Genomic DNA, 72089 nt, shown 5'->3' on the forward strand with positions numbered 1-72089 from the left:
TCTCAGCAGCTCTTATCCATCCATGCAGCCCTTTTGGCCTTCCTGCCCCATTGATGTTAGAAGGCAGGTCACTGATTGTGCTAGATGTAATAGGACAATGTGGAGATGCCATTTGCTAACAATGAATTTTTCTGTACTCCTCTTTTTCAAGTTTGGAAGCTTTTTCAGTTCATAAAAGTACATTGAACCAGTAAACATATATCTTGGTGTGTGTCCTGGGCTCAGCAGTAGCAGTCATTTTTCTCCTCCTTGGTAGCTGGTGCAGTGCAGTGTTTTGACTTTCAGCTCGGGAACAGAGCTGATAACACCGATGTTTTGGTCTGGCCAAGGACTTTGTGAGCCTCATGCTCTGCCAGGGAGGAGGGGAAGCCAGGAGGAAGCAGAGACAGGACACCTGACCCAAGCTATCCAAAGAGGTATTCCATACCACAGCACGTCATGCCCAGGTAACTGGGAGTTACCCGGAAGGACACGGACTTCCGGATGGGACTCGTTTCTTGGCCGGTGGTATTGTATTCTCTTCCCTTGTTATTTTCCCTTATCATTGTTGTAGTTGGTGGTAGCGGTGGTGATTTGTGTTGTACATTGGTTGCTGGACTGTTCTTGTCTCAACCCGTAGGAGTTGCACTCTTTCGATCCTCCTCCCCGTTCCTCTGGGCCTCGATTGCTCTCAGCCCAGCACCTCTCACTGGAAGTGAGTGAACAAGCTGTCTGGCTAGGGTTTAAACCATGGCAATGTGTTAACACGTTTCTTTTAAAGTATGTCAGAAATTCTGCTCATTATATTATCTACTGTATTTGACGTCTGTGTTATTGCATATTAAGTTATGAGCTTAACGTCTCACTCCCAGCAAGATATGAGAGATTGTTTAAAATATACCCTATTTTTTTATGCTGTACCTCAATTTAATCTTGAGATAGAGGTTGCTTTATTTAAAATGAAGTAGAAAAACCTGTCCTAAGCTCTGCAAATACCATTATCCCTGAGGTGACAAGTTGTTAGCAATGTAATAAATAGAGTGGAATTACAATAGTCTTAACTTAGTGTCATTGGAATTTCAGTCAGGCAAGAATCAAAAAGACTCCTTTTTTCTGATCTACTGTCAATTTTGGCAGCAGATTGACAAACAGAGGTCCCATAAATTTAGAATGAATAAACATCAGAGATCATTTTTTTTTCTTATTCTAAGGCATAACAGTTTGGATGGCACCAGCCTTTTAAAAACCAGGGCACAGTTTAAGCAGTTGCAATAATTGTAAATACAAATCCAGTCCATGGCAATAAAGGACAGACATATCCACGGTCCTCCAAGTGTCTGCTCCATGGCAATTTATGCACTTCCCGCATATAACAGCCTTGGTCAGTTCTTACACGGTCTTTATACATGTCCTCCTTTGTGAGGGCTGCGGATAGTCTGTGTGTCTACCACTGTGGCTCTGGCCCATGAACCATGGTAATTATAGCTGCAGTTCAGTAGGTTGCAGAGATCTAATCTGGAAAAAAACCCGTGTTGAGTCAATATGTGTTTCTAGGAAAAGCCATTAATCTCTTTGGGTTTATTATCAAGTCAACATAGCCTGGTAGCAGAATAAAAGATGAGATTTCTTGTAACTAAAAAGCAGGTTCATTCCTTTAAAGACTACCTCATCATTAAACTTAAAATACTCCCACCTAATCATAAGTGTGTATTTTGTGGCAACTCCCTTCTCTCTTGTGGGGGGCAGGAGGAATCTGTGATGGGGTGTTCCCAGATCACTATTCAAGAATCTTATAGCTTCCTTATCTGCACAACACTGTTATCACTAATTATAATCTCCTACTGACTTCCTTGAGAGCAGTTCTTCCCTGTAGCAATTGCCATGGATATTAAATAGCTTGTCTACAATAAACTGATTCTGAATGTCAAGCTATTCAAACACTATATAATCACCATTTTGGGGTTAACAAACTTTCTTTCATAACTGATTGTTGTGACATTAATTTTGAAAGTAAAAACACCCACTGGGTGAGTGTGTAAATCATCACTTTGCAGACGCAGTTTTTACACTAAGACCATCATTCAAAGCAAGAATAACAGACAAATTAGCAGTTAAATGTTTCATGGTTCTGTTTTAATTTTATTGCTTGTAGCTCCAGAGAACATTCAGCTTTATATTGTTGGGGTGGGGTTTTGGTTGTTTGTTTTTTTTTTTAAATCTTACTAATAAAGAGTTTTGGTTTTGAACATGTTCTCAGGAGCCGGTACTCCAGACTTTGCCCTCCAATTGGTATTACAGTATCAGTAATTGCTGCCTCATGTTAACATTTATTTAAAGCTGCTGATTTAACATTTAAAAATTCTGAGGTTAATGGATCTGTGAATACAGATCCATTAACCTCAATAAAAACAAATGGGACCTCTAGTGAACAAAAATAAGTGCAGATCAAGGATACACTTTCATAATACTAACTGATAGCATTTGGATTTTACTGTTAAAATTTCAGGTCATAAGAAGGGCTAGTAATGTAGTAATGTTCAAGGTGAGTTTTAGTGTTTCAGTCTCTTCTGTGACCCAAGATAGTATAGCTTAAGATCAATCAGGCTCAGTGTTTTAATTGCAAGATATTCTGGGTGTATTGCTATGTAAATGGTATGTTATTGGCGCTGAGCTGGGTTTACTTAAGAATGAAATTGGTTTGAATGCACGTTCATCTAATGAGTAAATTTTGATTGTGAAGTTAAATGACAAAAGTTCATCTTATTTTATATGGAAATTGACTTCTAGCTTGCAGCACAGGAGAAAAATGCAATACTTAAGAAATGAATAAATAAAATAAGGAAATGTATTTCCTTAGAATTGCTTTCCTTTAGTCCTTGTATTCAGCCTAACATCATTGTAAAAAAATATGGAGATCTAGAAACACCACTTAGAAAGAAACATCATTTCCCCAGTTCATCTCTTGCTTCATAATACAGCAAATATGCTTTTAGAATAGGCATATACAGAAACAGGAGGTGTAAATTCTCATTTGAATTCACCAACATAGACAGCTTTGCTTTTGTGGGAATGAGTTAATTCCACAAGGAACATGTGATTCTACCTCTGTCCATCTTTCAAACTTGCTTGTCAAAATTATGTTTTCTTTCAAGCTCTTAAATATGTATCCATAATCACTAATACACAGTTGAAGAAGTTGTAAATCGCCCAGTGCTAATGCCACACATGGACTTCAAGAGCGAGATCATAAAGTATCAACAATGTGTATTTCTGCTCTAAGAAGTATTGTATCTGTGAATAGTGAAAGACTACATATACTTGTTAATAAAGTACATTAAATACTAACCATATATGTTATTTTCAGCATGCAAAAGGAGAGATAGGGAATTACTCAGCAGATAATTCTGAAGAGCATTATATAGGCAGCTTGGAGCTATATTATATTGATCTTTAGAGTAGCTGGGTCAATAGAAACCTAATTTACTTACATGGGCATGCAAAGTGTTAGTGGACGATTATTAAACCACATAGTATTTTCTACATGGCAAACAATTAGAGGAAGAACGTGCAAAAGCACCTATACATTTAGAACGCAGCGTCTTATGGAAAATCCATGTCACCAACATTCTTCAAAACAGTTTTACTGGCTTTATTTGCTATATCAAATAAGGCTACAATATGCTTTTGCACAGTTGTTCTGAAATAATAATAGTTTCAAATATTTCTTTTGTTTTCAGAAAACAAGTTTCAAAAAAGAACAGGAAAAGCATGGAAGAGATCAGGCTGAGTGCAGTTACAAAAATATGCTACTTGTATTTCTGGTTTCTGCTGTTATTACTAAAGACTTCATCGCATTACACAGGCAGAACTGTAATCTAAATCTGGCTTCTTTATGAATTTGTTACAATTCAAAGTAACCCACTTTTTTGTTGTTTGAGTTTTTCATTATGAATATTGATTAGCCTGTAGACATCCCAACAAACAGGAATGTATTCAAATCTCATAAGAAACAAAACTAAAAAATAAATCTCTATGACAAGTACACAGATGTCAGAGTAATAGCTTTCCAAGGTGTAAGCATATAACAAACTAAACTATATTTATCAAAAGAGAGGTACAGCTAAATATTGGCATTTCTTGTGAATACTTTAGATCTACTGTCATAATGTGTGTTTTGATGAATAAAGCCCAACAGTGTTTAAAAACAGAGAAAAGCCGTATTTTGAGTACTTCCCTATTTAGCAAAACAGACAATGTCAGGTTTTTGCTGTTCTGACTTTGTTTCAACTCTACTAAACATCAAGTAGATTGGATTCTAATGTTGGAAAACAGAATGCATCACTTTGTGAATAGCAATGCATTGCTCTGTGCATTGGAATGAATTAGGCACACTCTATTACTCTACTGTCCTGTCATAGTTCTACTCTTCTAAAACTAGTTCTTGTGAGAATTTACTGTTAAATTTAGGACAACACTTTAAACAAAATTTACTGGAGTGTTTCATCTGTTAAATTTCATTATAAGTAATATTAGTTCTTTTTAACAGTGGAAACATTTCTTTTATCTGAAAGTTGCACTTAATGCATTCACCAATTTTGATGTGATGTAAATGAACCTTAGGAAAGTTTTCTTTAAGTAGTATTAGGTGGCATTAAAATCTCAAACTGCAGCCTTAACTTTTTTTGAAATGTAAGGTCTTTTAATGCAAAAGGTTATTACTGGTGTATTCCACTGTTTCTTTTGAATTGGATATCTTGCTTTCAGGGTCTGCTTTCTAAATTCTTAATTCAGGAGCCATCAGCAGAGTATCCAAATCTATTGTTGGAGCTGTATTTTCTCTAAGAGTATTTGAGACATCAGCTAAATCTTTTTCTGTGCGTTGGAATCAAGCCTCATAGATATCTATTTTGCACTTTGAAATGAGTCTTCCTACATACACCTCCTTATTTAATAGTGTGTTAATGACAAGAATATTTTGAAGAAATGCCATTGAATTTTAACCAGAACGGTAAACTGTTTAAAGGGAAGTAATAATTTCTGGCAGGTGGCTTGTGGTCCTTTTCCTCTGATCTGTATCTAGGCTGTAGCCATGTTTATTCTTTTTAATTTTCCAAGAGTCTTCTGTGTAACCCAAATCTGCTAATAATGCACAGCAGCAGGGTAATATACTTACCATTCTACTTTGGTACTTTTTTATTTATGGACTGTACTGATGAGAAGATCTATTATTGATTGTTGTTATGTTGGCCCCAGTTTAGCTAAATGCTCCAGCACATTTCTGTCTTTTGGTGGAAAAGAGTATTAAGTACTGTTTTTGTGAGTACTAATGCCCTCAGCTTGAGGTATAGTCCAGAATCATACTGAACTGCACTTTTTTTATAAATTAAACAGTGAAAATAGAAGACAAACACATCTCACTACTTCACGAGACAAACATTAGTCTTCTATCTTCCAAAATGTGTGAGTCTTATTAATTGGGGATCTCTCTAGATTATCTTCTGTTACATGCACACATTCTGTTGTAAAAAAAGAATGAAGGAATTTACTTGTGGTGCTGAGTTGACATAGTGTTGTTAATAAACTCTCAGTTGCTTTCTCTTTGCTAAAGGTAAAATTTGTACCAGACTGGAGCAAACCATCCAAAGGAATATTTTGTTAGCTTTAAGACAGGCTTGGTAATAACAATCTCAATTGTCACTACGGTATTTATTTAATATCTAACATTATTTTACAGATCAATCCATTCCTATATTTATTTTCATCAATTTTTATTGTTGTCATTTCTCACCAATAATCAGCCATTCATCTTAGAATCATAGAGTCATAGAATAGATAGGGTTGGAAAGGATCTTAAGCTCATCTAGTTCTAACCTCTCCGGCCATGGACAGGGATGCATCACATGACCATGTCACCCAAGGCCCTGTCTAACCTGGCCTTGAACACTGCCAGTGATGGAGCATTTACCACATCTTTGGGCACCCTCTGCCAGCACCTCATCACCCTCACAGCAAAGAACTTCTTCCTTATATCTAACCTGAACTTCCCCTGTTTCAGTTTGAACCCATCACCCCTTGTCTTATCACTACAGTCCCTAGTGAAGAGTTTCTCTCCAGCATCCCTATAGGCCCCCATTCAGATACTGGAAACTGCTCTGAGGTCTCCACGCAGCCTTCTCCAGGCTGAACAGCCCAGCTTTCTCAAAAAAAAAACAAAAAAACAAAGGACATTCTGATGTTCAGTCACTGAACATCTTTTTGATTAGGAGCTTTGTTGCTTTTTTTCTGTAATGTCTTTGAGTTTTTATGGTACAGTATGCTATCAGCAGTATGGTAGCAGAATGCCGTGCAAAGCATAGATTTACAAAATGTCTAATCCTTTCAGTAACAGATCTGCTCCCCAAAAGTATTTTGAAATATATTTCTCTAAGGATCATAAGAATTTATCTGACTGAGGCCCTCTGTTAAAAAGACAGAAATCACTTTGTGCTCTGCAAACTTTGAGCATGCCTTGTTGAATTCGTTTTCAGCTGTGATACGGAATTGTGGAGTAACCTCTAAGGAGTCTGTATATAGAAATGTCCTGGAGCATACTTAAATTGTGAGTTTTTTTAGAAGATATTTCTTCCTTGTTTTCATTAAAAAAAAAAAAAAATAAATAAAACCACAACAACCCAAAATCATGAGTTTCAATAGAATCTCCATTTGGAGATGGATTTGTTCCATTTGGAACATCAAGTTTGTGCTCATTGTGTCCTCTGTTCACTTGTCCATTCATTTACTGCGTGTCTACCAAAATCAGGTTAATTAGGCAATTCTAGTGATATATAGTGTAGTTCTATTTCAAGAATATTGTTGAGTTGATTGGATTTTTTTTACTTCAGAAAAAGCAGAAAAAAATGTGGGTGGCAGTTGTTCATGGAGAGTTTCCTTATACCTTTGAAGAGTGCATGGTATGTTAGTGTAGTCACACTTTTCTTCTATTGCCATGGTTTTCAAACATAAAGAGCAATAGTGAAATATAAGAGATTTAGACTGTGGGATATCTGATGGTCTTTAAGCAAAAGTATCCAAACAGTGACTGGATATTAATAAGAAGCCTTTTTCTTTCCTTTTCCTGAAAGGTATTTAAGGAAATAGAAGGCTTTTTATTTGCTGACATTTCTTACATTGTTTGGACACATACAAAAAAAAAAATCACACAAAAAAACCCAGCCCAAACCAATCAAACAAGAAAACAAAAGTTTGAAAATAATCAGATATGCAGCATATGAAATGCATCTGAAGTTTGATAAATGACTTGAAATGCCTAGAATGTGTACTGTCCCATTAATCCTTTAACATGTTTTAGTGAAGTATAGTTTAGTCAGAGAATTGAAGATTCTGTACAAATTGCTACCAGTAAGCTGAAAGCATGCTCAGGTGTGAAAATATTGCAATGAGTTTTGGTACTTCCCAGCTTCAGTCTCAAATCTTCATTTATTTCATGTTCAAAATAATGACAGGATTGGAAGATAGTTACCTAAATATTAAATAAAAATAAATAACATTTTAAGAAGTCTGAAATCTCTCTTCATTCTCACTAGTCTATGATAAAGCATAATACAGAAGTAATACCATGTTTTCCTCCATGTGTCTTGCAATATGTGAAACTTTCAAGTGTAATTCCCCAAAATGTAAATACTATATTTTTAGTATAGGCTGGTAAGGAATTAATCTTTGTGAAACAGATGGGATAGTAGAGATAAGAGTATCTGCCCAAAATAGTGCTTTAAAATCCTCAATATTTTGTGATTTTTTTTTAATTATATTTTTTATGTAAATGGAGGGTCTCTTTGCTTGTCTCTGATAATCTGCTCAAAGGTGGAAACTCTGAAATGCAGATGTGCAAGTTATCTGAAAATACCTGTTTACATTTCTCAGTTTCATTCAATTCAGATTGTGCATAGTCAAATACACTGAAAACAATACTTACTTCAGGTAGATTAGTGAAGACAAATCATTGTTATGTTTTTCTGGACCTGCACCTGACTTCCAAAGTAACCTATAGTTCCCCCTTTTTCAAATAGCAGTGATGCTGTCTTGTCTGTGAAGTGTGTGACCATATCTCTAAAGTACAAGCACCACAATATACTGGTCTCTTTGGCACTGTTTTCTAGAGTTATAACACATAGTACATTATGGAACTGTGGTAATTCAGCAGAAGGCTTTGAATACTCATCCTCACACTTAGCAGTGATGTAGTCAACATGGAAACACAACTAGGCTGAGAGACTACACCAGCACTTCAGAGCACATTTAGGAGTGTTTGGCATGATAGCTATATCTTGTGAATGGTCTTGTTATTAGGAAATTTGCTTCTTGCTATATTGCCTTGTTAGGTTTTTCTCTCTTTCTGTGTTTGAAGGGCTTTCTAGTCTGAAGAGCCCATCTCTAACCGCCAACTTTCCAGGCATTTCATGGGGTGGGAGCTTGAGTTTCCTATCACTGAGGCTTCACTTAGGACCCATGTATATTATTTAGTCTTTATTTACCTGTTGTTTTGGATTGTAATGACTGTAATTGGAGTACCTAATTCTAAAAGAGGTTATTAAGTAAATAAATTAATCAGATTGCATGTCATGGTAATATAATCAAGATGATATTTCCCTAGTAAAGTATTATCATTTTATAAATAGTTCATGATATCTGACTGTTTACATATATATTCATGAATATATTAACATTCAGGAAAAGTATTTTAACAGAATCCTAAAGTAGTAGGTTTGGTTTTTTTTTTTTCAAGTTGTGTAACATAACAATAAGACACTATTTTATGCGCTTTGATTTGTCTTCCAGAACACGAGTATACTATAAACAGTTATGAGAGAGTGAAACTATGGTCTTAAAAAAAGCTTATTTTGATATATCTGCTGGTGTTTATATTTCACAACTTGCTGAACATACTGGGCTTCACTATCTTATGCAATGATAATGACAGATTATGAGCTTACTTATTACCATTTCTTTCATTTATGATCTCACAGACAAGAGCAGCAGCCTTCCTTCCCACCATCCACAAGCTGTGGTAACTAAATAAAACTAAGCTTGTAATTCACTTCCTTGTATTTAAAATATTTCAACAAAAGTATCTGTATTAGCCTTCTCTCTGCCATACAACATAAGCAGAAGAGAAGGTTGGGTAGCCTGAAAACTATATCCTGATCATTAAAAAACAAACAAGAAAACCTGAAATTCAGCAGTGGCTCTTCACCCCTCTAATAAGAGCAATTCATAATTAAGTAAAATTGAATACTGACATGTTGATAATAATTAAGCAATAAAAGCAATTGGTTATGGTTGACACTATGTGATAAACCTTTTCAAATGTAACTGAGTGTGTATTGGTATAGGGTAATAGTGGTATTCCTGGTGTGTCTTGGTTAAAATGACACAGCTGAACTAACTTTAATCTGACAAGAGGCTTCACCTGGTATAAATCAGTACAGCTTCTTTGAAAGTCACCAGATGAATTTACTGTAAACAATGCATCTAAAGATATACACCCACTGACCATTATTCCCTACTATCTCCTTTTTGTAAGCAAGGAAAACACAGTTCTCTTTGGAGAAGTGGAAACCACACTTTGGAAATAAGGTGCAGTTATCATTGCCATTTGTTCATTACAATCTGTATGAATGTCATCTTATTCTGCACAGTGTTAGTAAGCAGACATGCTTGATATTGTTACTAGTAATATTTTTGCAAATTTTAGTTAGGTAATTCAACCTCATGTTCGGTGTTTGACATAAGCTGAACTGCTAATATTGACAGTGTACCAGAACATTGCTTTGGTGGATTGTTTTGAGTGGGTGAATCCTATTTCTGTCTTTTAGGCTTTTTATTTCTCTTCCCCTGTAGAACATCTAAACTTATCACTTGTCTTTGCTAACTTAAAACTTATCTTTTAAAGAATAGTCTTCAAAGTTTCCAGTATCAAGGTTCTGCATTTTACTACTCAAGTTCTCTGTTGATACTGAACTCTTGCTGATAACAGAAAAAAGCAGAGAGCTTGCTTTTTAGAAGATCTCTACTACTGTCTGTGGCTGGGAAAGAGATGCAAATGAAAGGAAGGAATGCATCTCACGTGATAGTCAAAATAATTTGGGGAGCTATATGTGTGCTTTCATAAGCTACATTCTTACAGTAACAGTAGAATTGGTCAATCTGTTGAAATAAGGCAGTGATTAAAGTAGATTAATAGTATCCAAACTTGTGTCACTGAAGCAAGTGGAGACAGGTTTCCGCTGGAAACAGCTTTGTTCCAAAATTGAAGAACATGGCAGAATATGAAGACCTATAGGCTTTCACAACCCTGTATGTTTATTTAGGCCCTACTGGTGAATGAACTCAAGCACTAATCCTGGGTTCAAATAAACCTGCATTAAAACATATACACTGTGCAGGATCTGTGTGAAAATGCTGAGCAGAGCCTCTTTCAGTGTTCTTTACATGGAAAATTTTCAGAATTTAAATGTAATATTAGAGTTCAGATTTCTCTTTTTTGAGGGCTTTCAGTTATTCCAGCGGCAGAAAAACAAACAAATAGCAGCCAACCAAATAAATAAATAAATCTGCTACAACACACAAAAATCAGCTTTGGGACATATCCATGATGATTAGCAATATACATTGCCCAAGTGCTGCTCTTTCCATCTGTGTCCAGCCCCCCTGCTTCCCTTCAATCCATGCACCTTATGTGCTGCATCTTTGATATACTTTTAGTCCTTTAAAAGACGCTGATGTGGAATGAACATTCAATCCATTTTGCTATTACCTTTATGAAAGCTACAGTGCACCCTGAGAAGAGCATGCCTGACCCAATTTGATCTTTCATTTCTAACACCATAGCTTGCTGACTTTCTAAAGGATACTCAAGAAAGGCTTATTAGCAGATGTTATCACTGGAATCACCTTTTCTGAAATAAGGAATGACAGGACCATCTGTGCATTTGTTGCTTGATAACCTAAGCTTCTGTGTTGTCCTGGAAATCCTGCTGATAGATCTATCTCCATGTGGTCACATAGCATTGATCTGTTTGGAGTGGATTTTTGAGGAGCGTAACAGAAAAAAAAATAGAAAATAAAAATGCTATTTTAAACAGCAAATAGGTAAGGCTCCTGTATAGCTCAGGTAGAAATTTCAGAAGAACATAAGTGAAATAGAACCATGAATCCCATCGACTTGGAATGAAGGACAATGAATCAGTGAGCCTGTATTTGAAGCTTATGGAAATTATACCTCATATTGGTTTCTATAGCAGAAGGATGTGTGTATCACTGATTAGTGAAGAACTTAAATGCTGTTGCTAAGTGTATAAAAAAAAAAAGTAATAATGTGTAGGAATTCTCTGAAAATACAAAACAAATGATGAAATCTCTTTAGGGAAGTAATTGACCTTTTTAATTAGAAGCTCTAGAGTAGAAAGATTTAAAAGTACTAATTTGCAGTGAAGCAGGTGTGACAGCTTGACAACTTTTTACAGATACTGTGTGTGACGTCTAAGCAATCTATAATGTTTATTAATGAATATAAAATAGATAACTTAGTGACACACAATATCAAGAAAAAATTAAGTGTGGTTTAAAACTGCTATGATGGCATTTGAAGTTATCACAATCTTCAGTGATTCCTATAGTCATTAATTGTAGTTGTATGCAGTTTGGATCAAAAAACAATGACAAATGACATCTAGTTGACACTATTAACATGTTTATATCAATTTATTTGGTAAAGCAGAAATTGATATAATAGTAGCTCGTGAATGGAAATGTTTTGTTGGACATTATATGCTGAGGGAGCATATATATTGTTAGTGAGGGAATGAAGTGTGGGCTTTACCATTTATTGAGTGAAAGAACTGTAGATTAATTTGTCAAGAGCAAGAAATGACACCTAGTCTAACAAAACATCAGCTGTTTCTTCAAGGAAGTGGAAAGGGAAATAATAAAGAACTAAAATTTTGGGAGAAATCCCAGGTAATGTGTATTGGAGAAATAAGTATAGCAATTTAGCTGGAATCAGAGAAAGACTATTCTGTGGGATATAATATTGATATGAGCAGGTAAATTGCAGGTTTTCTTTCATTTGCTAACGTATGCATGTTTAAACATTTTATTGTATAATGTCGTTATTGTAAGCAGCATAGAAGCTTATTTACATTCTGGTTTACCTTTTTTTCATCAGTTCTGAGGAGGAAAGAAAAAAATAGACAAAGAAAACCCAACCACATGATAAATTTAGCAAATGGTGTAGGGGAACATATTACCATATGTACAGCCTCTCAACACATTTTCCAAGTTATTCAAAAAGTAACCAAATGCCATTCAAACGAAGCTGCACAGACTGAGTTGGTGATGCATAAATAAAGTAAGGGAGGGCAGTGCCCTGGAATTGGTATTTTAAGCAAGAAATTTGTCTGGTAGAACAGGGAGCATGTCTGGACCCTAGTTCTCTGTGCAAGATATTTCACCAAAGCAACTGCACAATATTGCTTTTTGTCCATTACAAATCATTTTGGATTCCTTCAATGGTGACTTAGTGCAAGCAGCTAGTTTGGAATGCTACTTGTGGCAGAGGAAAAAAGTAAAAAGGCTGTCTTACAATGTTTTATTCCTTTGTACCAGACAGATCCTTACATGATTGTAAGCCACTGAAGCTATATATAGTAGAGGAGTTGGGGATATGGCCATGTGCATAATTAAAATATGTATCCAAAATTAAGAGACCTATGTCTTCAATTAATGGTTTTATGGGCTAATTTTTGTAACACTTGACCAAAAGAATGCCTGCTTGTGAGTAATTAGTAGGATTAAATCTTGTTTAAAAATGTTGGCTGAAAGCATCACACCATGCAAAGAGACTTGTCATGAAATTCCTAGAAAAACCATGACTCATCTGTTAGTCTAGGATTCTTCTCAATAGTTAGAACACAGAAGGTTAAGAGGAGGAAAATTCCTTTGCCCAACAGGATTTTATTTTCTCTCAGGCTTTAAAATTGCACTGTAAATTCTGCATTTGGTTTTTTGTCTGCTGTAAGCTTTTAATGTGGTCAGAGTTAGGGAGAGCACTAGCTAAGAAATATGAATAGCAGTAGTCAAGTTAATTTACTGCAGGATATGCAGAGCTGATGAGCATCTTCCTTTTACAGGGTACAGGGGGAAAGCAGAAGAGCCATCATGAAATAAACAACTGTGAAGCAGTTTGTGTAAATAGGTTAACTGCTATCCCTCTACAAACAGCAAACCTCTAAAAATAAATAAATTGTTTTCATTAATCCTTGATATTATTATGGTATAACTATATGGTTCCTGGCTATCAGGTTTTATTTGTGTTTTTATTTCAAGCATTTGAGGATGTCCTCTGCCCTCTGGTCCCTTTTTCCACTCTTTGGTCTAGGATACTCTTTGGGTTTTATTGTTTGTTGGTTTTGTAGGGTTTGGGTTTATTCTTCCTAATTAAGAAAACTTTATTCTGGAAGGAAGTCCTTTAAAAAACAGTAAGTTTCCTGCACTTTGACAGTTTATACATTTTATTTGTACTTTATGTGTGTCATAACTGCTGTTTTATAGTTATGAAGGTGATGAATGCAGGGAAAAAAGGCTTCTAAGTGTTTTATTGTGTATGAACTGTCATAGCTTGTTTGGAATCCTGGAATCTTTGTACCCTTTCATATGGGATTGTCCTGGGTTCAGCAGTAGCAGTCATGACTGCTACTGCTGAACCCAGGACAGGGATTCAGTAATATTAAGGAAACAAGCTTAAACAAAAGCACTGTCATTCTGTGAGTACTCCTATATCCACTTTGCTTTAACAGCAAGAAAACGAGAATTCTCATTTGTTACAGCCTTAGATTATGCTGTGTTTAACAAACGTCTAGTTGTGCAAAAATTTTCTGTCTTGTGCTCTTATCATGGTAAGTGTTTTGGTTGTTGTTTTTTTGTTGGGCTGGCTTTTTCCTCTGCTTAGTTCAGACTGTGTGCTGTTTCAACTTGCTTGTGTATTCTCAAGCTTAATGTACCTATTTAATTCTTGTGGTGATGTCAGCTAATGGTATTAACTAAAAGCATAAGCAAATCTAAAATGGATTTATTTGATGTCCTCCTTTAGAAAGGAGGAATAACATCTCAAAGAAGCAACAGTTTTCATGTTCGTTTACTTTTCCCTTCTCCCTAAAGTTCTGACGCTTGACTCCATAGAATTACCAGCAGTGGAGCAGGTAGGGACATCAAAGCTATCTGTAGGAAAGGATAAGCTTTCATTACATTTCTGTATCAGTGCTAACACTTGAAATATGTCAGAATACCCTATTTGAATATTTGTAATTAAAACGTTCCTCTGTTCATGTTGAAACGACTGTGTATAAAATTATGGTAATCTGCAGTATTACAAGGAAACAAGTTTGAAACAAAAATGAAGTCTTCCAAGTCACTCAAATAGATTTTTTTTTTAAGTTTTTTTTTTGGTTGGTTTTTTTTTTTAGTTTTCTGACTTTTTGTCTCTTGAGTTCAGGAGAAGAAGTATTCAGAGACAAAAATTATTTCTTTTTAACCTTTATTTGTCAACATTATTAATAAGCATTATAATTTCCAATGCTGAACATAAATTATAATGTGGTTGAGAATGCTGTGGTGAACAACATCAAAGAAAGATTGGTAACATAGCAATTACTTCCAATTAAAATGACCTCTGCATATCTACTTTGCAGTTAATATGCTGTTATGCAAAGAATCAGCATTATCAGCATTTAAATGGTTTCTCTAGGCTAAATTGGAATTTTTAGTAAGATGCAAAGAACATTAAGATAACTCCATTCAATCTCACATTAAGGACGAACAATTCCTACAGTTAGTAGGATAAAAGTATATTAGCCATATTTAGCCAAAAGAACCTTGCCAAATGCCACCTGGCCTTTAGTGTAAAACTGGGAATATACTTGGCAAAAAATGTTTAGAGCAAGATGTCCAAGTCTTACAAATGAGATAGAGTGGGGTTTAAATGTACTTATCTGTGACCTGTGCGACAGCATTTTGCTATCCTGCTCTAGATGTGATTGTAGCTGTCAGGCCGGAGCTGGGTCTCTATATAAATTTATCTTTCAAGCTTTGTATTAAAATGGTGGAAGTGATAGTTGAGGGAGAGAGGGTGACACATTTATGTTATATGCTGCTGCTTATTTGTCTGCAAGTGTCCGTAAGCTCCCGTCCTCCCTGTGATATTATATTCTTATGATCTGATCCTGCCAGAGCAATGTCTATGTAATTCCACGGGTGTTGCATGTTCCTGCTGGAGCAGAGGGTACAGGCAGGCAGTCAAATCCCCATGGACTGCTCATTTGCTGCTCGTTAGTTGGGAACTGACTATGCATGTGTTCCTAGCCCACTGAAGCTGCAAAGCAGCCATTGCTCATGTGTACTGCCTTCAGCATAAATTCCAGTCTTTCAGCCATGTGAATGTGGTTTAATGGAGTCCTGAATGCATGCCCAAAATACATTGTTCCATTAATTCTATGTGTGCACAGATAGCTTTTTGTTTTATGTCCCTGATCTTCCCTAATATTGGTAAGAAGTTTTAAACCATTGTGGTCAGAAAAGACATATAATTCATATAAACAAGGAGGGCATGATTGAGACTAATAAACTCAGGAATACTATACACTGTGTTCTGATGAAATAAGCCTGCCGTGGTTATGTTATAGGACAATGGTTCTTTTTTTTGACAGATTGGTCGGTGAATGCCTTTCACTCAAAATCTGCTATATTTTTCTTTCTGTACATTGACTTTACCCACGCTGCATGGTTTTTTTTTCTGTCATCCTGCACAGCTTTGCTCCTTCTTGTACAGGTTGTTTCCCATATTGCTGTTTGTCAACCCATTTTTATTTTTGCTTTTCCTTTTTTATCTAATTTCGTTTTGCTTCATATAATTGGAGCAGAAGTCCTTTGATATAAACCCTTTTTGTGGAACTTGAAGAAAAAGCAATGATCAAATATTCATTGAGTGTGGGAGTCTTTCCCAATGAATAGTGAACTGGCCAAAAATGGCTATTTGAAAGAACCAAAAATTTCAGATGAATTTGGTGAAATGGTTTCAACTGGAGAAAAGGAAGTTGTTCCCAGTGGTGTGCTCCGATGTGGAATTTGAGGAACAATTTCTGTAGCCTGTAGGATCACTACCTTCAGGAAGGAGCTTTCTTTTTAATTCTTGTTTCTGCCTTATCTCCCTGGGATGAGAGGGATTGTACATTTTTGTCTTCATAGTCTCCTTGCAAAATGGAGACATTTTTTGATTTTTTTCCCCCAATATCTTTCATATTTGTCTATTCAGTTAGTGAGAAGCCTTTAGCCTAAAGAAAAATTTTGTGTGTATGTATGCCATCTAGCAGAACAGTGTATCTATCTAGAATTGCTAGAGGTTCTCGTTGCCACTTTATTTGTAGCATAGCTTTCTTTCATCCAGTTGTGTAAGAGCTGATATTGTAAAAATAGTGTATGCTATCGTTACTTTTAGTATTTTATTTACCAAAATGTTTTGAAACAAATCTGGCTTTACTCATGCAAAAGTTCTATTAGGTGACTCAGTTGTGTACCTACAGCTTTGTCCATCTGAGCTCTTAGATTCTTTAACAGCCTCAAAAATAAGGCAATGAGTTTCTTAATGAATTTAGGGATAGGATTTATGTTTGAACTGCTTCTGTGGATCACTAAAACCAAATAAAAATCCTATTTTCTACAATATCTATAGCCACAGATTAAAAACCCAGGGCAGTTTTGTCTTCAGGATTAAAAATTAGTAACGTTCTTAGTTCATTATCTCATAGAATCATAGAATTGTTAGGGTTGGAAAATACCTTAAGATCATCTAGTTCCAACCCCCCTGCCGTGGGCAGGGACACCTTACACTAAATCATATCACCCAAGGCCTCGTCCAACCTGGTCTTGAACACTGCCAGGGATGGAGCATTCACAACCTCCCTGGGCAACCCATTCCAGTGCCTCATAATGGAAATTTTTTGAATATGAAATCAAACCAAACAGTTTTGGCTATGTTATTTTCCCATTGTTTCAAAAGCACAAATCATTTCAAAGCCTTCATATTGTCTTGTTAATTGGCTGATTATAAAAAAATAAAAAATAAAGTGTTAATGCCTTTTTGTTTTCTCTTAATAAACTTAATGGCTTTACTTTCCCTTCCTGTGTTATTAATAACAGGCATAGTAAATTCAGTGCTTGGCTGTGGAACAGTGCCTGTCAAGTATAGCATTATAGCACACAGCAAAGGTGAAGAAGACTTCAGAATCATTTTCTTGCTTTTCGCATTTAATTTTTCAGTTGGTGCTTTAAAAGGCATTTCAGACAGTAGGTATTCTCAAGGGCTTGTTGGGTTCCTCTCTGGTTTAATAGTGATCGTGACACTTGTAGAAGTGCAGTACTGAGAGAATTAGTGAAGTCATCAGAAAGAAGGAAGGAATGATCAATTATTCACCACACGCCATCAACTACAAGAAGCATGACTGCTGCCTGTCTCTCTTTTCTTTCTTCTGTACACATGCACTCAGTTTACGCTATTTGTGCAATTACATTATTTTCATTCAAACAATCTCTAGAGAAACCTGTTTATTTGAGTATGCTGGAACATGCATCATTAGGGTATTGCATCAAGTGTCCTTGACATTCACTGCTCTATGCCTCCCGCATCTTCCTCTTTAATTATTCTAATACTTGGGATAAATAATACAACAGAAAGATATACCTGATTTACCTAGAAAGAACAGAATGTATAGGGGTAGTAATTTAATAATTTGATCACTCATGGATTCTTTTTGTCTATATTTCCTCTTTTCTCCCTAAACTTTCATATTTGAATCTTATTTTTGGAGGGTGAGGGGGAGAGAAGTCTAACAGCCTTCAGGTTTTTACATGTAAGCAAGACTTTTGTTCTGCATCTCTAAATATTTATATGCACACAAAGGAAGATTACTATTTTTTCTATTCACTTTTTTTCAAAACTCAGAAGTTGTAAAAAGAAACTCATTAATCCTGAACAGTGATTAACATGCTAGAGGGACATCAAAGTTAAAATAACACATGTGCTCTTTTAATTTAAATATTCAAGATCACAGCATCTTTGTAATAATTCTACTTTTTATTAAGTTTGGATAACATTTGCACCATTATATTTAAGAAGTGCTTTACTTAAAAATTGGTCTGAAACCAATAAATCATTGATTGTTGCAAATGGCTTAGAGATTCTGCCAAAGTGATATCTTTCATAGGTAGCTCATAAATGAGAGACAAGAACCACTGCTGGAACTTGTTGAAAGAAGCTGAATCTAGTCAGAGGGTGGAATTTATGCTTCTTTTCTCAGTCACATACAAGAATTATTTTTAAGTCTTTATCATATATTAAGCTCTTTATAGGGCCATGAGTTGATAAGGTAGAATATTTCACCTGCTGCTGAGAACATTGTGAAGCAGCAATCCTGTTGAAAGAGAAGTGCAGAAAATGCCATCATGATGAGCTTAAAAGAAGAATTTGAAAAGCAGAACTCCAAAATTTCACCTTGCTGCAACAACGCATGTGTCTTTAAAAACCTGTTACTAACACTCATAGCGTAAGCTTGTATTTTCCTTTGTGTCATTACATTCCAGGTAGCATGCACGTATCTCACTGATCTTTTGTGTGTAAATCTACCCAGTATGTGACAACTGCATAGGTAGGATTCACACTGTGTTCCCCACACAGCCATTCACTGTATATATTCTCAGCTGTCACTTTGCTTCTTGCTTCTCCAAGATGCCTTTAAGTATTTTATACTTTCACTTTGAACTCTTATTGTCCAATTTGTTCTTACATACATACTGGTTTATATTCACATGCTCATGACTGATGTGCAGACAGATGCAGCCTGGGAGTAGATATCCAGAATGCCACCTATGCTATTATCCTGATACATGTGTGTCTGTGCAGGTAGGAGAGGAAAAATGATGACCATGGAATGGTTCCAAGCCTAAAAACACAAAGCTACTAAACTTGACAAACCTCAAACTGTCTTAGTAGCCAAGAGAAAAGGCTTAAGTGCAATACCTTAGGTAGAGATTATATTTTGTACTTATATTGAGTGTGGTCATCACATGCACCAAAGCCTCATGCAGTACCTTCCCTAAAGCAAAAGATCTAAAAACATGTTAGTTCTAAAGATTCAATGCAGAAAGAAGTGCCTGTTAGACCTGTTGCAGAGCCTGGCATTTACTCTGCGTAAATAAAAAACTAGTAACTGCTGATCCTTCTGAAATTGTGGTAAAGTGGACATGCTTGGCTCTCATTTGCTTGACTTTATCACAGGGAAGAAATGCTTGGTTTTGTAGGTTTTTCTTTCCCTTTTCCTTTCCTTTTTTTTTTCCTTTTCCTATTCCTTTTCATTTCCTTTTCCTTTCCCTTTCCTTCCCCCCTTTTCCTTCTCCTTCTCCTTTTCCATTTCCTTTCCATGTAATGTGTTTTGGTTGTGGGGTTTTTGTTTTGTGGGTGTTTTTTTTTTTTAACCTCCCTGTCGTGGTTTAAACCCAGTCAGGTAATTTGTTCGCTCACTTCCCCCCGCTTTCTTGCCCTCCCCCTGCTCTCGGAGGGACGGAGAGGAAAATCGAAAAGAATGCAACTCCCACAGGTTGAGATAAGAACAGTTTAGTAACTAAGGTATAACACAAATCACTACTGCTACCACCAATTATAATAATGATAAAGGAAATAACAAGGGAAGAGGATACAACACCTCACCACCCGCTGACCGATAACTCGCCCCCCAAGCCCGACCAAGCTCCGACCAATACCTCCTCCAACCCTGCAGTCTCCCAGCCCTTCCGGCTAACTCCCAGTTACATCCTGTGCATGACGTGCTGTGGTATGGAATACCTCTTTGGTCAGTTTGGGTCAGGTGTCCTGTCTCTGCTTCCTCCTGGCTTCCCCTCCTCCCTGGCAGAGCATGAGGCTCACAAAGTCCTTGGCCAAACCAAAACATCGCTATCAGCTCTGTTCCCGAGCTGAAAGTCAAAACGCAGCACTGCACCAGCTACCAAGAAGGAGAAAAATGACTGCTACTGCTGAACCCACAACACTCCCTCTCTGTCAACTGGAAGGAATGTCTAAATTTTATTTGCCTTTTCTTTTTAAACTAATGTTCTTTTGTAGACAGCTTTTTACATCCTTTTATTATTTAAATATTATATCTGAAATCTGAATACCAAGAACAATTTTTTGTTAGCTATATTAAATTCTAAAATTAAAAGAAATTATTTGCAGTATTAAGAACTGCATGTTGCTTGTGCATGTACTTCAGCCATGCTTCTTTAAGGTTCTGTTTATGTCCCAGAGTTATGCATGTCATACCATAATAACTGTGGATTAAATCACTGGTCACATTCAGCCCGTAACTGTCAACCAATCACAAGATTCTAAAATAGTATTAATGGGAGTGATTTAAATTCAATAAATAAATCCTATTGTGTTTTTGTGAAGACTTCTTTGTAAAAACAGTATTAAAAACTTGAACTGATACTCACGTGAAATCTCAGTAACACTGCAATTTAGAGTGCAACTGGTAGAGTCTGGTTATAAAGAGGTTTGAAAGCAGTGTCTTCTAGAAGTACAGAAGGCATCTTGACAGGAAATCTGTTGTGATCTAATACTTACTAGAGAATAAATTACCACCCCGCTTGCGCTTGGTCCCATGCTTTTGGTCATAGAGCAGTCTTCTGTCAATGCCAGGGGCAGTTCCTGAGGTAAAAATATGCCATACATTTGCTGTAAGATTTGTTTAAAGGCTAGTCGGACATGACTAGAGAGGAGTGTATATGTCTGTCATCACATCTCTCATCAACATACTGCTATATGTTGTCTCTGATTCTATGTAAGATGAATTTCTAGCATTTGCTGATAGCTCTGTGGTTTCCATAACAGAGTGAAATGTAGATATTAACATAAAATGTAGATCGTGTGGTAATGTTCTTAGGAGCCCTGACAATTTATTACAACTCAAGTTTATTACTAATAATGCTAGTTTAAAAAGCAGAGATATCAGTGTTTGTATTTTTTAGTAAATGCCATACTTAGCAAGAGATGACAGCAACAAATTGATTTGTGACCCTTTTTTTTGTGTATGTGTGTGTGTATCAGTAACTGTTGCTGTAAGATGCCTCAGATAATACTCACAATACAGAGAAATTAAGAAAAGTATTGGGATGCTACTGCATATGAATTGTGGAATTTCCTTGGCAAAGACTACTTAATTGGTCTCAACAGTAAACTGAATTCTGTAAACTATCATAGCCATCAGTAGGTGATCCTTCTATTCTCCCTCTGCAGTGCTGAAACAAGAATTTGTCATGTAATGCTAACAATGAATGTGTTAAAATTAATCTAATTGGTTTTCTTATGAAAAAAAAGAAAGTAGGGTTTAGAAGCTGTTCAACAGGTTTATACTAGCCCTTAGAGATAAATAAGAAGCAGTACAGCTAAATGAAATTATGTTCTGACGTAATTTCCCTCCTAAAAATGCACAAGATTTTTCTCTTTTACTGCATCCCTTATTCCATTTCTACTGATGTCAGGGGAATTCGAATATTCAGTGGTGCTAATTTTTATTGGTATTATTGACTGCTTTACAAATGCTGTAAGCTGTCCCTTAAAAACTAAAGCTTCTGTCAGGAAGCTTTTTAACCTTTTCAGTATTTTTAAGGAAAAAAACTTGGGAACAATGAACATATTTCAGTAAAAGAAAGCTGGCAAAAAAGAGAAAGATCTACACTAGAGCAGCACATCTTCAGGTAGGAATGTGGCTCAGCACTGCCAGCTAGGCAGGACCAACACCATGTGCACTTTCTCATGATAGAGATAGGGTTTAAAATAATTAGGAACGCTGAAGTGGGGATAAAACCTTTGGATGTGGAAATGTTTTAGAACTGTAGTCATTATGCTATAAATCCTTTTGGTGCTATCATAACAGCTAGGAAAATCTAACTGAAAATATGTTTAGTTTGCTTCCATATTTAACCCCAATTACCCTTTGCAGGGGAATTCTTTTTAACATTCAATTCCTCATCTCACTTTTTAGCTTCTGTAGGTCTTCTTTTCCCCCACTACATAAATTACAGCAGGTGCACAGAATTGAAGACATTACAATTAAATGTAATCAAATATTTTAGGCACTAATGAACAGCTCCAGGAAAACAAGTCAAAAGGGAAAAAAAGAAGGGAAGAAAAAAAGACCCTTTAAGTGAGTGGATTTTCAAACACCCAAGGCTCCATAGGACCAATTAAGGGAGTCAGACACCAGGACACATACTGGCATTAATTATCTTTGAGTTCAGGGAAATAAAAAATAAAAGCAACAATTATCATAATAAACTTCCACACACTGCTTGTAAGTTGTGCTAATCTACAACACACCTGGGTTTCTGAGGTTTAAGGCATGAAAGTGAATGCTCAATCAGTTGGTAACGACCTCACAGAGAGACTCATGGGATATGCTGCTTTACTGTGATCTGCCAGTCAGGCAGAGACTAAACATCATGTCCAGCTGCCACAGTAGCTTTATGCTGTTCAGCTCAGAAGTGCAGCACTACGGACTGTATTCAAAATAGGAACTTGCAAAGTCCACACTATTAAGAAAGTAATTTCTCCCTCCCTCCTCTCACACTCTCATTTTATTATACACATAATGAAAATTTTCACAGTGGGAGTATCAGTCTCAATTTATTCTAAATACCTGTAGGTTTCTCTAATTCTCCTTTCTCCAAACTAAGAAAGAACCAAGCTAAAAGAGCAACTATTTCATATATGTCCTATGAGTTTTTTGGAATGCGTAGATGGAAGAAAAAGCAGGATATGCAGTGAGCTAGACAAGAGGGCTAACTAGCTAAACTGAAGGTGATCAAAAATTGATCTTTCTCTGACTGATACTTGAACTAGCTGCAAGCTGACAATATAGGAAATGCAATAATGTGTTTTGGGCTGTTGGTTTTATTTCAACATTAGGTAAAATTAGTTTGTGTAATAGTTTTCTTTGAAGCACCGTCTGACTATTTGTTGAATCTGAAGGGTAAGTGTCAATCACTCCAAACTCCATACAACATGTGCTAGGAAACAATGCCTAGGTGAACAAGATGAGGTTTATATTTGTCACTCATGTTTTTTTTAGTGCTTACTACTTGTGATTATTCTGAGTTGTGGAAATAAAAAAAAAAAGTCCATTATTTCCTTTCCCTCCATACCTGCTAATTACATTTTCTTGCTTGTAACAGAAGTCCTTTGGGACATTCTTTCTGTTCAGAAGGTATTTGCACAGCACAGACACCACCAAGAATAACCACTTAGGAGGAATGGGCCAGAGAAAACGAGCTACAGCTGTTTCCCCAATAGTGGCATGCTACAACACAGGCTGAAAGAAAATTGTGTGTGGCATAGAAGATTAAAGAAGACATTTCTAATAGATTATCTGAAAGATATAGTTATTAAAGTGGCTATATAACACAAGGAACTAAGGCCTAATTTCAATGAAGTGCTTAGTTTCAAGACAGACAAAGCAAAAACTGCAGTTGGACTGTGTTTAACAGCATAAAACACCCTGTCAACATGCTAGCTGATATATTGGCAAGGCAATTTGAGAGTACAGGATTCTGTGGAGTTTAGAAAGGCTTCAGCCAGATTTGGCACCTGGTCAGTGAAGTGCCAGATGGAACTTAATGTTCAGGTCTTTGTGGAATTTGCTTCATCATTATCTAAAGCGGTTTTATTTAGAAAAATCTTGAAGCATTTTGTTGTTGTATTTTTGAGATGAAGAATTTTGAGTTCTCACTTTGAAAAGGTATTTTGGTAGTCAGTAATTAAAAATAACTGAAAAGAACTGAAAAGGTAGATGCCGGGAAATAGAACATGCTTCAGTCTGAAATATGGAATTTTGGGAGAAGCATAGTTTTTGTTTAAGTTTGATGAACTTAAAAATACAAAACTGAGCTGGCTTTAATGATCAGTTCAAGATATGTTTTGAAACCATCTGAAGAGGCTTTTGATGTTTTTGCAATGTGAAACAAATTATTTAAAGTTTAGATTTGGATTAAATTGGTGTTGAAAAATTGATGCCATTCTGTAATTATCTAACTTCGAGGTAGAAATTATTTTCTTTTTTGTCAGCATACCAGTTCTTCTGAAAACTTGCAGTGTGTCACCTAGAAATATAATATATATCTATATTAAAGCAGGCCACAGAGACAGGCTCTTTCATTTCATCCACCCTTGGTTTCTGAAGCGAGACTGTTTGGATTGTAATGGCACATTCTTCTTAGGTAATATATGGATTATTTTCTGGAATTGTGATTTGTATTATTCTTGCAGCTGTTCTTCTCTGGTTTACCCAGTTTTGTTTTGTTTTGTTTTCTGGGAAGGTAGGTTGGGGGTTTTTGTTTGCTTGTTTGTTTGTTTCTTACTAAAGACAAAGAGGCATTGCCATATTTTTTTCTAATAGGGACTGGTTTACATACTTGTATGAATAGCTGTAAATGCAGTCAATTTTCTTGTAAGTTTATGTGACATGATGATTTTCATTTGCTACTGTCTTCTGTTCTTTTTTCATGGTATTTTTTTCTGATGAGCTGCTGTCAGCCTGCACACATACGTATTTCTTAAAATCCTTAAAGCAGTATAACTTCGTTACAAGTCCTGCAAAAAGCAGAGGTATATTATTTATAGCATAAGTGATTCACACACACACACACCCTCCTTGTCATGTAGTAACATAGATACGATACAGATTTTGATTCCTCATAACAAAGGATTTTTCTTAATGTCATGATGTAGCTATTTTAGGGAGTTCTTTCATGAAATGAATAAAATTTTAAAGAAGCTGAAAATATTTTTGCTTTATTTATATTGTTGGTTGTGCAAGCATGAACTCCTGGATTAACAGAATTATTACCTAACTAAATTTATTACTTCAAAGAAATATTTTCAGCTCTTTTTTTGCTATGTCATATTAGTAATGCTAAAAATAGCAGTACAGCACTGTGTGTTTTAATTAGTGTATGACTATGATTTGAAGGTCCTATCAGAATGATCTTTGAAATTGACAGGACTGATCAATGTATTCATATCCATAAAAAAGATTAAATGCTAAATGAAGAATTCTGAGAGGCAACACCTTCATTTTACAAAGACAAACTTGTTCTGAGCTATATAGTGCCAACATAGGTCATTCAGGTGCTAACAGATTCTAATTGCCACTATTTTATGATATCTTTGTATTCAGTAAGGAGATGCTTACTGAATGAAATTAAGTAAATGAATTGCTTTCAGTGTCATCCGTCTAATCAAATACTCATATATTAGTGTACATGCAAGGTAAACATCTATTGATAAGAAATATATTTACAGGAATTTTTTGTGCATTTTTTATCAAATCATCTCATTATTAAGAACAGAACTTCTCTTTTTTTTCTTTTTTTTTTTTTTCCAGACATGATTTTGAATCTGAATGGTCAGATACTGCTACAAGCCCAAAATTAAGGTTTTCTTTTTACCACAATGTGGTAAAATACAATAGTACGTTGTTTTGTTTTTTTGTTACTACTATGTTCTGCTCATTATATATATATACATACATATATGTACATATATATATATACTGCTCATTGTGGGCACTCATGAAAATCTTTCAAATTCCTGTAACTTTGTGACTAGGATAACTCCAGTGGGAAGAATTTAAGGTTTTAAAACCTTATCTACTTATTCAACATGCATTCTCGTATAGCTTCTTGTTCAGAGTGTGAGAGTTTGGGATACTTTAAATGATAATTTTGAACGATGTAAGAATTCATTGTGAACTTTTCTTAAAGCACCCACCTGTACAAAACACGTGGGGGAGCATTCCAATAAAGATAGTATTTAACTAAGTTAATGTAAGCTAAACGACTGTTTTCATTTGTTACCTGTGACGACTACTTTCATTTATTATAATTTCAATAAATTATATTTCAAAGGTTACAGATACTTACAAAACCTTTAAAAAAATTTAAATTTGCACCCCACAGGTTTAAACACATTGTACTACACAGATGTATATCGTAAAATATATGTGGATGATGTCCTTTTTATAATATGAGACATTTGCTATTTGCTTACTGCCTGTATTTTAGGTAATTTAAAAGCTAATATTTTGTCCACAATGTTTTTAGAATCCAATTATTTTGCAAACTACTACATAGCATTTTATTTCCCAAATATTTGCTTCATCCATTATTAACTCTTAATCTAAAACTTCCATACATTTAATTTGGAAGCTTCCCAATCTCTTAAAATGGCATTTCAAAGAGGTTTTTATAAACGAGACAACATGGCCCCAGCAGATCAGCATGTATGTTCTGCTGCCTGCACATCATTCCTGAAGAACAGAAAGGGATTGAATTGCTTCTCCAGGGTTCTGAAATGTTTGGAAGAAAAATCCCTTAGCATAGAGTGCTTCTTCACAAGTGACAAGAAATAAAACAGGAAAGAGGATTCAGCCTTGTTTTTTTTCTCTAGTGCATTTCATTTAGAATGATTCAAAACGAATCATTGTTCAAAAGAGTCCCAGTTCCTGTTAAAAAGTTTCATATTTATGTCCATCCTTTGATTACACTTCAGTGTTACAATAAATAATTTCTTCAGGCTTAACAAATATTTAATTATATCTTATAAAATCTCTGTCCTGCTTCTAAATAACCAAAATCCTGAGGATTCTTTGAATGAAAGTGCAAAGTTTAAACAGAAATGTTCAACTTCTGAAAGAGTTTTTTGGAATTTTCCTCTTCTTTTTCTCAGGCTTAAAAAGTTAAAATGTAGATTTTGTGTTGGTACAGGAATAAGGCCTTGCTCTATTCCTCACTTCCCTTTGTAAGATGTTAGCATGATAAATAATATTGAACTTACAAAAATATTCTAATATTAAGTGAGCAGTTATTAGAATTCATATCTTTGATCTTGTCCACTTCATATCAGGACTCAGAAGTAATATTTAAGTAGGGATTATACATGTATGTGAGGCTCTGTTTTCTTTCCTTCCTACTCACTCTGATTAAAAAATGAACCACCATCCCCCCCCCCCCCCCCCAGTTATGATTATAGGTATTTAAATTCTTATCCTGTCTCCTGGAGATACATTTTTTGCAGCCCCCACCACCGCTGTAACTCATTATCAAATAAAAGTCCATAAGCTCTTTATATGCACAGGCAAGATTAGGATCACTGTTTTATTGTTGATAGCGTTAATGTTCGAGTGCTGGTATTGATAGCTAGGATGTTGCTGAGGATTTTCTGTAGAGAAATCTTTATTAACAGTGTATCCAAACGTAATGAAAAATCATGAACTTAGATTCTCATGCTGTTTGCTTACGTCTAGATCTCTGCAAAGCTTAGGCAAGGTTTTTATGCCTGAGCAAACAAAGTATTTCAGATCAGACTTGTTCCAACAGTGAAGCAGCAGCAGCTCAGGAAGGGGACCTTTTCATTTAATTACAAATTCTGTCCTGTGTCCATGCTGCCTTCCACCTCTTCAGCAAGCTCTTTGACATACCCTCTTTTTCTGATAAAATGCTACCACATCTCAACTGGTAATTTCACTATGAATCTTTGCTCTAGCAAGAACCTGTTTGAGAATTAAAGTCTTTTTCTTCCAATCAAAAATTATCCGTGGTTGAGCTAGAGGCTGACATTTGAAGAGTGCTCTAATAATGAAATGAATTAAGGTGGTTTTCCCCTAGGATATTTCCATGCATGTGTGTGTAAATTACAAACACTGGGTTTGTTTGGGTTAAAGGTCTTATTAGCTTTCTCTGCTCAGAAGCTTCTTCGTAGTTAAGTTGCATGAACTTGAATTTTCTTTTTTAAAACTAGCTGTAGTGTTCAAAACCAAGCATGTCACCCCGGTGGCAGTGATTTTTTTTTTCCCTGCGTGACTTACAAGTTCTTTATATTTGAGAGTTATCGGCCTATTCTAGTGATCAAAATGATGTGAGGTGCATCTCTGTTTGAAGGCAACAACAGGCTTAGAAACATTAAAGAAATTAATGCTGGGGGGAAGCGGAGGTGTATTGTGCAACACAGTATCATTTTCCACCATAACTTTTAAAAATAACTAATAAAGTATTCCCCTGCTGATAGGGATTTCTGTCTTGCTTCTTCTTATTTCTTTTCTTTTTTTTTTTTTCTTCTTTTTTTTTTTTTTTTGACAGTCCCAGTTTTCATTGTTTCTTTAATGTACACTACTTAGGGTTTAATGGGGCATCTGAATCAAGAACATTGTGTATGTGAAACGTCACACTTAACAAGTTAGAATTTCCATCTAAAAACATCTAAGCCAGTAAAATACTGGTTTGGAATTTTTGCAGACCTGAACACTATATCCATAGAATTGAATACATAATTGCATGCAGAACTCATCCCTGCACTCAGTATAATGTTCTAACCATAGACCAAATAGGATTTTTCAAGCAACAATGAAATATGTAGCTGGAAATGTCCTTTTTGCTTCTAAAACTTGGCTTTCCACTTAAAAGCACTTTCACAATTATTTGCAGGTTGGTCTTTAGCACTCTGACTAGCATGTCTTGGATATATTCAAGTTGCTTTGAAATGGAGAGTGTAATGGGTAGAAAAAGAACTACTGAAATACATGAAAAAAACCCCATTCTAATAAAATGAGAAATTAGCTTTCAGAAAAGGGCAGAGGGGAACAGAAAGGTCTGGCAAATAACAGAATAAAAGCAATCTTAAATTTTTTTATGAAACTGTGCGGCTTATTTATTTCAAGTAAGTGTCTCAAAGCATCCTTTTAAAATATCACCAACTGCTAAAATCGAATACTGTCATTTTATTGTAGTAACCGTAGGTTTGCTTATTTCATAATTGGCTTGGCTAGGGAGCTCACCTGTAGGGATTTTACCAGTAGCTGTTCTTATCAATTTTTTAATAAATCACGCAGATTGAATACAGTAAATAATGAATAACACAGTGCTTGGTAAGTCAATATTTAATTTAATATAGATTCTGGGAAACTAACATTTTACATGCAGATATTACTATTGTCCTTGTTTAAATAAAAAAAAAGATTAGGTTTTGTTTACAAAGGGGAAAAGAGTATAATTTGTAGGGTAATTCTGGCAGAAGTTAGTTCATATTTGCATTTCATAACTTTGGGATGATAGTGTATGTGCTGATTGCAAAAGTCCCCAGTTATTTTTCTGAATTTTTGGATCTGTCTAACAGGTATCAGTTCCTAGAGATTTACAGGTTCATTCAACAAGTTCAATCCAAGTTGGCTAGGGATGTGAAATATAACGGGAAGGGATTCTATAGACACATTGTGAATAAAAGATAGACTAGGGACAACGTGGGCCCTCTCTGGAAGCTATGAGGAGAACTGGCTACACAGGATTTCGAGAAGGCTGAGGGTCTTTATGATTTCTTTGCCTTAGTCTTCGTTGGCAAATGTTCTGACCACACCACCCAAGTCTTGGAAGGCAGACTCAGGGACTGTGAGAATGAAGACCCTACGCACACTGTAGGAGAGAATTTGGTTCAAGACCATCTTAAGAACCTGAATGTGCACAAGTCAATGGGACCTGGCAGAATCCATCCGCGGGTCCTAAAGGAGCTGGCAAATGAAGTTGCTAAGCCACTGTCCATCATATTTGAAAAATCATGGCAGTCAGGTGAAGTTCCCCATGACTGGAAAAAGGGAAATATAACCCCCATTTTCAAGAAGGGGAAAATGGATGACCCAGCAATTACAGACCAGTAAGTCTCACCTCTGTGCCTGGCAAAATCTTGGAGCAGATTCTCCTGGAAGGCATGCTAAGGGACATGAAAAACAACAAGGTGCTTGGTGACAGCCAATGGCTTCTCTAAGGGGAAACCCTGCCTGACCAATTTGGTGGTCTTCTATGATGGGGCTACAGAACTGATGGACAGGGGTAGAGCAGTTGATGTCATCTACCTGGACTTGTGCAGTGTTCGACACTGTCCCACACAATATCCTTGTCTCTAAATTCGAGAGGCATCAATTTGATGGATGGACCACTCTGTGGATAAAGAACTGGCTGGATGGCCTCACTGAAAGAGTTGTAGTCAATGGCTTAGTGTCTAGCTGGAGACCTGTAATGAGTGGTGTCCCTCAGGGATCGGTGTTGGGACCGGTCTTGTTCAACATCTTTGTTGCTGACATGGACAGTGGGATTGAGTGCACCCTCAGCAAGTTTGCCGATGACACCAAGCTGTGTGGTTTGGTTGATACCCTGGAGGTAAGGAATGCCATCCAGAGGGACCTTGACACGTTTGAGGGACCTTGACACGCATGGTTAAACATGAAGTTTAACCATGACAAGTGCAAGGTCTTACACCTGGCTCAGAGTAGTCGCAGGTACAGCTACAGGTTGGGCAGAGAAGAGATTCAGAGCAGCCCTGCAGAGAAGGACTTGGGGGTGTTGGTCGATGAGAAAATGAACATGAGCCAGCTTCAGTGTGCGCTCACAGTACAGAAAGCCAACCGTATCCTGGGCTGCATCCAAAGGAGCGTGACCAGCAGGTCGAAGGAGGTGATCCTGCCCCTCTACTCTGCTCTCGTGAGACCTCACTTGGAGTATTGTGTGCAGTTCTGGTGTCCTCAACATAAAAAGGACATGGAACTGTTGGAACAAGAAAAGAGGAGGGCCATGAGGATGATCAGGGACTGGAGTGCCTCCCATATGAAGACAGGCTGAGAAAGCTGGGGCTGTTCAGCTTGGAGAAGAGAAGGCTGCGTGGAGACCTCATAGCAGCCTTCCGGTATCTAAAGGGGGCCTATAGGGATGCTGGGGAGGGACTCTTCATTAGGGACTGTAGTGACAGGACAAGGGGTAACGGGTTAAAACTGAAACAGGGGAAGTTTAGATTGGCTATAAGGAGGAAATTCTTTCCTGTAAGGGTGGTGAGGCACTGGAATGGGTTGCTCAAGGAAGTTGTGAATGCTCCACCCCTGGCGGTGTTCAAGGCCAGGTTGGACAGAGCCTTTGGTAGCATGGTTTAGCATGAGGTGTCCCTGCCCATGGCAGGGGGGTTGGAACTAGATGATCTTAAGGTCCTTTCCAACCCTAACTTTTCTATAATTCTATTCTATGATTCTAAGTGTGCAAGCATATATTCAGCCACAGTACCACTTCTGTATGATTTCACACGTGCTTGAATACTTTTCCAGAAATAGACATGATTAACATTAAGTAAAAATTATTTTACAATTAATAGTTTTGCTGAATTTTCTTTTAACATAAATCTTCTCAAGTAGTCTTTTTTTACATATCAAGGTTAAATCTTTCCTCTTTCACCAAAAATTTAAAATATTTTACATTAAGTTTTTATGCTTAAGAAAAGGTTTGTTTGGTTGGTTTTGGGTTTTGTTTTTTTTCTTATATATTTTTCTTACATATATTTTTCTTACACATATTTTTCTTACATATATTTTTCTTACATATATTTTTCTTATATATATTTTTCTTATATTTTTCTTATATATTTTGTTTTTTTCTTATATATTTATTGATACAATAATTTGACTGTAAGGGCTTTTTTTTTATTTTTGAAATGCCAAAAGGAAATAAATATAAGTTTGTCCTATAATGCTGCAGGTGTCTGGTAATTAATGTATTATCTTAATTAGCATCTTACTTAGTACTTCAATAATGCAAAAAGCAGCAAACAGCTGAGAAAAACTATACAAAGTCTACAGGCTGGAAAGCTGACATCTCATAGTAGGGAGATTTATATGGTCTATCATAAAAAAATCTAACTTTTCTATGCAGTTATTAATCATCCATGTCTGGTCCTAATGTTTCCACATGGCATCATTGACTATATATGAAAGAAGCTACTCAAAATGAAAAAGAGTTAAGTAGCACTTTTTAAAAAATCAGAATCTGTAAGGAGGACTAGGATAGCTTAAATTAATTTCTTTTCTATCTAACTGGAGAGCTATTTTCTGAAACTCTGTTGTTAAGAAGGGCATATTAGGGTAAGGTCTGACAAGGTGGTTTTTTTTTTTGGGATGCTGGTAGTCAGACGGGTGACTTTTCAGGAAGTTATACTTCTTAAGCAGTTTATTTGACACTTTACCTTGTTCTGCATATCCTGCTAAAATGGACAGAACTCCAAATAGAAAAGGTGTATCTCACTATGGGATCTAAGAGTATTGAGGAAAACTGGCAAATGTGCCTTCTGGCTTCTCTGAAGGTGGGTAATCAGACATGCTTAAAAGACAAAATATATAAAGCAGTCTCTGAAGACTTTCTCTTAGAGGGAAAAATATTTTAAAGATAGTTTTAACATATACATTCAAATGGAAACGACTTCCCATTTTTTGTCTACATGTTTTTTTTTTCCCTGAAGACAGGAAACATCAAGGCTTTACATAGTTGTCATTTTATTCATTCCTGAAGTAGTCTCATTGGTATTATTCTCTGAAAAACACTACTTTCAGCATTATTAAAACCAATATCCTTTATTATTTATATAGCATGCTAAATTTTTATCTGTCCAAACTTATGCTCATAATTCCCATTTGCATTATTTTTTCTATATTTTTACATCCATTTGAAGAAAATGGATGTACTGTTTTGCATGACTGTGTGCTGCACGAGATATATTGGACATCTTATTCCTGTTATGTACAATAACTATATATTATGTTTGATAAAAATTAAAAATATCATAGGTAGGTTTTGGTACCCTAGTTTCTGCAATCAATAGTAATCATTTGGATACCTAATTCTAGAAAAGCAGTTAAGCATAAGAACAACCTTAGCTACATGATTAATACCAACTTGTTTTTATAACTGATGAAGAGGTGTCTTTGCAGTTCAAATCACTGAGATAAACACCTGTAGGCATTGCTATTTGTGGTAATCTTTAGCAAAGTCATTCTGTGATCTGAAGATAACCAGGTCCAGCACTCTTAGAACAAATGCAAATTTTTTTATATTGTGGTTCCAAAATGCGTTCTGTAACTATTAGCCAAATAGTGCACCCCCCAAAACCCATTAAGTATTTATAATAAAAAATCCTAGTTACCAGTTTGTTTTACTTATGGGAAGATCCTCTTTGACCTCAATTGTGTTAATAGCATGTGTAAGAATATTGGCCATCATTTCTTTTTAATAGAATTATAAAGAATTCTTGAAATACCAGTAGACAAAGCTTAAAAAGTGAGAAATTTCACAAAATACAGAAAAAAGTTGTGGAAACGCATTCCTTCCAAGTCATCAGACTTGGAACTGAGGGTCATCATGCTCAATATCTTGTTATGGGCAGAAAGAGGGACACATCTTACATGTGAAGGCAAGAATTTAGTTAGGCATATTGACATGTGAACAGCCTAATTGTTAGTCTGCTTACAATAATATATGTTCATAGTCGATATAACACAGGATAACTTCAAGAATACAATTAAAAATGCTTACACAGAAAAAACTTCCACTTTTCTTTGGAAAAACTCACGCTTCTCACGGTCAGGTGAGTGCTAGTGTTGACAGTCCCCATCATGGGTAGGAAGGGGTTACTAAAGAAGCGTTTGTCAGAAGGACTGTGATGCTAGTGATGGAGGTTTCCTTCTCCTTTCTTTTGGGAATTCTGTGATGCTGGTAATATCTTCCTCCACCTCAGTTTTAGTGTTAATTTGTGGTTTTTTTTTATAAAATATAATCTACTGATGTACTTTTTTCTTTCCATTGGTTCCATTGTTCAGACTTTTTGTTTACTTTGTTTTCTCTAAAGCTGGTTTCACTGGAATAAAACAAAGTTGGACTCCTCCATTGATCATGGCAATTTGTGCTTATATTGTGCAGCCTACGTTCATACTGCCTAAGTAACCTGCCACAGAACTGACTCCTTAGAATGATAGTTCATTCACTCTGTGTTATCACTATAAAATAAAAGTAACTAAAACTGATTAACTAATTAAAACTAATTCAAGGAACATTTACCTGCTTGCTTGACAATTGCTATGAGAGCTAAAGAAGCCCAGACAAGTATTTAGCCCCTTCAGGGTCTGGGCAATACAAAGGTTGTAAGCTTGTGGCCTTTAATTTATAACCAGAGCAATGGTGTGTCTTGTCTTTCCGATAGACCTGAAGTAATTTGCTCTTGGTTTTTTTTTTTATTTTTTAATTTTTTATGAAAGCATAGACCAAAATGTGTGTGTCAAGTCCATTAAACAAGAGATAAACTGAAGCTGGGGCCATAAGCTGCTAAAACCTGGCAAAGTTGAATTTTAAATAGTGTCTGTTGTTGTTTTATAAAGGAAGAATGTAACAACTGTGAAAACCTTTTATAACACATATGAGATATTCAGCCATAGTTACCTCAAAACTCAGTCTTTTAAAAAGTAATGTACTACTTTTGTTTCCTTGATGACAAGACCAGTGTTTCAGTATAGGATGAATTCTTGGTTTTTCATTTTTATTAGTTGTCTATTCACAGTTTGTCTATTTTATACCTTAAAACGTGGCAAGCACAATCAGCAGCAAGGTGACATTACTAAAGTTATTTCCTTTTTTAAAAAGAGGCAACTTTCATTTCTTTACAGATCCCTTGAAACACTGTTATTAAGCACTGGGAGGTGAAGATACCAAATGAAATTGCAGGAAGTCCTGAAGTCCTTCTGAAGGGTTTAGACAGCAGGAGACCTCATATGGCTACAACCTCCTGCAGTAAAAGCTTTTACTCTCAACAGGTAAGTCAGTCAGCTCAAGTTTTCTTGCAGTGCTAACTAAAATCCTTCATGTGTTATAATATCATCTTCCCTAAGAAAGAGAAAACCCAAACAGAATTAAATAGAGAAGTTAGTGTAAACAATTGCTTTTAGGGTACAGGAGCAGGAAGAATACTTAAGTTTTGCCTTGCTTTCAAGACAAAACTGCTTTATATTTTTTATTTTTGTTATATTCACTCATACCCAGAATTAATGCATGCCATCAATTTTCAATATTGAAGCAATTTCAACATGACAAGAAGCCTACTACTTACAGAGGGCCCAACTAGTTAAGTTTTAGGTGGGCAGAGTACCTAAAGTTTGGAAAACTGAAAGAACGCTATGCATATGAAAACCTGAAGAACTGTAGAAATCTCTAGGGAGAGTTAACCATTATGGATCGAATACACAACAACAACCCTACTGAGTAGAGTGCTTCTTGGAATACCAAATCAGAAATGCTGAACATTGTCTTAAAAGTTTCCTTTGTTAGGAAACAGGTTTCAGTCCATGTCTCACAAAGCCTAACTTTGTAGCTGGAGGACATCAGTTATTGTTTCAAAGTCTAAATTCACTCACTGTGCTCATGTTCTGATCAGTAGGGAAATCTTTAATTTAACTGGTGATCCAATTTCAAGAGGGTGGTAAAACAGCCCCTCACAATAGCTTATCACCCAAGAATTAGGATGTTTTGGGGGATGTATGAGTGATCTGAGTCCTTTCAGAAGGGTAGAACTGAACTGAAGGCCTGCACATTTTTGGTAAAATACTGTAATTGGCTTCTTGACTGGAAGGATGACTCTTATCACCATCTCCTGCTGTTTTTCTAACTAAAGCTATTAGGTCAGAATTATTAGATTTATTTGTTATAGCATCTCCTACAGGTAAACAGTATGTGTACCAACTGTTTCTAGCTGTTTGGTGGATATGTGAGAACTTGTGGTAGAGAAGCAAGATAAGCACCAAGGATTGATTGCTTTATTAAAGGATGAAGACTTTGATATTGCTTGTTTGAGATGCAAATATACACTCAAGTAAATATTTCTAAGATTAACTGTTTAGGCACCTTGGTTCTGCCTCTGCACATTTCAGGTACTGAAATCTATATATTGGTTGGCCTTAAGTGCACGCTGAAACATTTGCTGTTGCAAATGAAGACTAAGGTGAAATACATTACAGAATGCATAAAAGTGAAAACAAAATTGTTTTCATGTACGAAAGACTTGACAAAATAGTTTTCAGTAAACATTCAGGCACATAAGAATGGTCAAATGGTATTGAATCATTAGAAGTGAAAGTGCAAAGTGAGTTATGCACAGATTTTTTGACACTACACATGCTGAGATATCAAAAAGCATTTTTTGTTTATTTTAAATGACATCATGAATCCAAAAAAATTGCGAAGCAATGTGATTGATAAATGATATTTTGGAAAACGTAAGTTTCTAAAACTATTTTTAATATCCTCTTTTTCCAAAGAATGTTAAATTACCAAATTATTAACAGTAATTATTACCTACATGGCATTCTTCTCAGAAGAGCTAGAAGATGAACTAGTTGCAAGATGATCCTTTCTCCATGAATTTGCATGCCAGATGCTTGTTTAAAATACTGTGTAGTACAAGAAAGTTTTAGTACCCAGTAAAATTCATTATATTGTACTTTTTTTAATTTTTTTTTTTTTTTTAGTTTTTACTATACATTAACCTTGATGAAAATTAGTAACAATTCTATTTTAGCTTCTTTTTTATTTTATGTTCTTTTTTATTCAAAGGGCAATTTTTTCATTTTACTTCAACTTTCTGAAGGGAAAGAAGCTCTGCACTAACATAGTTTTATGACTGGCCTTGGGGCTGCATAGTTTCTTTCAGTAAATTAAAATAACAATTAGAGTTAGAGACATTAATAGGAACACCCTTTTGCTAGTTAGTTCTACAACCCAGATGGTATGATTAATTATAAGGTTGCTGTAGAAGGACACTTCATTAGGGACTGTAGTGATAGGACAAGGCGTAATGGGTTAAAACTTAAACAGGGGAAGTTCTTTACTGTAAGGATGGTGAGGCACTGGAATGGGTTGCCAGGGAAGCTGTGAATGCTCCATCCCTGGCAGTGTTCAAAGCCAGTTTGAACAGAGCCTTTGGTGCCATGGTTTAGTAAACATGCCTGCCCATGACAGGGGGGTTGGAACTGAATGATCTTAAGTTCCTTTCCAACCATAGCTATTCTATGATTCTATGATTAAATATTGCAGCTTCAAATTATTGTACTGATTGTTCCCTATCTACAAGAATTTTTAGAGTAACTTGGTACAAAACTCCATTTGCATGGTGGTTTCCACTTTGCTTGCCTAAAACTGGCATACTACTATATTCACTATATGATTTGATGTAAAATAAGATAAAGATGACTATGCATATGTTATATGCAGGTTATTATATATGTTTTCAGATTATGTGTAACACTGTATGTTGACCTGTCTGAACATGGCTGCAACTTAAATGTTGAGTATGAATAACAATATGTTCCACTGGGTGAGTTGCGATAGCTTTGGTTTGTCTGTCATCCATTGATTTCTGCAGGACTTGGTTATGTTTAAGCCAGCTACGGTATTTTCAACTACTTGCATGTTTTCAACAGACAAAAAGAATATATTTCTTAATGTAAAATCTTCTTAGGTTAGGAACAGTTTATTTAAGAAAAAGATGTCTCTTTATTCTTCCTTGTGATCCTCAGTTTCAGAAGGATCGGAATAATTTAACACTATCTATGTGATGTTGTTTATTATTGTGACTGCATTCAGCACTGTATCATATGAGCGTCTGTGGGGAAGAGCAGAATAGAGGAATCTGACGATCTTGTCATTACTCTGTTAACTTCTATATCTTGGTAATTTCCCTTACAAAAATCATTTGTCAGTATAGCTGAGATATGGCTATCTTCTGTACCTCCAGGTTACTTTTTCATGGTACTGCCAAAATTTTGAGCTCTAACTGCATTTACTCTTGAGAGAGACTTCTAAGCAAAAGTTTAAAGCATCCTCATTTGTTAGGATAGATCTACTAGTAGTTCAGTCTCATAATCAGTATTAAATCTTGGTTTAGCCCTGCTTTCTAAAAATTCACTAAATGTGCTTGGTTTAGTGTGGCCCATTAAAATCACGTCTCATACTGGCATGTTATTAGAATCTGGGTATTATTATTCCCAGTTTTCTCCAGCTTTACTGATACTCAATGTATAGCCAATGCACTGTTGTGTGTCTGCACTTCAGAAATACAGAAGGGCTATCACAAACATATTTTTCCTTCAAAGTTTGGGAAAGCTTTTATTCCTCTGACAATATGTAGGTGTTGGGTTGTTATTGGTCTTTTAAATTCTGTTATTACTTAAGAGACACCTCAAGTCTGGGTCTCTGTCAATCTTCTATCTCCGGAAATAGATTTAGAAGCTTTCCACAAATAACCTTTTGTCCCTTAATGTTAGGTCTAATATTTTTTCTTCAACTCTTTAACTGACTTCTGTGTTCTTTTAGTGCTTCATGGAAAAGCTGACTTAATTCTGGTAGATCAGAAAATCTTGACCATTGAGACTGAGCTCTTCTTTGTTTCTACTGGCACCACAGCAGAAAAAAAAGGGTGAATTATGAATTTTCCTAGGGTATAAACATAGAGTCATTAAAGTAATGCCAACATCCAGGTAACTAAGAACTAGTTTATGCCTTTGAAATAGAATATTGTTTTCATTAAAAAATAAACTACACACACTCTTAAATTTATTCTGCTCAAATTCCCTCTTGCTTTCCAAGAATGTACTCTGATTTACAGCCACAATCTCACAAACACCTCTGCCAACAAAAGCAGAAAATTTTTAAAACTTTGATCTTGGAGCACTGCGCATCTCACAGTGGCTTCACCCAGATGTGATTGTAGTAGTTTCTTCTTTAAAAAAAAAAAAAAAGATAAAAAACAGTGGTAAATGGTGTTGCTGTTATGCTAAAATAGTGTTGGTGGCAGTCTTTTTTGAGCAACACCCATTTAGATTATCTTAAATATAAAGGATTTTTATAAAGGATTCCCATCCCTTTCCTTGATCTATTTTTAAACAAGAAACAAAGTTAACCATCACGCTTACTTTAAATTTTATAATCAGAGAAACATATTATTAGGTGGTCCTAAGGTTCATGTTTGCTATATTTCTGCATTAGATGGAATGTAATTCCTAACATATCTAGTAAAATGATTTATAGTGAAATAGAGAACTATTTATTCATTCAAATAGGCAGATACAATTTTCTTTGATTCCATGCTTAAAAAAAAAAAAAGATCGGAGCAAGCTAGTATTAGCTACTTGAATGTTTTTGACTTATATCAAAGTAATACCAAGGACAAAATGGTTTTCCTGTTCTCTGATACTGTGCAACCTTGAAGAAGTCAATAACCTTACCCATTCCAGTGCAAATTTCTTGTGGTCTGTAGGCACAAAAGTCTTCCTCTTTGAATAGATAAAGCAATACTGGGCAGAGAGGAGAAGGGTTATCCTAGATTAATAAGAGTGTATCTAAACAACTGTCAACTCCTGTTTACAGTGAGGATGACATGGTTACACATGTCTTAATACACTATGGGGGCAGTGTAAGCCTATGGCTCTCCAGGCTGGCAAACTGTATGGCCTTGAGAGTTTAACAACTGCACAAGGGACTCAGTCTTACATGAGCTCTCCACAGACAGCTGTGCCTAATAGCTCTCTGGTTTTCCATATGGAGATGCTACTTATATTGTGAGATCACAAAGGTCTCATATACTTAGCTTTCTTATAACCTAAACTTAGAAGATGTGTGAAATCTGTGGCCTTCAACCCTTTCTCATGTGTTTGTATGATTTTAATTTAGTGCCAGTTTATACAAACACAATCATTAACCTACATGAACATTCATGGTGTGTTTACCAGTGCTTTTAAGTTCAAAAATTGACAATATAGCAAAGGAGTAGTTTTTCTGAGAACAATTGAAAAGAGTATCACACCTGCCAAGAAGGATATGCTGCCACCTGACTTTTCAGCAGTTTAGCTGAAATCTCTTGCTTATTCTGTAGGAGTTCTGCACTATAGGCTGCTGCAAAAGACCACTGTTGAGGTATAAGATGATATTGCAGAGAGAAATGCAGAGGCTGGATAAACTCTATGGGAGAGAGAACGGAATGATCTGGGAATTAAAGCAAAGAAGAAAAGGGGGAGGCATAATGCACTAATTAGCCTTGTCCTGCTTCTACCAAGCTGTTCTCTCATCTGAGCCATCTGCTGAATAATTTTAATCACCTCCTTGTTACTGGACTGAGTTTGGAAAAAATAAACCAGTTCTTAGTAATTTTCATTCCTGTTGGTTTGTATCATTTGCAGCATATCAGAGTGCTACTGAAGCTCATTATCCAGCTAAGTTTAAGCTGAATTTGTACAGTTATTATAGTTTTTTACTCTGTTGTTTGCATGGATGTATTAGCTCTGCTGTGTTCCAAATAGTCTCCCATATAGATCAATTTTGAATTTGTATAATAAAAATTCCTGAAGGACCAACGAGTTTATCCTTCAACAGTTGTCATCCTGTGTACCACCACCAAGGGATTTCCTTTTTGATCTAGAGCTGTGCTTTGATCAGAATCCAATTCTGAATTTTAAAATGTCCAGACTGTACTATACCACTTTAAAAACTGCTAAAGAGGTTAATCACTTGAAATATTAAAAGTGTACATATCTGGTTTGAATTTGTGATACTTAATACTTCTAGAAGTTGTTTCACCTTTGATGGCTAGACTAAGAAGTCTCCATTATTAATTTTCTATTTTCTAGAAACGGATTAACACTATACTGCCTAGTTAAGGGATCAAGATATTGCCAAACTCATCCAAGTAGTAACCATCTTTTATATATTTAATGTCTGGACCTAGAATATCATCCATGCTAGTGGGGGAACCTATCTGAAGCTCAGCAGTCGTTCTTAATCCCTCCAGTAGACTTGGAGTTTCTTTACTCTGCCCATTGCTGAAGCACAGTGGCCTTCTTCCTCCTTTCCTTTGGGACCCAGGGCTCTAAATTTCTTCTAGATGCAATGACAGTTTTTTCAATGAGAAGACAAGAGGTTACTTTCTCTTTTCAAAATCTGTATGGACTATCTAAATCTCAACTGTGGACCACAGTCTGTCAAGCTTTCCAAGTGAAGGCATTGTAGACCGAAAAGATACGTATATACTCTGTCTGCTCTTCTCTTTCTCTCACAGTAGATCTACATACATTTTCAGTGCATTGTGAAAGTTCCAAAGAGGAGGAAGCTCCTACTCCTGCAAAATTTATAGTCTTGTAACTAAAGAAATTGTCATTGAAATTGAAGATTATCATTTATGCCTCTGACCCACTTTTCCCCTTTTTATTTCTTTCAATTTGTTTTTATTTCTTACTTTTAAATATGGAAATTTGCAGATTCCATGCTTTTGGCATTCAGAAGTTAATTTGTTAGCATGGCTACCTGCAGCTTGTGACCTGGCAGCGTTGCTGCAGCTGTAATTTCTTGCTAGCCTATTATTTTATCAACAACAAATAACAGCAAGATGGGAAAAAAAATAAAAAAAGGTGAGAGTGAAATACTTTGGGTTTACAAATTTTACAGAAGAAAACGGCAAACATTTTAGCTTTTCTCAGGAATTCAGTTATTCTTCTAGTCTTTCAGTAGCAAGAACTCTTAGCCTGAGAGATAAATATGTTTATTATGCCATATGGATTTGCCTTTTTTTTTCTACATCCTTGTGAGGAATTGGAAGTCTTTGAATTTCTAATATTCTCTTGTATCCTGTGGATCTATGCTCTGTGTGTCATAGAAGAATCATAGAATAGGTAGGGCTGGAAAGGACCTCAAGATCATGTAGTTGCAAACCCCCTGCCATGGGCAGGGACACCTCACAGTAAACCATGTTGCCCAAGACTGTCCTGCCTGGCCTTTAACACTGCCAAGGGTTGAGCATTCACAATTTCCTTGGGCACCCTGTGCCAGTGCCTCTCCACCCTCACAGGGAAGAACTTCTTCCTTATATTTAACTTGAACTTCCCCTGTTTCAGTTTCAGAACCCATCACCCCTTGTCCTGTCACTACAGTCCCTAATGAAGAGTCCATCCCCAGCATCCCTATAGGCCCCTTTCAGATACTGGAAGTTGCTCTGAGGTCTCCACACAGCCTTCTCTTCTCCAGGCTGAACAGCCCCAACTTTCTCAGCCTATCTTCATATGGGAGGTGCTCCAGTCCCTGGTCATCCTCGTGGCCTCCCCTGGACTTGCTCCAACAGCTCCATCTCCTTCTTATGTTGGGGATACCAGAAATGCACACAGTGCTGCAAGTGGGGTCTCATGGCAGCAGAGTAGAGGGGCAGGATCACCTCCTTCGACCTGCTGGTGAGGCTCTTTTCAGTTCAGCACACTAGAAGACTTTTTTTTCCTATAATCTTCCTCATAAATATTTTAATTTGTTAATGTTCATAATATTCAGAAGTGCCAATAACATCACTGATCTTTCTTCACCTCTTCAGCTACTGGTTATATCTGATTCCATTTAAATGTTACTTTTGCTTTTATAAAAATGAGGCTTAACATTTCTTAGTAGGCTGTTAGGTGGTATTTATCTACAAAAATGTGAATATGAATATGAATTTGAATATCCTGCTTCTATGTGCTTTCTTTATGGGTGACCTTGGGCATGCTGCTGTATGTTGTCCCTATGTCATTGGTTCAGCAGTAGAAGTCATTTTTTCTCCTTCTTAGTAGCTGGTGCAGTGCCGTGTTTTTGACTTTCAGCCTGGGAACAGCACTGATAACACTGATGTTTTTCGTTGCTGCTCAGTAATGTTTACTCTGACCAAGGACTTTCTGAGCCTCATGCTCTGCCAGGGAGGAGGGGAAGCCAGGAGGAAGAGGAGACAGGACACCTGACCCACACTAACCAAAGAGGTATTTCATAGAGCAACATGTTATGCCCAGGATATAAACTGGGGGCAGTTACACGGAAGGGTTAGATCACTGCTCAGGTCGGGCTGGGTATTGGTCGGCAAGTGGTGAGAGGTTGTATTCTCTTCCCTTGTTATTTCCCTTATCATTATTTTTATTGGTGGTATCAGTAGTGGTTTTGTGTTATACCTTAGTTACTGGACTGTTCTTATTTCAACCTGTGGGAGTTAGATTCTTTGGATTCTCATCCCCATCGCTCTGGGAGAGGGGGAAAGGAAAGCAGAAGAGTGAGAGAGGGACTGCGTGGCTGACTGAGTTTAAACCATGACTGACATTCCCTTTGAATGCTTCTGTGACAATAGACCTATCTTCATTGAAGTCATTATGTTGTATGAATTTGTAGTAGGTCTGGAAACAGGTTTTGTTGCTTTGTAGTTTCGCAGTCATATGCCTTTCCTTGGAAAGTATTTGGGGAAGTGTGCAAGTAACTAAAGTTACATAAACAGTGACAGTAAAAGACTAAATTCTGGCACTGTACACTGAAATATGCATGTATCAAGTTTTACATATAATGCATGGAATTATCAAGCATAGGCATGTATAAACGTTTGAATGAATACAAAAAGCAAAACCTCAGGGCCCAAAATATTTAAATCGACTTGTATAAATGGCTGTGGATTTCTTAAATTCCTATATAAAGAATATAAAGGATTATTAGCTAGACAGCTGTACGGTCAAGCTGGTTTCTATTTGCAGAAAAAGAGTTCTCAGAGAGTAGGCCAAACATCTCTGTGTTGTTTTTGGTTTTTAAACAAGATACTTGATCTTTTTCCCCTGACATTTTCTAAGATAAATTCATATTTTGTGAAATGTCTTTTATCATTTAATCTCTCTAGCATTTTCATGATTTTACTTTATTGCCTTTTGGGAAGCTTTGCATAGCAGTACTTCACAATCTAAATGGATTAAAAAAATCCTTTTTTTTTTTTTTTTTTTTTGCTTTGTGTTGAAATATAAGTTATGGTACTTTTTAGTAGTCTGGCATTTAATACTGTTGTTTTCCCTGCAGACTAAGGTAACAGGTTTCTAGTTTTTAAGGCTGATACATATTTTATAGGGAGGAGCATGCTCCAGATAACATTACTTATAGGGCTGATGCTCAAAAGAATTGACATTATATCTTCCAATAAATTACACTGTGTTGCTTAGAATTTGCTGCTGGGAAATTTTTGACCATTTAATACTAGGATGAATTGTGTTATATAGCTTATTAAATGATGACGTGGGCAATATGATGCAACTATAAAATGTGACAAGGAGTTGGTGTTTTCAAGGTAAATACCTAAACTGTGGATTAGGTGGGACGAGGGGAGTCCTTGGCCATTTCATAGAATAGAATATATGCATATATATATGTATAAATGTGTATATGTATATATGTGTGTATATATGTAAATATATATATGTATATATGTTTACAGATATACGTATATGCGTATATATGTATATGTATATATATGTATGTATATGTAAAAGCATTATGCCTATTTCTTTCTGGAATAGTTTTAGTGTCTTTATAGCACCTGTTTTTTAAAACTAGTGAATACATAATACCGTTACTTCATAATACAAACAATAAATAGGACCTCATGTATGGATATGTGGGCTTGCTGAACCCACATATCAATTCTATACAAAGCTTTCTACTGTTCTTCAGATATAGGGAAGAGTCTGCAGTGTGTACTTCAGAGTGCAGTGTGGATGCTACATTGCAATAAACGTTCTTATTAGAAGACAATGTATTATGGTAATGCAATATATACAGTAGAATATGAATTTTTCAAATAAGCTTTTGTCTCTTGCTTTGGATCCTAGTAAAACAGAAAACTTTTTTAAATTGTGGCCTAAAGAGTATTTAGCTCTGAGGAACAGTCTGCAGTGTTACAGTACATACCCCAAAAAAGTCTTTTCTTGATGGCTTATATAAATCACAACACTTTAGAATTAAATACAGATCTCCTATCACAGAACACCAGGTGCACTTTGTAATGAGTCTCGGAGAGGCCATATGTTTCAGCAATTAGATAAGATATTCATATACCCTGTCATCAGAAAGTGTACAAAGCACTTAATTTTTCTTACAATGTTGTCTGTGACCCTAACTTCCTGATTGTTCATGAATAAAAGTCAAATTGAAAATTTAAATAGTAATTCTGATGATTTTCATGTTTCCTTGTATTTTCATTTAGATGTAATCATGGTAACGACAGACTGAGGGCAAACGAAATTAAACCAGTTGGGTGAATTAGCTCAGCAAGTGACGGTTCACAGGAGAGTCTTTATCTACTCTATCCACATACTGTGTGTGCATAATTGCAGGTAAGTGCACTGGTTACATTTTCTTCAATAGAACAATTATAATAGAAATTATAATTAAAGGTCTGATATTATACTCATGACTACATATTTGGGTCAAAATTGTACATGCACTAGCTTGAGGCCTGTTCTAAAAATGCATTTGATTAAATTTATATTTTATTGTACCCCTTCAGAGGTATGATTATGCAGACAAAATTACTCAGTTAATTTCAAACTGATGCTTATAAAAACTGGCCACTTTTATTAAGTATTTCAGACTTTGAACACACTGTTTTATATATTGCCAAATTGTTCAAAGGAAAGTTCATATATTCATATATCTGCATATCATTGAACTATGCTTGTAAAATTTTCCCAAAATTATATATATATACTTATCAGAACATGAATTTGAGGTATTTAAGACCTTGTGAAAAGCCATAGCAGAATCAAGCATCTAATTACCATGTGTGAGAACAACAGTCTCTTGTAAATGTCTCAATGCTGTTATTCAGTGAGAATGAAAACATTTATTAGTCTGTGTAAAATACTGTATCTGTTTTCATGATAGCTAACAACATAAAATCTTATCTGTCACTGCTGAAACTACAAATTGGGAGGGAGGGCTAACACTTTTGCAAAATACCTTAATTGGGATCATCTCTGGCTAAGTATAGCATAGAATGTGAAAGTTACTCAGCAGGCTTTATAAAGATGCGTTTTATGATAGTTTAATATAGCTCCTAAAAGTGCAGATTTTGAAGAGTGTTTTACTTACAGAGGTAAAATACGTATGAGGATTTGGTATACAATGTGGCTAGCTACTTCACTAGTTTTCTGCTAAAACATGTTAGGCCTTTGAATCTGTAGAAGAAAACATGAAAAGAAGGTCTTCCAGAGTAAGAATATAGTAGATTACATTTTCAGTGTGATCCATCAGCTTACAGTCGCAATGCTCAAGTCTTGATCTTTGAGTGCATAGCAGGCACCTAAGGCATTTCTGGAAGTGCAAGGTACGTTCACCGTTTTGTTGTTTTTTTTTTTTTTTTGCGTATAAATGCATTTCTTCCTCATAGAAGACACCAACAGAGTTTAGAATAGCTAGCAACAAATTTGAAAGGTTCCAAAATCAAGTGATAATAAATTTAATGAATAATGCTCTTGATGTTTGAAACCAATAAGCTGTTTCTACCTTTCTGAGATGCAATATAATAAAACAATTGTATTGACCTTAAGATCATAGTTGTCCCAGTATCCAGGTCTTGACCTGAACTGATATTAGATCAGCTAAAGAATGATTTGTACTTTTGTATATTCTAATATTTTTGTGAAAGCTGTTACTTCTGTTCAAAAAATTATTATATCCACTTACTGCAAACAAAGGATATGCTGGCACAGGAGTTTCAGGGTGGATCATATTTTATCTTTTCAAAAGTTTTCTGTTCAGGGATTTAGCAAAGTCTTGATTTAGGGTGTCTTTCAACCTCTGTCATAAGAAAGAAATCTGCAGAACATACTGGAAGAATACTGGAGTTTACGTAAAAATGGAATTTGCTGCATTTAAAAAAATCTAAAACATAAAGCTACATAGGATTCAAGCATGAAAGTATAGACTCAATTCCTGACAAGCCTGATTATCCCTAAGCTTGGTAGATTCAGTTACTAGTTTCTGTTAATTCTGTGTCTCTTCTGTGTATGAGAAACTCGGTAGAATCCCAGCTGAAAAAATGAAGACTCTTTAAGCTGAATCTTTGCAATACACCTGCATTATGAGTTGCTGTTTTCCTATATTCTCTTTGTGAATATCTAACAAGTTGTCCTGGGCTCAGCAATGTTTAGTCTGACCAAGGACTTTGTGAGTCTCATGCTCTGCCAGGGAGGAGGGGAAGCCGGGAGGAAGCAGAGACAGGACACCTGACCCAAACTGACCAAAGGGGTATTCCATACCACAGCACGTCATGGCCAGGATGTAAAACTGGGGGCAGTTACCCGGAAGGGTTAGATCACTGCTCGGCCAGGCTGAGTATCTGTTGGTGGGTGGTGAGCAGTTGTATTCTCTTCCCGTGTTATTTCCCTTTTCATTATTATTATTGGTGATCGCAGCAGTGATTTATGTTATACCTTAGTTACTGGACTGTTCTTATCTCTACCAGTGGGAGTTATATTCTTCCGATTCTCCTCCCCATCCCTCCAAGAGTGGGGGGAGGAAGGGAGGGGAGTGAGCGAGGGCTGTGTGCCTGAATTGACAGACTGGACTTAAGCCACGACAGTGCCCAATGTGTATTGAGATAATGACAGATCTGACTGGAGTGTGTCTAATCATATTTGTGATAAGCAATTATTGTTTTGGATTAATAGTCACTCGTCACAATGCTGATTTATTGGCTCTCAAAGTTGTTGTTCTTGATCTCACAGTTCCAGCTTGTTGTACCTTACTTACAGCCAGTATTTGCTGTGTTAGTGTTTATCGGCTGAGGGCCTTGGGCTAAGGTTCTTATTTCATTGTACTTTATGGTAATGACTTGTAATTCAATAGACTTATTGATCATGAAGCTGATCTGGCTTGCGTTCCCAGTGTGGTCACCACCTCTATACTTTGGGAGGTTTATAATAGATGTGTATTGCAATTACACATCTTTTTTCCCCTCCTCGTGTGGTCAGCCTATGAGGGAGACATTCCCACACATCCCTGCAACAAGTACAGCAGCTACTCAAATTCTGACTCTAGCAGACAGAGCAGCTACTCCAGCTCCAAGCACAGCAGCTACACCAGCCCCAGTGACAACTGCAGCAGATACTCAGACTCTGACTATAACAGATAATGCAGCTACTCCAACTCCAAACACAGCAGCTATACCAGCCCCAGTGACAAGTAGAGCAGCATCATTGGAGAGTTCTGAAGGTTTTGAATGGCCTTTGGTACCCTTGAAACCTGCCTGCTGATTGTAATGGGGATCACCACGTTGGCACACATACAGAGTGTGTTTTGTCCATGACCATTTTGTCTCATCTTAAAAGTTAAGCGGAGTTGGGTTTGGATCTTGTCTAGGGTTAGACGACGATATAGGAGGACCACCAAGAGATTTTCCCCAAGGCTGGACAGGCATGAGTGACAGAGTGTGTGGGACAGTATGGGCGAGCATGTAGTCCACTGGGCCCCTCCAGTGCTTTGGAAGCATCGGAGATGGAAGGCAGCTGTATGGAGTCCCCAGCAACAAGTTGCAGAAACTGCTGAAGGGGATGGTGAATTATTTTGAGCCTGGTGAGCCCATGACACTTCAGGCCATCAGAGCAGAGATGCAACATAGAGATGGACTCATGATCAAGGGGTGGACTTAGCAATGGACACTATTGCCCAGGTTATTCATGAGTATGAACACGGCACACAGTCTCTACTGCTCTGAAAGACTGTTACAAGAGATGGAGCCCAACACCATGGATCAGATGGACTCAGCAGCTCTATCGGGATTAGTCCATGTGCTAAGGAATGATCTCTCTCTCTCTCTGTAGCTGTGTATATATATATGTGTATATATGTATATGAGTTAAGAGTGATAGTATATTGAAAATGTGTGATCTGAGCATGGCGTGAATGGTATTGAATAAGGGGTGGATACTGTGCTGGGTTCAGCAGTAGCAGACATTTTTCTCCTTCTTAGTAGCTGGTGCAGTGCTGTGTTTTGACTTTCGGCCTGGGAACAGTGCTGATAACACCGATGTTTTTAGTTGCTGCTCAGTAATGTTTACTCTGACCAAGGACTTTGTGAGTCTCACGCTGTGCCAGGGAGGAGGGGAAGCCGGGAGGAAGCAGAGACAGGACACCTGACCCACACTAACCAAAGAGGTATTTCATAGAACATGTTATGCCCAGGATATAAACTGGGGGCAGTTACACGGAAGGGTTAGATCATTGCTCAGTCAGGCTGGGTATTGGTTGGTATGTGGTGAATGGTTGTATTCTCTTCCCTTTTTTTTTTTTTTTCAAGAGCAGTAAAGAAGCTTGAGGGTTTTTGTTTTCTCTTCAGGGATCATTGAAGATAAAACCAGAACAAATTTAGAAGATGAAAACCAATATTGACTATAAGTATATGAGATGTTTTCCAAGTATTCTGTTTATTGTCAGAAGGATTCTCAATGACGTTTTGATATGAGATCCCTAAAATGTTTGAGAAATACCTGTTGTTTTGTTTGGCTTTTTGTTGGTTTTTTTTTTCCGAGTTTCTTATTCTACAGACCTAACTAGTGTTTTATTTAGTAAGCTTTTTTCTCAAATTTTAGTGGGGGCAGATAAAATACCAGTACTTTTATAGACAAGGGAGTCCTGGTATTGATTATTTTCTTTTAACTGTTAATAGTAGTTGTAAGAATGATGCAACAGTGTCTATGTTGGGCAATGGCACTTTAATTTTAAGCCTTCTAAAGAAGGTAGGTTTAAATTTAGAAAATGAAGAGAGTTTTCCATGCATTAAAGCCTTTCTGTTTGAACAGTATACATAAAAAAATCACCCACAAAAGCATGACATTATGTAAAAATAGCTTTAAAAATTTAGATGTTATCTTTGTATATATATGCCTTTTCATCCTTTCTCAGTACAAGTGGAATTGCAATCATAGCACTAACCCACACCATTGTCTGATTACCCAGTGAGTAGATGTTTCTCTAAAAATACACCTTTATCTCTTCACATTCTCAGAGCTAGTATCAACAGCATCCTATAGCTGCATTTTTATTAGTTCACAGTCTCACAAACATTATAGTAACTCAGTAAACAAGGAAGATTGGAAAGTAGTACTAAAGAGTCAATATCTAGAAAAGAACAATTCTGATGACCTAGATTCTGGAGTTACTTCTGTAATCCAACTCCTGTTGTTACAGGTGGAAGACTATAATATCTATATTCAGAGGTGTGTAGGTGCCTCACTCTCATTGAATTAAAATGAGAATTATGCTCCTAACTACCTTTCTGAATCTGAGATAAAGTGATTTCAGCAGCATTTAGTGTCATCAGTGTGGAATTTCTGTCTGCTTCAATGCAGTTATTTTGCATTTACTCTGTCTCAGTAACAATAAAATCCTGGCCACAGAGCTAATTTGTTGTCTATAAATGTTCAGTGATTTTACACTTTGGAAAGAGAAGTCTTACAAATGAAATCCTGTTGAGAAAGCGTATTTATGATTTGAAGAAAAAAGATTATTCTCCAAGATTCATCCCCATGCCTTTCTTAGATTGCTTGCAGCAATTTCAACCATTACTGCAGAGTCTGACTTAAAATGCAGAGGGAGCAATGTGTCTATATATTAGCAAGGTCTTTCATTAAGTCTTTACTTTTAAAAATAATTGGTTCTTTTAATCTATAATGGAACATGGACTTACAGGCTGTCTGTGATTAAAATTAAACCTTATTTGTCTTTTAATATGGTGCTATGTTCATCTGTAATTGAGTAGGGATTGATGCCAGCCCTATGATGGGCAGTAAGCTTATCCGACATGACGGAGATAGATTTCAGGGAAGACAGACTTTGCTGTTTCTATGTACAAGTGGGATGAGTAGACCATATCAGCAACATTTAATTATTTTGTAGGTAATTATTCATTTGAGAGACACAAGTTTCAGAGCAGTATTGGAATAGAAGGAAGACCAATACAATTACCATTTGGTTAAGTATACTGTTTGCACTGGTAGCTGGAAAATCATAATGAGCTTTTCATTACATTTGAATAAAGGAATGTTTTATTTAATAATAAAGGCTCAGACTAATGTTTAGTATAACAATACTGACTGGAGGAAAATAAAAACCAACAAACAAACAAATAAAAAAAAAAGATAAACCAAATGATGGATCAGTAGCATGGATCTTTCAGATTTTATGCTTGTTGTTGGTTTTATTTTTCCCTCTGTTTTAAGATCTTTGATGTTGTAGTATCATACAACAACTTAGTTTGAGAAGGGCCTCTGTAGGTTATCTAGTATAACCCCCTGCTCACAGCTGGCCTAGTTAGATCAGGATCATCAGGGTTTGTTCGGCTGAGTCTTCAACACCTCCAAGAATGGAGAATGTGTACCCTTTCTGGGCATTCTAATCCCATATTTGATCACCCTCGTGGTAAAAAAAATTTTTTTTTTCCTGATATCTAATAAGGATTTCCATGTTCCAACATGTTTTCAATGCCTGACAACCTACTGCTGTGCACCTCTTGGAATAGTGTGCGTTTGTTTTCCCTGTATCCCCTGAGCAGGGAGTTGCAGGTTCTACTGCTTGTCCAGAACTGGACACTACTTCACTGTGGTCTAACCAATGCTGAACTGAAAAGAATGCTCACTTCCCTGGACCTGCTGGCTGCACTCTTGCTAATACAGCCCAGGATACCACTGACTGCCTTTGTTACAAGGGCTTATCATAGAATCATATCTATATATATATATATATCGATAGATAGATAGATATTATCCCTGGGACATGTTCAAATTTTTTTGCCTACCAAGACCCCCATGTCCTTTTCTGAAAAGCCTCCTCCCAGCAATGAGTGCCTGCTGTCATGGTGCGTGGGGTTATTACATGCCAAATGTGAGGCTTTGCATGTCTCTTTGTTGAGCTTCAATAGGTTCCCATCAAGCCATATCTCCAGCCTGTCCAGGTCCCTCTGAAAGGCAGCCCTGCCCACCAGTATATTGACTGCTTCCCCTGAATTGTCATCCACAAGCTCTCTGAGAGTGTACTTTGTCCCTTTATGAACCTACGGTAACGAAGACAATTCCCGGTACTGGTCCACATATTGATCTGTGAGAGATAGCACTGATAGCTGATTGCCAGCTAACTTTCCAGCACTGATGACTGCTTTAAGCTTGGCACCACAACCAATTCATTATCTGCTTTGCTGTCCACTCATCCAGCCTGTCTCTCACCCGTTTGGCGAGAAGATGACTGTGGGAGACTATGTCAAAAGTCTTACTAACGTCAAGGTACCCTACATCCATCAGCCTTGCCTTGTCCATGGAACCAATCATCTCATCCTAGCAGCAGTGAGGTTGTTCAGCTATTATTTGCCCTTGGTAAACCCAGGCCGGCTGCTCCAAATCACCTTCTTGGCTTCCATCTGTTTCTAAGAGATGGTTTCTAAGCAAATTTGCTCCATAATGTTCCCCAGAACTGAGATGAGGCTAACAGACCTGCGCTTACCGGCATATTCCTTTTCACCCTCTGCTTTCCCTTTGTCTTTTGTTTTCCAATGATCGGAAACCTGTCTGGAACTTCCACTGATCGCCATGATGTTTCAAATATGATAGAGAGCAGGCTTATGGTGACATCAGGCACATCCTACAGCACCCTCAAATGCATTTCACATGGTCCCATGAGTTGATGTATGTCCAAATAGCCTAAGCAATCTCTAAATTAATCTTCCTCTGCTGTGGGTACTACTTCACTCCCACATGGAGTGAAAGAACTAGCTACTACCTTCAAAGCTGGAGGGAAATAAATAAATCCTACCAAATATTATGCAGACTTTCATAATGAATATATTTCTGCCCAGCTTGAACAGTCTTACTCAGAAATGTGGTTTTATTTATGAACTATTGTTCAGGAAAACTAGATGTCTTTTACTGCATTTTCTGTGCCCCGTGCACTTTAAGCAATTAATAGCTTTATGCTGCTTGCTATAGCAATAAATACTAATATATTACCAGTTATACTAACAGAGGTGATATTCAGTTTTATTAGCAATATTTGTGAACTGGAAGGACTATGGCCAGAGCAGGTATAATTTAACTATTAGAATTTTCTTAACTTTAATTTTAGAGAGCAAATAACAGTGACTATTTATTTTTTTCCCATGGGAATGTTCAAATAGAGATATTAGACTGGACAAGCTCTTAAACGAAATGCCTTTTTTTCTTGGCTTGGGCGCATTATGCTTCCTCAGAGTTTCAGTTTTCTGTTCATTTATTTCTGAGTATCTTTCAACTACAGTCTACCAAATATATCTCTGTGTCTATCCAACTGCAGTAGCCATTGAAATTACATAATATCATTTAATTTTTTAGTGCAGTGTGGCATTTGATCTTCATAACTTCTTACAGTGTCCTACAGATAATCTTAAAAACGTTGTTCATCTCAGGAAACACAAGTCTCTAGGACTCCTACGTAACTCCTGCTCAGTTTTAATTGTTAGAGTAACACTGATAATGAGCACAAATAACTGTCATGGTTTAACACCAGCCAGTAATTTAGCCCCACCCAGCTGCTTCCTCAGCTTCCTCCCCAGTGGGGTGAGGAACAGAATTGAAAGGGTAAAAGGGAAAAAACCTCATGGATTAAGATAAGGACAGTTCAATAGGTAAAGCAGAAGTCACACACACAAGCAAAGCAGAACAAGGAATTGATTCACCACTTCCCATCAGCAGGCAGGTGCTCAGCCATCTCCAGGAAAGCAGGGCTCCAGCACTCATAACGGTGACTTAAGAAGATAAATTCCATCACTCTCAACATCCCCCTGATTTCTTCTTGTTCCAGCTTTATATGCTGAGCATGACATCATATGGAATATGCCTTTTTGTCAGTTAGGATCAGCTGTCCCGGCTGTGTCACTTCCCAACTCCTTGTGCCCCCCACAGACTCCTGGCTTGTGGGGTGAGGATCAGAAAAGGCCTTTGCTCTGTATAAATACTGCTCAGCAATAAATAAAACATCCCTGTGTGATCAACACTGTTTCCAGCACAAATCCAAACCACAGCCTCATAGTAGCTACTGTGAAGGAAATTAACTCTACCCCATCCAAAACCAGCACAGTAACTTTAAACTTTGGAGTATTGCTAATACAAAGCATACTTTATTTTATCTTGGTCTGGTAAGATTTGTGGCTATAATCAGTAAAATTTTTAGATCATAAAACAAAATTATAATAAATTTCATTTGCCATTATGATGATATAAAAAGCTACTTCTTAGAGAAATAAGATGTTGCAGTGTGCTTCCTAGGAAGACTTTTTTTAATACCTGATATAAGTAGCTCACCTTTACTGTGCTTTTAAGGAAAATGTAGCTGAGACAAAAAGGTATTATTTTTCCTTCATTCTTTCATCCAATTCCTCAGATAGATAAATAGCCTCTAATACATACCAGGACTTTCAAGTGATGCCGCACCCTGGGGAACAGATTAAACAATTTGTACAACTTCTCACATTCATCCTTTAGCCCAATTCATTTGCTGTTTATCCATTGGAGGTCTCTTTGAAATTTCTGCATGGTATTTTCTTAATACAACAACTTAACCTGACAGTTGTGCTGTTATAATAAAACTGTTCTAAGTGTGAATAAGAAGTATTCTTAACAAAATCAGAATGAGCATACATTCAGATCTTATGTGAGAATAAGTACAATTCAGTTGATACCTAAGATTGGAAGGCACATGCAGGGACTGTGAGAATTAAGACCTTAGGCTCACTGTGGGAAAGGATCAGGTTTGAGATCATCTTAAGAGCCTGAATGTGCACAGGCCCATGGGACCCGATGAAATCCATCTGCTGGCAAATGAAGTTACTAAGCCACTGCCCCTGATATGTGAAAAAACACGTCGCCCAAGGCAGTATCCTTGGGCAACATGGAAACCTGGCCTTGAACACTGCCAGGGATGGAGCATTCACCACTTCTCTGAGCAACCTGCTCCAGAACCTCCCCACCCTCAGAGGGAAGAATTTCTTCCTTACCTCCAATCTAACCTTCTTCTGTTTAAATTTAATCCCATCACCCCAGTTTCAGTGTTTCGAGTTCTAAATAGTTTTCTCGCATTTTCTTTTTTCTTATATATAGAACAAGGACAGTAAAAAAAAAAAAAAAGTAATAATTAATGAGGAAAAATTGTATGAATTTAAGAGCCAGATTACTTTAATTAATCCATATTCTTCGAGAGCATTGAGGAATGCCTATTTTACAAGACTTGCAAAAAGCATAGGAAATTTCTTATAAACTATTAAACTTAATTGAGATGTTTGTAAATGCCACATGTAAAAGGTAATATATGTAGAGAATGGGAGTCATAATTGTATTTTAAACAATAATACTTGTATCAAACAATGAGTGCTAACTTGTTACAATAGTTAAGACTTAAGGAAAAAATGAAAATTCAACATCAGAACCTTCATCTTCTTTAAACTGTTAGCAAAAAAAAAAAATCAATAAAAATTATATGAACTGAAAATTAATTATCAACAAGGGCAGAAAAAAGTAGGTTCCTTTAGGAATAAGGGTGTTGGTCCCAAATAATTACTATATTCCTGTAATGCAATTCTAGCTGCAAAACCTTAAATGATGCAGTGGTGGATGACAAGTGCTGTCAGACTAATCTTTTTTTCAGAGATGTACTATATTTCATTTAGATCTTAAAGTACTTAGAAAAAAATTTATAAACTCTTAACCTAAAGATTACAAGTGGCAACAAATTCATTCACAAAAATTAAGCAGTCTGTGTTTGCAAAATAAACTTAGATTCTACTAGGAATTCTAATCATGGGCACAGATCTTCACAGTATCGCAGTATGCTAGAGATTGGAAGGGACCTCAAAAGATCATCTAGTCCAATCCCCCTGCCGGAGCAGGAACACCTAGATAATGTTACACAGGAATGTGTCCAGGAGAGTTTTGAATGTCTCCAGGGAAGGAGACTCCACAACCTCCCTGGGCAGCCTGTTCCAGTGTTCCGTCACCCTCACTGAGAAGAAGTTTCTTCTCAAGTTTAAGTGGAACCTCTTGTGTTCCAGTTTGTACCCATTACCCCTTGTCCTATCATTGTTTGCCACTGAGTAGAGCCTGGCTCCATCCTCGTGACACTCCCCCTTTATATATTTATAGACACTTATAAGGTCACCCCTCAGTCTCCTCTTCTCCAAACTATAGAGACCCAGCTCCCTCAGTCTTTCCTCATAAGGGAGATGCTCCACTCCCTTAATCATCTTAGTTGCCCTGTGCTGGACTCTCCCCAGCAGGTCCCTGTCCTTCTTGAACTGAGGGGCCCAGAACTGGACACAATATTCCAGATGGGGTCTCACCAGGGCAGAGTAGAGGGGAAGGAGGACCTCTCTCGACCTACTAACCACCGCCCCTCTAATACACCCCAGGATGCCATTTGCCTTCTTGGCCACAGGGGCACAGTGTTGGCTCATGGTCATCCTGTCGTCCACTAGGACGCCCAGGTCCCTCTCCCCTACACTGCTCTCTAGCAGGTCATTTCCCAGCCTATACTGGAACCTGGGGTTGTTCCTGCCCAGATGTAGGACTCTACACTTTCCCTTGTTATATTTCATCAAGTTATTCCCTGCCCAACTCTCCAGCCTGTCCAGGTCTCGCTGGATTCAGCACACCCTTCTGGCGTGTCAGCCACTCCTCCCAGCTTAGTGTCATCAGCAAACTTGCTGATAGTACACTCAATTCCCTCGTCTAAATCATTGATGAATATATTAAATAATACTGGTCCCAGTACTGACCCTTGAGGCAGTCCACTAGTTACAGGCCTCCAACTAGACTCAGCCCCATAGACTACAACTCTCTGGCTTCTCTCCTTCAGCCAGTTCACAGTCCACCTCACTACCTGATCATCCAGTCCACACTTCCTCAATTTAGCCGTGAGGATGCTGTGGGAGACTGTGTCAAATGCTTTGCTGAAGTCAAGGTAGACCACATCCACCGCTCTGCCATCATCCATCCACCGTGTTATTTCCTCATAAAAGGCTAAGAGATTGGTCAAGCATGGTTTCCCCTTGGTGAAGCCATGTTGACTGCCCCTCATACCTCTCTTATCCTTGATATGCCTTAAGATGGCACCAAGGATAAGGTGTTCCATCACTTTCCCAGGGATGGAGGTGAGGCTGACCGGTCTATAGTTACCCGGGTCCTCCTTGCCCTTTTTGAAGACTGGAGTGACATTTGCTTTCCTCCAGTCCTCAGGCACCTCTCCCGTTTCCCAAGACTTGGTAAAGATGACGGAGAGTGGTCTAGCAATGACTTCCGCCAGTTCCCTCAGCACCCGCGGGTGCATCCCATCTGGACCCATGGATTTATGGATGTCCAGATTGCTCAACTGGTCTCTAACCCATTCCTCATCGACTAAGGCAAACCGCTCCGTCGACCTGACTTCATCTAAGGTCTCAGGGGTACAGGGCTCTTCAGGACTGCCTGCAGCAGAGTAGACAGAGACAAAGAAGGCATTCAGTAACTCTGCCATCTCTTTATCTTCTGTCACCAGGGCACCCATCCCATTCATCAGTGGGCCTACATTACCTCTGGTGTTAGTTTTATCTGCCATGTATTTGAAAAAGCTCTTTTTGCTGTCCTTGACCCTTCTTGCCAGGTTTAATTCTAAGGATGCCTTAGTCCTCCTAGCTGCCTTCCTACAACCTCTAGCAGCAGCCTTATATTCCTCCCAAGTGGCCAGCCCCTCCTTCCATAAACTCTCCTCTTCACTTGAACATACCCAGCAATTCCCTATTTAGCCACGCAGGTCTCTTGGCCCTCTTCCTTGACTTCCTACGTGTCGGGATGCTCCGATCTTGAGCACGGAAAAAGCAGTTCTTGAATGTCAACCAACTATCTTGGGCCCCTTTACCTTCAAGCAGCCTTGCCCACGGGATTTCCCCTAGCAATTGCTTGAAAAGGCCAAAGTTTGCCCTGCTGAAGTCCAGGGTTGCAATTCTACTTGCTATTCTACTAGTCCTACCACACAAGATCCTGAATTCCACCATCTCATGGTCGCTGCAACCAAGGCAGCCCTCAACCCTTACTGCTTCGACCAGACCCTCCTTGTTAGTGAGGATGAGATCCAGCAGCGCTCCTCTCCTGGTCAGCTCATCCACCATTTGCAGGAGGAAGTTATCATCCATACACTGGAGGAACCTCCTGGACTGCGGCTGGGTTGCTGAGTGGTCCTTCCAGCAAACATCAGGGAAGTTAAAATCCCCCACGACGACCACAGCCTGTGACTGTGAGGCCGCTCTCAGCTGCCTGTAGAAGGCCTCGTCAACTTCCTCACCCTGATCTGGTGGTCTGTAACAGACACCCACAACAGTATCCCCCCTGCCAGCCTGCCCCTTCATTCTCACCCACAGACTCTCAACTCGCTCGTCATCTGTCCCTGGACAGAACTCGGTGCACTGTAGTTCCTCCCGCACATAAAGAGCAACCCCACCACCCCACCTGGCTGGCCTGTCTTTCCTGAAAAGGACATAGCCCTCCATGACTATATCCCAGTCATGTGAGCTGTCCCACCATGTCTCTGTAATTGCCACCAGATCATAGTCTCCTGACTTAACACAGGTTTCCAACTCCTCCTGCTTATTTCCCATGCTGCGCGCATTGGTGTACAGACATTCCAGGGAGCGAGCTGAGCACACCGATTTCACCCGAGGATTATAGGAGGCCTCCCAGTCTTCATCAATTCTGGAGTGCTGCCCCACTGGGGCAAGCCCAGCAACAACCCCATCCCCCTTCGAATCTAGTTTAAAGCTCTCCAAATGAGCCCTGCTAATTCGTGCCCCAGCATCCTTTTCCCTCTGTGAGACAAACCTTTCTCACTTGTCATTGTCCAGTCTGGTGCCCTATAAAACCAGCCGTTATCAAAGAATCCAAAGCCCTGCCTGTAGCACCAGTCTCAAAGCCAATCGTTTATGAACTGAATCTTCCCATTCCTTCCCACATCATCAGTGGAAGATGGAAGGAGTGAGGAGAAGATCACTTGAGCCCCAGACTCTTTCACCATCCGCCCCAAGGCCCTGTAGTCTTTCTTCATCCCCCTCAGACTGCAGGAAGCAGCTTCCTCCCCACCTGTCTGGAAGACCAGCAGCAGGCAGTAGTCTGTCAGGTGCACCAGGTTGGGGAGCGCTCTAGTGATATCCCTGATCCGGGCTCCAGGCAGACTACACACTTCCCTATGATGAGGGTCAACTCCGCATATCGGGCCCTCTGTTCCTCTCAGAAGGGAATCCCCTACTACAATGACCCTTCTTTCTTTCTTAACAGAGGCAGTCTTGAGGTGCAAAGTCGACTCCCTTTTCCTATGTGGCCTTGTGGGCTGGTCTTGCCCCACATTCTCACCTACCTCTCCTTCAAGATTCCAGGGCCTCAAACCTGTTACGGAGGGACACCTGGGGAAGCAGGGCAGGAAGGGGGGAGGGTTTCCCACGATGCTGAACTGGAACTCGCTTCCAACCCTCGTCGTCTTTTTGGTCCCCTACCTCTGCGCAACAGCTACAGGGCAGGGGCTGTCTCGGGCCATCCCCCTCTGTGTGAGGGGGCAGGGGGTCCTTCCCCTTTTGGGGGTATCTCCCTGGAACCATTAACTTCCTGATGCCAGTTTTCATAAAGAAAAATGCTCAAATTTCATCCTATGGGAATTATGGTTAATGAGCAACTGACTAAATATAAAGTTTAATACTCCAGAAAGAATTTTGGGCTTTTAAATTTGTTAACATGTTTCATAATTGTTTATTGCTTCTGTCATTTTTAAAACTTATAATAGTTTTATACTTTGAAATGACAGTTTGTGTCCCCTCAAATTTACTATTATAATCTTAATAAAAAAGATAGAGAGTGCATGAAACAACACCATAATTGTCATGATTTTTAAACAAAATATGCAATAGTCTTTATTCCGAAACAGATGCAGTGCCTTTGGGAGTGCCAATGTCTGTTATTTATTTAATAGCCAGGACCCAGAAGTGTGAATTTTGGACAAACATCCTGCAACAGATGATTGTGGGATACTCCAGAAAATTCTTCATGTTATAATACCAAATAAAGGTAAGGGGTTTGAGTTAGTCTGCCTGGGAAGAGTTGAGGGCATGTCAACCAGTACTGCTTCATCCTTTTTCTTTCCTCCTTCAGTTTCCAGAAGGCAAGGGTAGATTTGTCTAAGCAATAAATCATGTGAAACTGCTGGACACCGAATCACACAACTTGCACTGTGTTTCACTAAGTTTGCCTATTTGTAATATGTTGCATTAACAAAATATAAGGTTAGTCTTATCAAACACAATAAAGATAAATACATTTCATAAGGCTTCATGTAACACTAAATCTTTAGTCAGTTGTCAGCATCGTTTCAGAGATTGCTTGCACTGGGGTTTGTTTGTTTGTTTACTTCATACTTCCACCAGACTGTCCATCAGCCATGAAAATTCACTCCTCCAAATTGAGTTTGAGTATGTGTACACAGCAGATACAAGTAAAACGAATGCGTGTTTAGCTAAATTAATTATCTGTCTTGGGCAAATCGAGAAATCTAGCTAAATAAAGTGCTGCATGGGCAAATAATCTCAGCTGTATATTGCCATGGCTAGATCACTTTCAGAATCAGTGTTTAAAGCCAGACAAGGTCTCACGGCCTGTTTATAGACTGTAATCACAATCATTTCCCCTAAATTTTTCATATGGTAGTGACCTTTCTTATAGGGAAAAGATTTTCTCTCTTTTACTATAGGCTCACATCAGTTTTAAATGACTGAATGATGAAGTTACTTGAAACTTCATATTTTTAGTAATTTTTAAACCAAAAGAAACACCAGTTATTTTTTCTCAGAGAATGATATAGCTTCAATTTAATTTTCCTTCTTTTATTCAAAATTACAAAAGCATGGTTTTTCTACAGTTTCAGTGTGAATTTCTGAACACTGCTATTTATGCTATAACAATGGGGATCAGTGTAGATGAACTGGAAAGTCTTTTAGCCCTTTGAGTTCTACCTGTCAAACATGTTAATAGGTTAAGATTTATGAAGAGTTAGTTTTGATTTCCAAGATTATGTTAATAATAATTATTTTAAAGATTGTATTTTAGGAATTTTTGGCCATACTGTAAACCTTTGAAAAATGAATTTGTTAACACAGTTGCTGAAAAATTCTTAGGTAATTACATGCTGGCAAGTGCTGCCATAATAAAATAAGCATTCACAGTGTTTAAAAATCATGCATTCCCACAGAAATTCATGTTGCAGTCCAAGAACTCATTTGCCCCAAATAGCAAGTCACGACAACAGTACTGTTTTCTAGGGTTTTTTTTAATATGTTTACTTCAAATTCAGTGCTAACTTTAATGGAGATCCTAATAAAATCCAAGCAAATTGGTTCTTTTTTTTTTTCTTAATCAGTCTTACGTTAAATTTGCTATTTCCATCTACTATTTCCTATTACCTAAACTATCTACTGGCAAACGATTTTCTATTAATCTTTTCAAGAGTTCACTGGTGCTCCTCATACATGGAGGTCCTTTCAAAATTTGGCGATCCCTTTGCACAACTTGACAGAAAAGTGTCACTCATACTAGAAGGGATGTAAGTATGCGTGCTAGGGGGACTTAAGAAACATTCAGAAGAGAACACTGTGAATGACATGCCTGAAAGAAAAGTGAACAGTGAAAGACTGAAAAGCTTGTCATGACCAAGCAGAGCCACTTCCTATATAAAATTGCTGGAGTGATTGGAAATAATGTTCCACTGCAGGCCACAGGTTAGTGCTGTTGTCTATGCTTGAGGATCATTACTTCATAGAAAAAAAATACTAACATCAAAGACTGAGGGACAATGATGATGGGGACTTCTTAGACTGGATTTTTGTTGTATTTTGCCTGAGCAGCATATGTAAGACTTTCAAACAGTCAAGCTATTTGAAATTCTGTGTTATGCAGCAGTTTTAGGGCCCTTAGGTACCTGCTCTCTTACTTTGGACAGTAAACCTCCAAGGTCACATACATGTTCGGAAAAAGATTGAGTGTTTCTGAGAAAAAAGTAAAGGTGAAGCACTTTATAGCTGCCAAACACTTTTCTGTGTCCTTCTCTCTTCAGTCTCAGTCTTAGCTTTCCCCACTTACCCCTCGCCCAGACCTGGAATTCTTCCTGTTTCCTTATTAGTGCAGGACTGTATTCTTTGCTCTTCATTTCTTATCATTCTTAAACTTTTATTATACATGAATTAAATTCAAAGTTTTAACTCAAACTAAGATATGCAATGCAGCATCCTATAGCTGTAAAGTCCCAAGACTTTCTCAAGGATATGTGTGTTCTTAACTAATTATTACTGCTGGTCAAGGTGGTATTAAAGTAAACACTTCTGTCCCAGTAGTTAGAAACCTTCAGTTCTCTGCCTAAGCTTATTTGCTCGTTTCTACCACCTTGTACCAATTGTTAAATTGTCCTCCATCTCAAACAGTTCTTTGTCTATATGGTATTTGAACTGACAGAGGCCTGACTTGCTTTGAACGCAAGACTCTTTAAAGAACTGTACACACCTAGAAATAAAACTTCTGAAACAAACATACCAAACCGTTATCCATTAAAGCACAGGCTGATACTCAATCACAACATCTGTTCAATGTTCCAACTATACTCCCAAACAGTTTACATGCACTTCTCCAATACTTGTTAAAGATATACTGATAGGTCCCAAAGAGATGAAAATGATCTATATGTGACTAATTTTGACATGTCAGGAGCATGGAGCTACCAGGATCTTCTCAATTACAGTCTGTGTAATTTTTTACATCTTAGATATTCTATGAAATTAACAAAAACTTAAGACACATTCCACCTTTGACAAACTTCAGTTTCACTTTCAAGTGACATTGAGATACTATTTCCTGTATCATTTCTTTCTATATGTTTATTGCTATAAACTTAATCAAATACAATGTCAAACATCCTAGAACCTCAGAGAGATATGATTGTGACATGGCATGATGGACATTTGACTGTGCTCATTCAAGGTAACAAAACCTCTATACAAATATTCAAATATAAGATGATATAATAAAGAAGACGCAAAGCTGTAGAAGAATAAATAATTCTGAGCCAGTAATCCAGTCTTTCACATTATCTGAACACACACCTATAGAAAGAGAATGAGACAGGGAGACAGTGTTTGCAAATTTGCAGATTATAAATATTTACATGTACAGTTAGAACAGCTTCTGAAATGAGAGCTTGCGCTGTTGGTGCAAAAATACCTCTGTGCCAAATTAAGTCTTGGTGCCCTTGGTGGAGCTTGGATGAAGAATGGATGATCTCTACTGTTAAGTGTAGTGTGGACCCTGACAGCTAAATTTAGGAGGTCTGAAATGAAGAGTGCAGTTTAGAACTGACCTTTCCCAGATTAATTACCAGCTTCTGAACCTGATTATGTTTCATGTGCCATTCTCCTTTATTAATTCCCTGTACAACATGGTTGAATGTGTATGTACCTCTCAGTCTTATTTTATAAGGATTAATTAGTAGGAAATACATGTATGAATTTTAACATTTTTGCTATTGTTTCTGATATTTCTTCTACTTTATACTAAACAATCCTTACTTAGAATACCCTTCTATGTATGGTGGAATATATAATGGTGTATTCCCTGTCTATGCAAATTAAACCTACTGTGTGCATATATATCTATGTATAAAAAAAAAAGGAAAAATTAAAATGTAACACTTTTCTCATTAGAAATGTACACAAGAGGGTTTTTTAAATTATTTTTCTACATAAATTGAGTTCAAATTAGATGTCAAACATAATTTGGTGTAAGAAGTTTGAAATAAATGATAGTCCTCAGAGAAAGTCTAACTACTCAGATCTCCGAGCCAAATTGTTATTTGCATAATGGCAAGCTGTAAGGTTATATATCATTATATGGCAGAACGCCAGACCATAATCTGCACAATAAAGCTACTGAAAACTTCAATCTGAAAAGCATTCATCTTAGAAAGGAGTTTGTGTCTTTTTTAAAATATGAAGCATATTGACTTTTTTTTTTCCCCCTGTGAAAACCGAGTACTGCAATCTATTTCTAGCATTCTTCTAGTTTAGCTGTGGTAGACACAAATGTAAAATGAATGTTGACATATTTGTTTAACATCCCTAAACAGATTAAATGGTTTTAGAACTTCTTCAATAATAAGCCTTGAAAAATATAAACTAACATTCACATCCCTGGATAGATTAAAGTGTTTCAAAAGTTCTTCATTAATTTCAGCCAAGGAAAATGTGTTAAAAATGTAGCAGCACATTCTTTGCAGATATGCTGAATTTACCTTCTAATAATATTAACTAATTTCACTATGTAGTGTCAACATATTATACACATGTGGTTAAAACATTATTTTAAAATGTTATTGACATGAAAAGTCTTTTTTATTTCATGACAAATTGCTGAGAAGCCTATGAATTAATCTATTCAGAAATAGTGAATATCCATGATTGTGTGTGAGACTTTTCATCTTGTTCCTGTGGACAGATAGTTACATTAGCTGTGCTAGGCACTGGCATTAGCTTTCACATGGTTGTATGAAGATGTCCCAGGGAGTGCTGGTCTCAGAGTTTTACTAAAGTGACACAAGCTAGGGGAACCAGGACAAAAAGGGGCAGAATATTGAAAACCTCTCCAGGAGTGAAAATAATACCAAAAGATGTAATAGATTATATTCTTTGCTGTTCAGAAATAGCAACTAAAATGGAACAACTTGATGATACCATGTCTTGACCTTAGTGTATTCACAGTCTACTTGCAGCTAGAAAATGGCAGTGGATTTATATTTTCTGTTATATCAAGAACTTTGTGCTTAGGATATGATGTAATTTTTGTTAAGCAGCTGAGTGTTTTGCTTAATATAGTGTAATATTCAGACCTCATAGCAGTCTTCCAGTGTCTGAAGGGGGATTATAAGGGTGCTGGGCAAGGACTGTTCATTAGGGACTGTAGTGATAGGACAAGGGGTAATGAGTTAAAACTTAAACAGGGGAAATTTAGATTGGATGTAAGAAGTTCTTTACTGTAAGGGTAGTGAGGCACTGGAATGGGTTGCCCAGGGAGGTTGTGAATGCTCCATCCTCAGCAGTGTTCATGGCCAGGTTGGATGAAGCCTTGGGTGAGATGGTTTAGTGTGAGACGTCCCTGCTCATGGGAGGGGGCTGGAATGATCTTAAGGTCCTTTCCAACCCTAACTGTTCTATTATTCTATCTTAAAATATCCAAAATTATGGTTTACTAAGAATATTTTTCTACTAAGAATACTTTTATTATAAAAAAAGATCTGTCTTTATGCACTATCAAATAATTGCTTAGCTTTAGCTTCTTTTCATGAAGGCCACATTTTTTTCTGATGTCTAACCATATCATTGGATACGTTTGTTAATGCATCTATTTGTGTCAGTTACTTGCTGCTAATTTGTGTTGTTGCACTGCTCTTTATTGCATACCTCCTCCAATTCTTATTCTCTTCCTTACTGATTAGTGGCCTCATAAACAAGAAAGTGGGCTAGTTAGATGTTCTTCCTTTTTTTTTTCTTTCTTTTTTAGCTATTCTTCTGTACCTGGCCTCTTGAAAAGTTCATGAGAATCTTTTTACAACAAATATGAGGGTCAGCAATTATGCTGCAAAGTTCCTGACCCTGAGTACCTTGGGATTTATGTTTTCTGTATAACACTGAATGTAATCTCAAGTAGGATCCTATGTACCAGCTTCTGAGCATCATTCATGCAGACTGTTGGCAGTAAGAATGTCTAAATTAAAACCATTTTTAAATGTTCTAATCTGACTAAATTTCTTTAGTATGGTTAGCATAAAAATTGTAATAGAATCAAAATTCTATTTTGTTTTTCAGAGTGCTCTTACAAGAGGGTACCCTTTACCAATCTGAGATTGAGTAATAGTAACTTCCATTTGGTATTGCCATACTGGAAAACCCAATAGGTTCTTATGTTTCAAGAACTGCAGTGAATGTTTTAATCTGTTTTATACTTCGTAGACGCTAATAATTCCTCAGTGATCATAGTAGGAAGTGATTTTAGACATGTAATTATTTTCATGTAATACAGTTATTCACAGTTTAGTACAGCTATTTTGATTCATGTAATCAAAAAATCAGAAATAAATTTGTAAATATGGGTAATCTTACCAATCACGATTGTTTAGGTGGAAGGTGTTTCGAACTTATTCTAGCCATTGATCATGCTGACATTTAGCATTAAGATCAAGACATATGCACATATAAAATATGCAGTATGCATTGTACGCAACTGTCTTTTTAATTCAACTCAAGGCTAGTTTATGGAGTCAGAATTTGCTCCTCTTATCCTAAATAATTTTGAAATATACTGAGACTGTTTCAGGTACAGGGAATTAATGTAGCTATGAATGAAGGCAAAACAGCAGGTATCTAATCCTAGCAAGTCATTGTTGCAAGAGTTATTGGTATTTTTTCAAACTGAGCTCATTTAAATTTTAAACTACAGGAAACTGATACAACACCTAGTGATAACCAAAGGCAATTTGAACTCTTACCAAACAGCAGTACCACTGAGGTGTATACAATATGCAGCAACATTGCATAAAGTCATTAGGTATGTCAAAAAACTCTAGCACCAAGTACGTCACTGTTGTAAGTCTTTCTTTACTGCTCATTTGGATAATTTTTATTAATGATAATTTATTTGAAGATTTATGCATTTCTAGGACTTGTAATACTTTTAAATTGGGTAGTTTGTGTTTTTTTTGTTTGTTTGGTTTTGTTTGTGTTTTTTCCAAACTAATAAAAGGTAAATATTAAAATAATTCCAAGATAGCAAAGCTTGTAAAATACGAAAAAAAACAACCCAAAGCCAGCAAACCAAACAAAGAACACCTCCTCAAATGAATCAAAATCTCCTAACCAAACCCAAGAAACTGTAAAAATTTTAGAATCCAAAAATTACATTGAAGAAGACACCATAGTAGATTATCTGAATAAGCTCAATCCAATTCCTTGTTTATAATTACTACCCTGAGCACATTTTTCAGAATTTTATAGCTATTTAGACTATCTGTAAACACTGGTTGCTTTTTAATATGTTCACTTTAAAAGTTATTAGAAAATTTTTAAATTGAAATAATTAAAGCCTGAATTTGATTAGGAAATAAAAGAATTTAAAGTAAAAAGCCAGGTCAGGTTGCCCTTGATGCATACCAGGGAAAAAAAAACAAAACAAAACAAAAAGAAAAAAAAAAATCCCAAACAAACAAAAACAAAAATCAAAGCAAAACAAGAGAAAGGATGTATTTTTTCTTAGTAAAAATTAGCTGTGGTCTAAATTCTTCTAAATATTAAAGAACTCATTCAACAGTGAAATACTTACATGCATATGTCTTCCACAGAACAGGGACCCGTCCTTGCAATACAAGACTCAGAAATTATATTAATTGTTATTGATTAAAAGCACTGCCAGGGCAATAATTTCTAGTATTAAGATTAAAAATTATCATATTTCATAATATTTTGCTGATTTTTCAGACTCAAAGATCCAATAGTGGTTTATCATGTTTAGAAATGCATTTTGTAAATAACCTATAAATATGTTAAGGCAGCCACTTTTGAACTGCCATAGAATGCAACAAATTATATTATGAAGAAGAAATAACACACTGATAAGTGAATGTATGTAGGAAATAGCTTAATGAGAGAACATATCTCAAACTGACCTTTCAGAAGGTAATTTGAACTGAACTTTTAAACCTCAGGAGTAGATCAGATTTAGAAAAGTCTAGTTATTGTTGTGTACAAAATGGTGTTCTTGTTGGTAATGCCCACATTCAACATGTACATAGACATCTGGAATAAGATGCAAAGACCTCCACACATACTGGCTTTGGTCAAAATGGAAGCTGCAGTCTGCAGAGGGCTTATTCTGAAGAAGCTTTAGGAGATCAAGTAAATTCTCTTCAAGTAGTTTTTTAGGTCACTTGTGCTAAGCAAGTAGGACTGTACTGGGTTCCTGGGAGCTTTGTCTTGCACAAAATAAAGTTTCTGGTTGCTTTTCGTGGGATGTTCCTATTTTGACCCTATGTGAAAAACAACAAAAAAAAAAGTTGGATGATTTAGGTTGTTTTTTTTCGTTTTGGTTTTTTGTCTCAACTTTAAATCCTGGCCATCTTATGTAATTTAATGGCTTACTGTTGTGGTTTAAACCGGGCAGTAACTCAGAACCATGCAGCTGCTCGCTCACTCGCCCCCCACCTTCTTCCTTCCCCTGCTCCCGGAGGGATGGGGAAGAGAATCGAAAGAATGCAACTCCCACGGGCTGAGATAAGAGCAGTCCAGTAACTAAGGTATAACATAAATCACTGCTGCTACCACCAATAATAATAATGATAAAGGAAATAACAAGGGAAGAAAATACAACCACTCACCACCAGTCGACCGATACCCAGCCTGACCTGAGCAGCGATCTAACCCTTCCGGGTAACTCCCCGCAGTTTATATAGTGGCCATGACGTGCTGTGGTATGGAATACCCCTTTGGTCAGTTTGGGTCAGGTGTCCTGTCTCTGCTTCCTCCCGGCTTCTCCTCCTCCCTGGCAGAGCATGAGGCTCACAAAGTCCTTGGTCAGAGTAAACATTACTGAGCAGCAACTGACAGCATCGGTGATATCAGTGCTGTTCCCAGGCTAAAAGTCAAAAGCACAGCACTGCACCAGCTACTAAGAAGGAGAAAAATGACTGCTGAGCCCAGGATACTCACATAAACTTAACTCTCCCATTATTTCCATGCATTTTTTGATTGGGTGTTATGTATGCTCGTTTCCTACTTTTTCCTACAAGGCTTCTCACTCTCATACACTTTATGTGCATGTTTAACCTCTGTAATATAAACATTCGTATAGTTTATGAACAGAAGTCCTTTTCACAAGGGAGGTACAGTGATGAATTGTCAAATGCAAATTCCTTTGTAAATGCTAGTAGTAATCCAGAGGCCAAAATTCAGCAACTTCAATCACTACAGCTGAAAGTTTGGGTTTGAGGCTCAACAGTGAGTTTATGGTCAGAATTCTAGTGCCAAATATCCCTATACAAAAGCATCACTCAGTAAATGAAATCAGCTATGCAATATATGCATCCAAACCTGCCAGGTTCCCAAGTGCCCTTTGTCCACTACAGAATACGAACATTCTCCCATGCATCACAGTTCTGGTCCAGCTTGTAGTGGTGAACAGAAAGTGTTGTGATACTGCCCTTAGACAAGGAAGTATTATTGTTGCTGTACAAACCACAGGGGAGGAGTGTGCCTGACCTGCCATGTACAGTTTGGGTCATCTGGAGATCTCATTAAGTCTGTGTGACCAGCAGTGTGGCTAAGTTGCCATCTTTTCCTGGGATCTCTAAACGTTGCTTGCCATTAGCAAGAACAATCATCTGGTGACCAAGGAATGTCCTGTCTGTACAAGAGAAACACATGTGAATTCCAGCCTGAGATAGCTGCTGTGTCCTTCAGGGAAAGATCAGCTGTGTGGCAGCCATTGCCACAGGGCTTCTACGCAGAAGTTTGGTCTGGTGAACCCTAAATGTCCTTCTTACTATGCACACAGCTGGAAGCAGGAGTGAACACTGTGGGACTGATGGCATTGGTTCACCTGTGTAAGACTGGCTGGAAGTGTTCCAGTGAAGTATAGAGTGTTGTAACTTTATTATTATAATAATCGTATTTCTGAATTATAGGAAATTAATTCAATTACAGCTTTTGTAGTTGAAACGTTAAATACATACCTGCTAACTATTAGAGGATGCTTCTTGACTATTACTTACAAATTAGATGTCAGTATTTATTATATGGTTGTTAAATTTCAGTAAAAATTCTTTCAATAATCAATTCTAATCCTGCAGATTTAGGATGCTTGTCCTATTACATCTAAATTAAATGCACCTCTGTGAACTTCCATTAAAAGATTTCATTTTACTTTTTCCCCCCTTTGACATTCAATAGCGCTTGTAACTGGTAGTTCTTCATACTACCACTGTATGCACAGGGTCTCATTCACCCCATCCTTCTAATTGCAGTTGATTTAAAATAAAAGCTTCTACTAACGGAAACAGTAATCAAGTCCAAATCCCAACATTTCTAATATATGCTGGCCCAGTAGGAGATTTTCTTTGAATTTCTAATTAGAAATGTTTTAAAGACAGCTTGGGTCTGAAGCTGTCAGGTCTTCCCTTGGCCTTGGTGCATACCAGGGAAAAAAAATGATAAAAAAAAAGCAGGAGAGAGGATTTTACTTTTAAAGGCACTCCAGTTTCTTGAGACATTTGTATTCATATATTACTCTCTCTTTCTTATGGGAGCACAGCTCTACTCTTCAAACGAAAAAGAAGTAATAAAACACATCAGGAACAGTAGACCTCAGACCTACTCTTTCTCTCCTTTTCTTGGAATGCTATTTCCATATAGAAAGCTACTCTAATGGGACACTTGTAAATGGCAGGGAATTTAGCCCTTGTGGAGTCTTCTCCAGAAACTGGATTTTTGCTTAAACAAACAGCAAACCATGCAGCAGGGGAAAAGATATTTATTTGGCTGCCTGTAGAAGAGTCTTGCAAAAATACAATTTGGTCTGCTGCTATCAGTGAAGACAGTCTAGTATGCACTGAAAAAAGAATCTTTTTGCCTCAGTTGGATGTTGAATGCCATGAAAGTTAATATGAAATAAGTCCAAATTTTAAAATTTATTTATAATGACTATCATGCAATCCAGCAGTCATCATTTGGGACAGATTTCACTAAGCTATCAAAAAAATCATTTTCTGTTTGTGCTTTTAGTTAGCTGTTTATGAAAAAACTAAGAATCTAGACAAATTGAAAGAAAATCAGGACATTTTCTACTTCTATGGACTTTTTTTAATGTTTCAAAGCTCAGCAATTGAAAGATACCATCAGTATGAACTCTTCTCTCTGATTTGGACATTTCCTTCTTTTTTAATCTCTGACAATTAATTGATTTATTAGTAGGAAAAGCTTGTTATAATTTCTTGTTGAAAACAGTCCATCAGTCTTGAATCAGTTTTGTCAGCTGAACATGAGCACATGTTCACTGACATCTGTAGTTTTTGTATCTGGGGTATTCTGGATGCTTAGCACTTCTCAAAACTAGGTCATTTCCTCTGGTTAAATTGCCATAATTTTGTGTTGCAAAGATGGAATCTGTGTGTCAGTCTTCTTGAAAAGAAGAGTTTTTCAGAGGTGTGCAGCAGTTCAACTACTAGGAAAGGCCAGTAGTAACAACTTAGCTACTCTTGATGATGAGACTTAAAACTATACATGTAAGTACACAATTTTATGTTTTGTTAAGATTCATTATGTTCTGATTGTGAAAACAGCTTTCATCATAAAACATTTTTTACAAACAATAGTTGACAAATATTAGGTGGTTTGGTATTTGGTGAAAAAAATCAGCTCAGAAAAAACTCATGAGTTCTAAAAAAAATAAAAAATCACAGATTTAAGTTTGATTTGAAATCTTAACTAATTTTAAATTTTGAACTGCATTACAATAGTATAGTCCTTTACCTGTGTTAACTTTTCTAGAAGACTGTTATGTCCCTAAATTAACTAATTTTGTGTACAAACATCACTGTTCAGTGTGTGATCCAATATCACAGTGCTCTAACCTCTCAAGAATGGAATTTCCTTCCTTTACATCGGTTTCATTCATCCTTCTGTATCTGAACAATTCATAAATGTAATCGCTCTTTATGATATCTTTATAAAAGAATAAGACTCCCTTTTTATTAATTAATGGGGTCTGAAGTTCGATACGATACCTGGTTTTTCACTTTGCCTAGTAGAGTACATAGATCAAAAGAATAATTTTTTAGCCTTAAATTGTATCATAATTTAATAGATTAGCATCATGATAATTAGATTGTAGATTTTCTAGTTCTGTATAAACAAATGATGCATATTATTATCATCTAAATTAATTGTTATTTTGCTAACAGAGCTAACATCATTTTAGCTGGGACTAGAATCTAGTTTTGTAGAGCAGAATTTACTTGACCTTACCTTCTTGCTTTATTTTCTCATCTCTTGGCAAGCTTACAGATACAGTAAGGACTATAATTTCTTTGCTTGTATAGCAATGGCAGAATAAATAATGGGATTGTTTTTTCAGAAAATTTCAAAG

The 72089-nt window shown here is 37.0% G+C and overlaps 1 long non-coding RNA gene across 1 annotated transcript; it reads left to right on the forward strand.

Annotated features, from left to right (window-relative positions):
* The first annotated feature begins 34650 nt into the window (after nt 1–34650).
* LOC133270837 (uncharacterized) lies at nt 34651–50565 on the forward strand. Its single transcript, XR_009743935.1, has 4 exons — nt 34651–34801; nt 38434–38507; nt 45041–45170; nt 49175–50565. It is a non-coding gene; the product is annotated as an uncharacterized LOC133270837 (long non-coding RNA).
* The last annotated feature ends 21524 nt before the right edge of the window (nt 50566–72089 follow it).

Source organism: Pezoporus flaviventris, unplaced genomic scaffold (assembly GCF_033815535.1).
Source record: "Pezoporus flaviventris isolate CSIRO_AGI_PZ_B2104156 unplaced genomic scaffold, CSIRO_AGI_Pfla_v1 ptg000023l, whole genome shotgun sequence".
Taxonomy (NCBI): domain Eukaryota; kingdom Metazoa; phylum Chordata; class Aves; order Psittaciformes; family Psittacidae; genus Pezoporus; species Pezoporus flaviventris.